The following is a 70633-nucleotide window of genomic DNA, read 5'->3' on the forward strand; positions in this document are numbered from 1 at the left end:
CCTCGCCCTCCTGCACCTCCTCTGGGAGCAAAAACGGGCCATGGGGGGCGACATGCTGGCCCCTCTGTGCCTCATTTTGGGCCTAGTAGGCCTCGCTGCAGCCTTCTGGGAGCCAAAATGGGGCCCGTGAGGACTCCTGGAAGGGGCGGGATGGGGCCAGCCAGCAATTTAACTACTGGTTCTCATGAACTGGCACGAACCGGCTGAACCCTACCACCAACCAGAAGACCCGAACCGGCTGAATCCCACCACTGACTAGAAGACCCGAACTGGCTGAATCCTACCACCGACTAGAAGACCCGAACCGGCTGAATCCCACCACTGACTAGAAGACCCGAACCGGCTGAATCCTACCCACTGACTAGAAGACCTGAACCAGCTGAATCCCACCACTGACTAGAAGACCTGAACCGGCTGAATCCTACCACCGACTAGAAGACCCAAACCGGCTGAATCCTACCACCGACTAGAAGACCCGAACTGGCTGAATCCCACCACTGACTAGAAGACCCAAACCGGCTGAATCCCACCACTGACTAGTAGACCCGAACCGGCTGAATCCCACCACTGACTAGTAGACCCGAACTGGCTGAATCCCACCACTGACTAGAAGACCCGAACCGGCTGAATCCCACCACTGACTAGAAGACCCGAACCGGCTGAATCCCACCACTGACTAGAAGACCCGAACCAGCTGAATCCCACCACTGACTAGAAGACCTCCAAGGCCCCTTCCAATTCTGTTATTCTGTTCTGTTCATCTGAAGAAGGAATGGAGGTATTTTAATGGAGATCTTAGCAGGCTGAGCTACTGTTTGCACAGCTGCTGCTATGCTCTCAACAGGGAATGGCAGGCAGGTGAAATAAAACTGTGTTAGGGGCTAAGTGGCAACTCTTCCTCCCTGGATGTGACCCAGGCAAATGGAGGAGGGGAGGGGACATGGGAGGGGAATTTCAGAAGCCACCCACTACGCCGTTTTTATTTTTTAAAATATTTTTATTGATTTTACAGTAACAACACAACATAATATACAAAAACGTCAACACACCATACGTGTGTCTTTTTACATATCAGTTTCGTTCCTCTTACTTTCTATTTTCTACATTCCGCATTTTTCTCGTTCTTTATTGTCTTTTTATTTTTTATTGTCCCTTTATTTCTAGTTTTATTCATTTACAATATTTTACATCATTTATTCCCTTTTTACCTTCCCTAGTCTTTAGCCAATCATACCACTTATTCCATACTTGATAATATTCTGTGTCTTCTTTTTCTTTTGTTTCTTTTGTTAATTTATCCATCTCCGCACAGTCCAGAATTTGCCTAATGGTTTCTTCCTCTGTTGGAGTTTTTTCACTTTTCCAGGACTGTGCGTAGATTATCCTTTGCCGCTGTAATTATATGCAAAATCAAATATCTAATTTCTTTACTGTAGGTCCTATTCAATATCCCCAGTAAAATCGTCTCTGGTTTCAATTCCACATTATAGCCAATTATCTCTTCTATCCACCTTCTAGTTTTAGCCCAATATTTTTTCACCTTAGGACATGTCCACCAGAGATGGTAATATGTTCCGGGCACCATTAAGCCATTTTTAGATAAACCTTCCTGGAGTTTTTGCTGGTCTTCTTGCTACAATCCAAATCCATTTCTGACTTTCCTGGAAATAGTTGACCTTTCATGACAGTAGACTCGATGCAGAATTGATGGGTCTTTGGCCCTGGATGATGTGAAACACCAAGCCAGAAATTTAGCAGGAGGTTTTGTATAAATAGAGGAACGCGGTGGCTCAGTGGCTAAGACGCTGAGCTTGTCGATCGAAAGGTCGGCGGTTCAGCGGTTCGAATCCCTAGTGCCGCGTAACAAGGTGAGCTCCCGTGACTTGTCCCAGCTTCTGCCAACCTAGCAGTTCGAAAGCCCGTAAAAAATGCAAGTAGAAAAATAGGGATCCGCTTTGGTGGGAAGGTAACAGCGTTCCGTGTGCCTTTGGCGTTGAGTCACGCCGGCCACATGACTACAGAGACGTCTTCGGACAGCGCTGGCTCTTCGGCTTTGAAACGGAGATGAGTCCCAAAGATTTGAAAAAAAAAAAATAGCACTTGTGGGACAACATGGATGATGGAGAAACTCCATAGAGACCCGATTCTTGAGTTATTTTCTTCACCTTGAAATATTCTTCCATGCATAGTTGCAAGCAAGAAGGCCCATCCCTGTTTCTCCCTTACTCTTTCTGGTTAGCTCTCTCTCCCGTCCCCAGCGAGGGCAGTTGGCTGGCATTTTGGAAGACTATCCCCCAGCTATTCCCTGCCGAGGGAGTGAAAAAGTCAGACAGGTGTCCCTTCCGTCCATTAACAGACTCCCTAGGGACCCCGGCGTTGAAAATGACCCGCTTAGAAAATCGAATGTCAAGAGACTGCATCCAGTTTTGGTCGCCACGATGTAAAAAAGATGTGGAGACTCTAGAAAAAGTGTAGAGAAGAGCAACAAAGAGGATTATAGGGGACTGGAGGCTAAAACGTATGAAAAACGGTTGCAGGAACTGGGTAAGGCTAGTCTGATGAAAAGAAGGACTAGGGGAGACATGGTAGCAGTCTTCCAATCTCTCAGGGGCTGCCCCAAAGAAGAGGGAGTCAAGCTGTTCTCCAAAGCACCTAAAAGCAGGACAAGAAGCAACAGGTTGAAACTCATCAAGGAGAGAAGCAACTTAGAACTAAGGAGAAATAATTAGAACAATTAACCCGTGGAACCACTTGCCTCCAGAAGTTGTGAATGCTCCAACACTGGAAGTTTTTAAGAAGAGGTTGGATAACCATTTTGTCTGAAGTGGTGTAGAGTTTTTCAACGGTTTTCGGGAATTGCACACCTCTACACCTGCTTTCTAGATAAGTGGAACTTTCATAACTTGGAAACGTTTTTCATACTAGCAGATCGGGAAACCTGAGAACATCTGGCTTAGAGCCCCCTCCCCCAGCTGCCCCTTCCTCAATTTCAATTCAGCTGATTTAGCTAGCCTGGGGGGAAAAAAATGAAGATTTGTTTTTTTGTTAAAAGATAAGAGACAGGTCTCCTTTAGAAAGCAAAACACAGCAGGCACACGTAATTATATTAACTTTATTAGGGGGGGTCTTCAAAGAAATCACCAAAGGAACAGTGTCAGTGCTGTACAACTCCCTTCCCCCCCCCCCCACCGCCTTACACACCGACCCACACTCCCATGCACACAAAATCTGCACCAAGTATCGTCTGGCATGGCTGCAACACACAATCGCAACCTGAGCCGCGCGATTTGAGATCCAATTTCACTTGACGGTTTGCGCTCACGTTAAAGGCCAACGACACATCGACGCAGTCACAAACACACACCTCAAAAGTACAACAACAACAAAAAAAAGAAACACCTGGAATTGAAATTACAGCCATAACCAACTCCCCCCCCCCCGCTTTACTTCAACAGCCATCAAGAAGCAGCTGATGTCAAACAGCCGGGGTTATTTACTAAATTAAATACTTTCTTTAGAAAAATTTCCCCTCCCCTTGCCAACACATTTAATTGCTTATTAAATAGAATAAGCCAAAAAGACCCTCCTGTAAACTTCAGTAAAGGTTGGCGGTTGAACAGTATATATTTTTAATATTTTAAAATTCAAGTAACAAAAGTAGACGGTGGGTTATCCCCGGCCGATAGCAACAACCAAAAGTGTGAACTAAAATTGTGTCTGCTGCCATCCCATTGCCTGATGAGATTATTCAAAAGAGAGAAGGAAGGAAGGAAGGAAGGAAGGAAGGAAGGAAGGAAGGAAGGAAGGAAGGAAGGGAGGGAGAGGAAAAAAGAGAAGAAACAAAGAATGAAAAGATTGAGGGAGAGAGGAAGGAAGGAAGGAAGGAAGGAAGGAAGGGAAGGGAAGGGAAAGATGGAGAAGGAAGGAAGGAAAGAAAGAAAGAAAAGATGGGGAAGGAAGGAAGGAAGAGAAAGATAAAGAAGGAAAGAAAAAAGAAAGGAAGGAAAGAAAGAAAGAAAGAAGGAAGGAAAGAAGGAAGGAAAGAAGAGAAAGATAAGGAAGGAAGGAAAGAAGAGAAAGATAAGGAAGGAAAGAAAAAAGAAAGGAAGGAAAGAAGGAAGGAAAGAGAAGAGAAAAAGAAGGAAGGAAGGAAGGAAGGAAGAGAAAGATAAGGAAGGAAAGAAGGAAGGAAGGAAAGAAGGAAGGAAAGAAGGAAGGAAAGAAGAGAAAGATAAGGAAGGAAGGAAGAGAAAGATCAGGAAGGAAAGAAGGGAGGACGAGAAAGATGGGGAAGGAAGGAAGAAAGGAAAGAAGGTAGGAAGGAAGGAAGAAAGGAAAGAAGGTAGGAAGGAAGGAAAGAAGGAAAGAAGGAAGGAAGATGGCAGATGCCATCAAATTGGTTTCTTCAAGGAACAACGGGCTATAAAAGCAAAGAATAATAAATAACAACAAACACAACGCAATGCACACAACATAATGTGGGTCCTAGAGAATCTTCTTTTTTGCAACACTCCCGATTCTTGAAACCAGCAATCAGTTCTTCACCTCTCTCTCCTCTTGTTCTTCTTACAATCTTCTCTTCCAACAGCAAGCCTTTTGCGGCTTCTCCAAGTAGTTTGCAAGCAGCGCTATTAATTATTATTATTATTATTTAAATGGTAACCAACAAAGCAGCCTGTTTCAAAAGAAGGACAACCATCCGCCAAGGAGAACGCCACTTGTCCCTAAGAGCAAGCAAGGCGGTGTTAAGTGTGTTAGGCCCTGGGAACATCAGTTGTTGTGTTGCACACAGGAAGTAGCCTCGGCCAGCTTTCACAAAGCAAAATATTTCTCCATCGGAAGGAGTGCAAAACTTCCCTTCATTATGACATAGAACAGGGGTCGGCAACCTTAAACAGTCAAAGAGCCACAAAAGTCCTAACTGGGAGCCCCCCCCCCCGACAATTCTGTAGCCAACCGGAAGTCTGGTTCCCCCACCATAGTCTCCTCCTAGCACGGCATCCTTTTTCCTCTACCTGTCCTAACCGAAAGCCTTATCAAGTGTGGAGCCGACTGGCGACAAGGAGCCGCAGCAGAGGGATGAAAGAGCCACATCCGGCTCCAGAGCCGCAGATTGCTGACCCCTGACATAGACCAAAAGGCAGAGGATGGGCTGGGAAAATACATTTTCTTGAAAAAGTGTGCAGGGTGTAAAAACTGCACGCACAGGGTTTGTGTGCGCACAACCACACCCTGTATTGATCGAGGCCGTTTACTATATAATAGACTAAGGATATCCTCATTTTATCCCGAGTCAGAATTGCCAGCAACGCCGTTTCTTTGCAAACCTTCATAACCGGGGAAGGACGTCTTATACTTGTTTGCTCTGTGTGTGTATGTGTGTGTGTGTTGTTGTTGCTACAAGCCACCTCAAAATTCCTAATCCTGCAGATTCATTTTTATAGCCCAAGTCTTCAAACCGATTGAATGGCAGCTTTTAAAAAAACCACATTTTGCATTTGTCCTTTGATGTAACCAGGGGTGGGTTCTAAATTTTTTTACTACCGGTTCTGTGAGTGTGGCTTATTTTGTGGGTGTGGCTTGGAGGTCATGTGACTAGGTAGGTGTGGTTAGCTGGTCAGTCATTTCTGGAAGGTCCTCGCACTTATGACCAATCCTCGCACTTACGACCCGACTCATTTGTTTGCTTTTAACACTGATCAGCTGTAGGGCGGCCCTTTGAAGCCCCGCGGCAAGAGTTTAAACAGTTTTTTTCCCTCTAGTCATCAGCTGGGACTCAGGAGGCAGCAATAGATTGGGGGTGGGACCAAATTAAAGGTAAGATTAACGTGGGGGGGTGGGGGGGTGGGAGGGCAGGGGGGGAGAACCAGTTCGGTGATGTCATATCGTCACCGCTACCGGCTTGGCCGAACCGGACCAAACCGGGAGGAACCCACCACTGGATGTAACGGTTAGCAGATTGGGGGTTGTTGGGTTTTTTTTTTTTTTTGTGCTGTTTGGGGTTGAATTGCAAGATCTATTGACGGCACCCAAAAATCCAGACTGGGTCCTGACCCCTCCCCCACAGACAGTGCAGCTTTCTTCATAACAACCGCAGAATCAGGGTCCGTCTCTTCGTGTCGATACACAACGGGATTAGCGGGTGGAGAGAATTCCAGATCCTTTTCTCAGAAGTTTTTCATAGCACCACAAGCACCGAAGTAGAGGAACAAGACAAAGGAGCCCAAAAGTAGCCAGAAGAATCCAGACCTCCAGGAAAATCCACCTGGATCAATCTTTGCATTATAAAACCAGAGCCGAGTTCTTCCTCCGTTCTTCCCGCTTCGGCGGATGGACGCCTCCCTCAGCAATCGTAGATCTCGTGGTCGGAGGAGGGCGGCTGCTTCGCCTCTGTATCCCAGATGTTGTCGTAACTGTAGTCCTCGTGGAAGCTTTGCAGCTCCGCGTAGTCGTGATACGTCGGGTCGAGCGGGTCCCCTCCTCTTTCAGGCAGGTTGTAGGCCTGAAGGTTTTCATCTGGAAGAGAACAGCGCAGAGAAGAGTAACCAAAATGATTAGGGGGCTGGAGGCAGGGGCTGTTGAGGGTTCGCACAGGTTCGGAAGAACCCCTAGCTAAGATTCTGTGCAGTTCGGAGAACCCCCAAATCCCACTTCCGGCTGGCCCTTATCACCCCGCCCCGCTCCTCCCAGGAGTCCCCACGTGGCCCCTTTTTGGATGCAGGTAAGTGCAGGGCGCACGCGGAGGCTCGGGGTGGGTGCAAAATGGGCCCACTGGAAGTTCAGGAAGGCTGGAAACAGGCCCATTTCTGGCCTCCAGAGCCTGGGGAAGCTGTTTTCGCCTTCCTGGAGGCTCAAGAAAAGCCTCCGGAGCCCGGGGAGGGCAAAAACACCCCCGCCCCCAGTAGTGGGATTCAAATCCTGTCGCAAACTAATTTGCTCGTGGGCATGCGTGCACTCGCGTGCAACACTTCTACGCATGCGCAGACACATCTGGGTGCCATGGTGCAGGAGGATGACTAGGCCACGCCCACCATGGCCATGCCCACCCCAGCAATCAGGCAGAGAACCCCTTGCTAAAATTTTTGAAGCCCACCCCTGGCTGGAAGCTAAAACATACGAAGAACAGTTACAGGAATCGGGGTGTGTCTAGTTCAGGAGTTAGCAACCTGTGGCTCTGGAGCCACATGTGGCTCTTTCATCCCTCTGCTGCGGCTCCCTGTTGCTGGTCGGCTCCACAATTGATAGGGCTTTCGGTTAGGACAGGTAGAGGAAAAAGGATGCCGCGCTAGGAGGAGACTCTATGGTGTGGGAACCAACTTCCAGTCGGCAGAGGAAAAAGGATGCAGTGCTAGGAGGAGACTATGGTGGGGGAACTGGACTTCCGGTCGGCTCCAGAATTGAATGGAGGGCTTCCGGTTAGAACCTTTGTGGCTCTTTGAGTGTTTAAGGTTGCCAACCCCTGGTCTAGTTTAACAAAAAGAACTAGGGGTGACATGCTAACAGCATTCCAATATCTCAGGGGCTGCCCCAAAGAAGAGGGAGTCAAGCTATTCTCCAAAGCCCCTGAGGGCAGGACAAAAAACAATGGATGGAAACCAACCAAGGAGAGATCCGACCTAGAACTAAGGAGACATTTCCTGGCAGTGAGAACAATTACATCAGTGGAACAAAAATTGTGGGTGCTCCACCATCACTGGAAGCTTTTAAGAAGAGATTGGACAACCATTTGTCTGGAATGGTATATAGCCGTGATGGCGAATCTATGGCATGCGTGCCACAGGTGGTACGCATAGCCATATCGGTGGGCACGTGAGCTCAGCTCTGGCGCGCATGTGCGCACCGGCCAGCTGATTTTCAGGCCTTCTGAGCCCACCAGAAGTAGGGAAACAGGCTGTTTCCTGCCTCCGGAGGGCCTCGGGTGGTGGTGGGAAAGGCCCGTTTTTTTCTCTCTCCCCAGCCTCCAGAGCCTTCCTAGGAGTCTGGGGAGGGCCTCCGGAGGCTGGAAACAACCCGTTTGCCAACTTCCGGCGGGACCAGAAGGCCCATTTTTTGCTGTTCCCTGTCACTGCGTTTTTGTATTTACCAGATGAGCTCTTATTTTTGAACTTTCAGACTTACCGTAGCCTCCCTAGTTCTTATCAGTAACTACTGTGCATGTCTACATCCTTTTCTTTTTCTCTAAAAGTTTTCTTTGTTCTCCGGCCAAGAGAGGTGGCCAGGAAAGTTTTGCCAAGATGTAGTTAATTAGCCAATAAGATGTTTTATTTTCTTTATAACAAATAAATGAGTTTTTCTTAGAAAATATATCTTCGGGTTTATTTTCTTAAAGTATACTTCAAGGAAAGGTCACGATCCATTCTCTAATCAAGGTGCAATTACCCAAAAGCAAAATGGGATTAATTGCCACCCTGACATTCCCAGCCTCCAGAGCCTTTCTAGGAGTCTGGGGAGGATGAAAATGGCATTCCCCACACACCTCCGGAGGGACTGGAAGTTGGCTAACGGACCGTTTTCGGCCTCTGGAGGCTGGGGACAGCAAAAAAAATGGGCCTACTGTGCCAGGAACATGGGGAGCATGGGGGGATTGCATGCACATGCGCGGGGACAGGGCGCATAGAATTATAGGTGTGGGCACAGGCACGCGCAGCTCCTAGCACGCAATGGCAAAAAGGTTAGCCATCACTGGTATGTAGGGGGTTGGACTAGAAGACCTCCAAGGTCCCTCGGTCCTTGAAGACCTTTCAACTCTTTTATTCTTTTAAGTTAAGGATTTGGATAATGGGGCAGCCAACCAGGCCACAATCCCTTCCCCGGTGAGGACCCTTCCTTGAAAGCTCCTTCTGGAGTTGCTTTCATTTGGATCCCCTCTGAATTGTCCAGTCTCTTCTCCTATGTTGATCGTTGGAACTCCGACACCAGAAGACTTCCAGCCTGTTGTGGCTCCGTTGCCTGAGCCTGGGCTATCGACAGATGCAGACTCTGAGAGTGAGGGAGAGGAGTTGGCAAGGCCTCCCTCTCCAGGACCCTCCTCTCTGGCAATGCCTCCGGAGGACACCGAAGGACAAAAGATAGGCCCAGAGCCAAGCACGTCCCCGCAGCCACCGGTGGACAGCGATGAAGGAGATAAGTGCTGGCTGGACCCTCAGCAGAGGCGCAGGGAGAAGCGTGCGCAGCAGAGGGGAAGGCGTGCCAGAGATTAGCTGAGTCACTGGACCACACCCCACAGGATATAAATGTGAGTGTGGTGGCCGGTTCAGTTTGTGACGAGCAAAAACTAGAAATAATCCATGATCTCTGCGTTACTGGACTTCTGCCTGCCTTGTCGGACTGCATTTGGACTAATCCTTGAATTGCGGAAACTTTGCCTGCTTTATCGGAATGCTTGCAGTCTAATCTTTGTTTTGTGTGAGTAAAGTCTGAATTGGCAGCTGGCCACTGGGTTGCTGCCAGCTTTATCTTCAAAGATTTTGTCGTGTGGCTTATTAACTCCGGGCCGTCTGTGGGGGTGCGTGTGTGGGACGGGGACAGAACACAGCCAAGCCCATTCGAGGCCAAGTCCCCAAGGCCTCCCATCGCAAGGACTCACCTGAAGTCGGCAAGGAACGCATCCGAAGGCCATCTCCTGATGTGGTGCTCTGCAGGTGGGGAAAGACCAAAAAAAAAAGGAGTTGAGAGCTACGAAACCCACAGAACAGGTTTGATTCCACCCTCTGTCCCACCCAGAAGTGGGGTAAGGACCAAATCTCTTCAGCAGGCTTTGCATGGCACTTACCGTGGTCAAATAATGGGCATCTGGTGCAGGTTCTGTGGCAAAATGAAAGGCTGGAGCGGAGGCGTTGACTCTCTGGGCAAGGCTGGGTTCTCGCCAGGGGTTTCCACAGGACGGTTGAAAGCTCTTCCACCCTAGAGGATGATGGCAGATGGGAACGGACACTGGCATGGCCGGGTAGCCATTCTGGTGCTCCACAGTGGATGGCCCGTGACACCTCCCGAGCTGTGAAGGAGACGAGGAAGGAAGTTGGGGGGGAGGAGGTGGAGGAAGGAAGGGGAGGATGGATGGGGAGGAGGAGGGAAGAGGAGGAGGGAGGAAGAAGGAAGGAAGTGGAGAAGAAAGAAGAGGAGGAGGAGAAGGAAGAGGGGGAGGGGGGAGGAGGAGGAGGAGGAGAAGGAGAAGGAGGAGGAAGAGGAGGAGGAGGAGGAGGAGGAGGAGGAGGAGGAGAAGGAGGAGGAGAAAAAGAAGAAGAAGAAGAAGAAGAAGAAGGAGGAGGAGGAGGAGGAGGAGGAGGAGGAGGAGGAGAAAGGAGAAAGGAGAAAGGAGAAAAGGAGAAGGAGAAGAAAGAAAGAGGAGGAGGAAAGAAGAAGGAGAAAGGGAGAAGGAGAAGGAGAAAAGGAGATGATGGAGGAAGAGGAGGAGGAGAAGAAGAAGAAAGAAGAAGAAAAGGAGAGGGAGAAGGAGAAGGAGAAGGAGAAAGGGAGAAGGAGAAAAGGAGAAAAGGAGGAGGTGGGGGAGAAGAAGGAGGAGGAGGAGGAGAAAAAGGAGGAGGAGAAGGAGAAGAAGAAGGAAGAAGAAGAAGGAGAAGAAGAAAAAGAAGAAGAAGAAGAAAGAAGAAAGAAGAAAAGAAAAGGAGAGGGAGAAGGAGAAGAAGAAAAGGAGAAAGGGAGAAGGAGAAAAGGAGAAAAGGAGGAGGTGGAGGAGAAGAAGAAGGAGGAGGAGAAGAAGGAGGAGGAGGAGGGGGAGGGAAGGAGGAGGAGGAGAAGAAGAAGAAAAAGACTTACATCAAGGGTGTCAAACACAAGGCCTGCGGGCCGAATCCGACCATTGGATGTGCCGGATGTGGTTGGATTTGGCCCGCAGAGCCATCCTGGAATTTGTAAGGGGTTGGCCTGTGTCACTTCGGCCCAGTCTACCCAGTGCGAAGAGGAAACATGCCAGAAGTTTGGGGAGTGGTGTTAAGCTGGCCACACCCACCCAGTCAGCCACGCCCAGTGAGTGGCGTTAAGCTGGCCGCGCCCACCCAGTTGGCCACACCATGAGTGGCGTCAAGCTGGCCAAGCCCAGTAAGTGGTGTCAAGCTGGCCACGCCCACCCAATTGGCCACACCCCCTCCCCAAGGTCAACCACAGCCCTGATGAAATTGAGTTTGACACCTGTAGCTTATTTGGTCCCACTCACCTCATCTAGGAAGTAGGAGCCTGCAGCCCCGTGCGAGGTGGGGGAACTGGGCGTGTAGGGGTCAGCATACATGGGGGAAGACGACAGAGAGATATTTTCCAGAGTTTGGGGAACTGGGCAGGTCTGACTCCTTGGCACGTGCCACTGCTTCAGCTGCAGAAGGGACAAAAAAAAAATCCAGCTGCGGAAGGACATTTGCAGGGCCATTCCAGATGTTCCGAAGATCATCAGGCTTTGATCCCAGAGCTTTGATCCCAGAGCTTTGATCCCAGAGCTTTGATCCCAGAGCTCTGCCCTCTCCCCAAATTCTACGATTATCCTCAGCTCGTACATTGTTTAAGTCCAGGTGCAACGGGCGGACAGCAGGATGCTCCTGTTGGGCCTGAGCCGAGTACGGCTCATTGTAAACGGGGGAGACACCTTCTCCACGGGGTTGCTTCGAGGTGAGCGGGATGGAGCTTTTCTTTTCGGGGTCCTCCCAGTGGCACTGGGGCTGCTGAGGTGGCGGGACGCCCTTCCCTTTGGACTTTCGAGAACTCCCTTTCCTTTTCAGCTCGGCCTTCGGCAGTCCGGTCTCTCGTTTTCCTGAGCACTGCAACAACAAGAGGAGACACCATTTAATAGACACTATTATTGCTGTTTGTATCAAAATGAATTATACCCAGAGGCCACACTCTTTCATATATTGATATTGGCGTATATTTTTTTTAAAAAATCTAATAAAACTTAAAACAAAAATATGCTTGTTTAGCGGTTGTGCTCAAAATTGTGGAAGAGGAAACACTTGATAGTAGATGGGCTCTACGTAGAAGTCAACGGTCAACCAAGGAATTTAAGCTTTCCAGATCTTTTAAGCCAACTTGACTTGTTTTTTTTTCTTCCCACAGACCCACGAGGTTGGTGCTGCCGCTTGAATCACCCATCGAGCCCACCACCCAATTTTCAAACACCCGACTTACGCAAGCCGGTTGCGGCAGAGAGTTTTCAGCTAACCGATTCTCGGAAACTGCGTCGACCGATTGTCTCTCGGAGAAAGAAGCTGTACTGGTTTGGGAGTGGTGGGTGGACGTCGTAGCCCCCTTCCCGGCAGAAGCCCAGGAATTCGTTCTGCCCTCCGAGGTGAGTGACCCTCTTCCGCTTCCTGAAAACTAAACCGAGCAAGAAATTAAAATGCGTGGCATTTGGGGGTGGGCAAGAGAAGATCAAATGAAATGATTGGCACGGGGAAATAATGCAGTCCTGGCCTTCAAAGAATGGGGAAGAAGAGCGAGACATTAAGGCAGGGGTGGGATTCAGCCGGTTCAGACAAACCGGATGTTAATTTTAATCCGGTTCGTCGAACCGGCTGTTGCAAGGACTGGCTGATCCCGTCCACCCTGCCCCTCCCCTCCCAAGAGTCTCCACACAGCCCGTTTTGGATGCCAGGTAAGTGTAGGGCCCGTATGGAGGCTCTGGGAGGGCGAAAAACGGGCCTAGCAGAAGTTCTGGAGGTCCAGAAATGGGCCCGTTTCCGGCCTCTGGAGCCTGGGGGAGGCCGTTTTCACCCTCCCAGAGGCTCGAGGAAAGCCTGCAGAGCCTGGGGAGGTTGAAAAATGGGCCTACCAGAAGTACCGGAAGTCCGAAAACGGGTTAGTTTCTGGCCTTCGGAGCCCAGGGGGAGGCCATTTTCACCCTCCCAGAAGCTCGAGGAAAGCCTCCGGAGTCTGGGGAGGGTGAAAATGCCCCCGCCCCCAAAGTGCAAGAGGCTGAGTAGGCCACGCCCACGATGGCCATGCCACCCAGCAACTGGGCAGAGAACCTCTGGTTGAGCCTCTGCAAGGGCGAAAATGGCATCCCCCGGGCTATGGAGGCCCTCCAGAGCCTGGAAACAGGCCTGTTTCCGGACTTCTGGTACTTCCAGTAGGCCCATTTTTTGCCCTCCCCAGGCCCCAGAGGCTTTCCTCATGTCTCTGGGAGGGCGAAAACGGCCTCCCCTGGGCTCCGAAAGCCCTCTGGAGGCTGGAAACAGTTTCCGGACTTCCAGTAGGCCCGTTTTTCACCCTCCCAGAGCCTCCACCCGGGTCCTGCACTTACCTGGCATCCAAAATGGGCCGCGTGGAGACTCCTGGGAGGGGCGGGGTGGGCGGGGCCAGCCAGTCCTTGCAACTACCGGTTCAGCGAACCAGATGTAAAATTAGCATCCGAACCGGCTGAATCCCACCCGTGCCGCAGAGTTATCGCTAGGAAGACCATTTAAGCAAGGAAACAAAGCAAGGAAGCATCATGCAAGAGTTGTGTTGTAAGCCAGGCAGGAAATAAGCACTTTACCTGCCCCAGGTGAGAAGGCTTCAACCCGGAGAAACTCTCCGATCCCGAGAGGGAGGAATCAGCATGGCGGAACTGGGCGGTTTTAAGACAATATAACCACTCTTGGTAATCTTCGTAGCTGGAGCAGATCACCCGGATGGAGTTGATTAGCCGGCCTAGAAAAAAATAGAGATCACGTCTTGTTTGTAACCAGATCCAGATGTTTGAACCGGAAGGGATCCTTCAGAATCTTCCCCAATCCCCTTGTCTTTTATTTTAATGGAGGGATTCAGAGCCTCCCTGTGACGGGACAGGCGCTTGGTCGCCATTGGCTGGCTTCCAACAAGCACCAAGTCAATAAGGGAACCTGGATTCGCTTAATGACTGTGTGATTCATTTAGTGACTGCAACAACCATGGCAAAAAAAAAAAAAGAGAGAGAGAGAGAAAAGGTTGTAAAACTGTGCCCTGGCTTCCTTTTAACCATCTCCTTGGTTAGCCATGGAAATTCCACTCCGGAATGTCTACCTGCCATCTCTTCCTCTTGATACACAAACACACACAAACACACACACACATAAATTTACATGTAAGCAAGGGGGGGCGGGGAAACCTACCTTCTATTAAAAAAGCGGTTTTCTGGTTTTCCTCAAATTGTACTTGGATGGCATTCAAAGGCAATTCACCCTGTTTGTAAAAAAATAATAATAATAAAATCAGACACTATTTGAAATACCAAAAACGATTTTACATCGTTCTTCCTGGTCCAGGTATAAAATACCAATAAATAAATTCAACTTTTCAGGCTAAAATCAAAACCCTTTTTGCAGCCGGATTAAGCAAGTATTGGTCGTATCAGATTAATGAGAGTTGGAAGGGACCTTGGAGGTCATCTAGTCCAACCCTCCATCCAAGCAGGAGACCCCACACCATTTCTGACAAAATGGCAGTCCATCTATTCTTGAAAGCTTCCAGTGATGAAGCTCCCACAACTTCTGAAGGCAACTTCTGTTCCATGGGTTGATTGTTCTCCCTATCAGAAAATGTCTCCTTATTTCCAGGTTGAATCTCTCCTTGATCAGTTTCCATCCATTATTCCTTGTCTGAACTTCAGTTCCTTTGGAAAATAGCTTGACCCCCCCTTCCTCTCTGGGGCAGCCCCTCAAATATTGGAAGACTGCTATCCTGTCTCCCCTGGTCCTTCTCTTCACTAGACTAGCCATGCCAATCAGTTCTAGTCTCCAAAAGGGATCAAAAATTGGCCCGACAAAGTTCCTGACTTATAGAAACCAGATGGCGAATATACAGATAATTCTCAACTTACAACCATTCATTTAATGACATTCCACCGCACTGAAAAAAAAGTGACGTAGGAGCGTTTTTCTCACTTACGACGTCTGCAGGGGTCACACAATCCCCTTTTGCGACCTCACCAGCAAAGTCAGTGGGGAAGACGGCTCATTCTGGATGCAGGTGCGCGCGGAGGCTTGGGGAGGCCGAAAAAATGGGCCTACCGGAAGTTTAAGGAGGCCAGAAACAGGCCCGTTTCCATCCTCCAGAGCTTGGGGAGGCCATTTTCACCCTCCCAGCGGCTCGAGGAAAGCCTCCGGAGCCCGGGGAGGGCCAAAACGTCCCCGCCCCCAGTAGTAGGATTCAAATCCTGTCGCAAATTAATTTGCTCCTGGGCGTGCGTGTATTCGCGCGCAACACTTCTGCACATGCGGAGAGACATCTGGGCGGGTGGGCGGAGCTTCCTGATGCTGCCACTACCACTTTGCCCGAACCGGAAGGAGGCCAACTAGGCCACGCCCATTATGGCCGCACCAACCCAGAAACTGGGCAGAGAGAACTCCCTGCTAAAATTTTTGAAGCCTAGCAATACCTATTTACAACTAGGTTGTAGGTTCCTGGGGAGGTCATGTGATCCCAGTAACAATCGCTTTGCTTAGCGACGGGAATTCTAGTCCCCAGATACGGTCGTAGGTTGAGGACTACTGTAAAACGATGCAGCCACTGGAGGGGTTAGGACAGGTTCCAAGGAAAAACTCACATTGTGGACATGTTCTTACGCAACCCCCTTGTTTTGAAGTTAAAAACCGGTCACTCTCAAGAAATCCTCCGCAGAGATTCTCGGGAGGTTTTTTTTTTTTTTGATGATGATTGTTGACTTAAATCTTTGTGTCTCAAGTCAACACTTTTTAGAGTTAATGCTCCGGTTTGGGGGGAAAAAAAAAAAAAACTTTCCATGACCTCAAGGACTTTATACCTCCAAGAGTTTACCAACCACAAATCCTTCAAGAAGAGTCTGCAAAGGTTGTTTTCCCCTTCTCCAGCAATTTGCAGAGGGGTTGGAGGCTGATTTTCAGAGGGGTGTGTGGGTGGGTGATTCAGTTGGAAGGAACAAAGTCCTGCTCCCCGCTCCCAAAAAAAATCGAACCAATTAAGTGTGTGCATTTGTGTGCATAAGGGTGAATGCAAGGGAAGAATCTAAAGTAGAGGTGCCCAACCTTGGCAACTGTAAGGAAGAGAAGAGAAGAGAAGAGAAGAGAAGAGAAGAGAAGAGAAGAGAAGAGAAGAGAAGAGAAGAGAAGAGAGGAATGGAATGGAATGGAAAATAAAAGGAATAAGGAAGAGAAGAGAAGAGAAGAGAAGAGAAGAGAAGAGAAGAGAAGAGAAGAGAAGAGAAGAGGAATGGAATGGAATGGAATGGAATGGAATGGAATGGAATGGAATGGAATGGAAAATAATAGGAATAAGGAAGAGAAGAAGAGAAGAGAAGAGAAGAGAAGAGAAGAGAAGAGAAGAGAAGAGAAGAGAAGAGAAGAGAAGAATGGAATGGAATGGAAAATAAAAGGAATAAGGAAGAGAAGAGAAGAGAAGAGAAGAAGAGAAGAGAAGAGAAGAGAAGAGAAGAGAAGAGAAGAGAAGAGAAGAGGAATGGAATGGAATGGAATGGAATGGAATGGAATGGAAAATAATAGGAATAAGGAAGAGAAGAAGAGAAGAGAAGAGAAGAGAAGAGAAGAGAAGAGAAGAGAAGAGAAGAGAAGAGAAGAGAAGAGGAATGGAATGGAATGGAATGGAATGGAATGGAATGGAATGGAAAATAATAGGAATAAGGAAGAGAAGAAGAGAAGAGAAGAAGAGAAGAGAAGAGAAGAGAAGAGAAGAGAAGAGAAGAGAAGAGAAGAGAAGAGAAGAGAAGAGAAGAGAAGAGAAGAGAAGAATGGAATGGAATGGAATGGAATGGAATGGAAAATAATAGGAATAAGGAAGAGAAGAAGAGAGGAGAGGAGAGGAGAGGAGAGGAGAGGAGAAGAGAAGAGAAGAGAAGAGAAGAGAAGAGGAGAGGAGAGGAGAGGAGAGGAGAGGAGAGGAGAGGAGAGGAGAGGAGAGGAGAGGAGAGGAGAGGAGAGGAGAGGAGAGGAGAGAAGAGAAGAGAAGAGAAGAGAAGAGAAGCAGGAAGGGACCCTTGGAGGTCTTCTAGTCCAGCCCCCTGCTCAAGCAGGAAACCCTATACCATTTCAGACAATGACTGTCCAGTCTTTTCTTAAAAAGCTCCACTATTGGAGCACCCATAATCTCTGGTGGCAAGCTGTTCCACGGGCTAATTGTCCTCCCTGTTAGGAGGTTTCTCCTTAATTCCAGGTTACTTCTCTCCTTGATTAGTTTTTACGATGCTCTTCCGAACTCAGGACTCGCGTGGCAACACATCCCTTGCAAGTCAACAGATTTCCTCTCCCCTGCTTTCCTGCTCCCAAACAGGCACTTACTATGCCCCATGAGGAGAAGGGGAGTGAGGGAAGAAGGACTCGCTCCGGCTCCCCCTCTTTAGCCCCCTAACCGAGGGGTATTTTTTTTACTGCAAAACCAGTCCAGGTGAAACTGTCAGGATCAACACAGGAATGAGTCAGGTAGAGAGAACGAAGGATCCTGTGGGAAATCCCCCCCCCCCCACGTCCTTGGAGCAACTTAAGAGTAAGGTTACAACAATAGAATAAGAGAAATCAGTTGCTGGAAAGGTGTAGCAAAGCAGGCCACAATTCAAAGACAATTATAATAACAACCTCTTCGTCTTTCTCTCCTTCTTCTCATCTTCCTTCCCCGCTTTTTCTTTTTTCTCCTTCTCCTTTTCTCCTTCCTTCCTTCTCCTACTTCTCCTTCTCTTTCTCCCCTTTCTGCTTCTTCTCTCTTCCCCTCCTTCCCTATTCCTTCTCTTTGTCCTGCTTCCTTCTCCCCCTCCTCTTCTCCCCCTTTGTCTCCTTTCTCCTCCATCTTCTTTCTTTCTCCTCCTTCTTTTTCATCTCCTTCTCCTCCTCCTCTTTCTACTCTTCTGCTTCTTCTCTCTTCCCCTCCTTCCCTATTCCTTCTCTTTTTCCTCCTTCCTTCTCCTTCTCCTCCTCCTCCTCCTCTTCTCGCCCCTCGTCTCCTTTCTCTTCCTCCTTCTTCCTCTCCTTCTCCTCCTCCTCTTTCTACCCTTCTGCTTCTTCTCCCTTCCCTTCCCCTCCTTTCCTATTCCTTCTCTTTTTCCTGCTTCCTTCTCCCCCTCCTCTTCTCCCCCTTGTCTCCTTTCTCCATCTCCTTTCTTTCTCCTCCTCCTCTTTCTACCCTTCTGCTTCTTCTCCCTTCTCCTCCTTCCCTATTCCTTCTCTTTTTCCTGCTTCCTTCTCCCCCCTATTCACCCCCTTGTCTCCTTTCTCCATCTCCTTTCTTTCTTCTCCTCCTCTTTCTACCCTTCTGCTTCTTCTCCCTTCTCCTTCTTCCCTATTCCTTCTCTTTTTCCTGCTTCCTTCTCCCCCCTATTCACCCCCTTGTCTCCTTTCTCCATCTCCTTTCTTTCTTCTCCTCCTCTTTCTACCCTTCTGCTTCTTCTCCCTTCTCCTTCTTCCCTATTCCTTCTCTTTTTCCTGCTTCCTTCTCCCCCCCCAGCAGTGTTCCAATATCTCAGGGGCTGCCCCAAAGAAGAGGGAGTCAAGCTATTCTCCAAAGCACCTGAGGGCAGGAGAAGAAGCGATGGGTGGAAACTAATCGAGGAGAGAAGCAACCTAGAACTAAGGAGAAATTTCCTGACAGTGAGAACAATTAACCAGTGGAACAACTTGCCACCAGAAGTAGTCAATGCTCCAACACTGGAAGTTTTTAAGAAGAGGTTGGATAACCATTTGTCTGAAGTGGTGTAGGGTTTCCTGCCTAAGCAGGGGGTTGGACTAGAAGACCTCCAAGGTCCCTTCCAACTCTGTTATGCATTGCATTGCATTGCATTGCATTGCATTGCATTGCATTGCATTGCATTGCATTGCATTGCATTGCATTGCATTGCATTGCATTGCATTCTATTCTATTCTATTCTATTCTATTCTATTCTATTCTATTCTATTCTATTCTATTCTATTCTATTCTATTCTATTCTATTCTATGCCTCTGTCCTTTGAAAAGCCCCTATTCAGCCAGCTATCGGCAACAGCTGGCTCCTAGTGCACCCTCCCCCTCCCTCCCCCTCCCCCCCCATCGCCAAAGCCACAGGCAGTTTCTCCGACACACGTTTGGCATCCCACAAACTCCTGCAACTATTTTTAAAAGGCATCCCAAAACCGTCGCAGGGCAAAACGCTTCTGTGCCCTTCGTGGAATCAAATCCACGGCGCTGCTCCTTTTCCTGCTGGATGTGGAGTCGGATCGAGGAGAAAGAAACTCACAAGTTGGGGGGGGTTTGTTACTGATTGTCAGATCCAAAGCGACCTCCCCCCCCCTTTTGGGGAATTTTAAAACGTTCCTGGGCTATTTATATAACCAGACATGGCTTCCCAACCCTCGGGGTAGGCTTGATAGCAAACTCCAGAGCTTTGGTGGCGCAGCTGACTAAGTGCTGTTAAAAGAGCACCAGCTGCCTGCAATTACCGCGAGTTCGAATCTCACCAGGCTCAAGGTTGACTCAGCCTTCCATCCTTCCGAGGTAGGTCAAATGAGGACCCGGATTGTGGGGGGCAATAAGCTGACTTTGTATAAAAAAAGAACACCACTTAGAGGGGACCAAAAAGCCCTAATAAGCAGGTCTATACAAAAGTATGAAGGCTATTTCTTAACACATTGTAAGCCGCCCTGAGTCTCCGGAGAAGGGCGGCATATAAATCGAACCAATAAATAAATAAATAAATAAATAAAGCTAGCAGGGGACTTTAAATTCATTTCGAGTGTTTTCGTTTCTTTTGAAAGAAAAAAAAAAACACCAGCCAGTCTGCAAGGAATATAAATCCTTCCTGTTCCCCGCTATATCCTGTCCAGAGTTGAAGAAGCTTCTGGGATGAGAAGCGAAACGTCTTCAAAAGAAAAGAAAAGAAAAAAACACCCCAGAAAGTCCAGTTGCCTCCTGAAAAAAAGCCCCTTTGGGACAACTGTGACCTGGATGACAGAGAATCTCTACAGACATTCATTTAAAAGACAATAGAATAGACTAACAGAAGGGAGGGACCTTGGAGGTCTTCTAGTCCAACCCCCTGCTAAGCAAGAAAACCCTATATGTCAGCACTTCAAGCTGCATTTACTCTAGTGCTGACATAAGAAGGAGGAGCGGAGGCGCCTGGAAAGGAACGTTTGACTTTTCACCTACTTATTTTCCCTGGAGATAATATCCCCTAGGAGATGGGATGGGAGGGGGGAAATTCCTTTGAGCTGGAGCAGTAGATTAGGGGTAGAATGACTTGGAAAATGGCCAATGAGTGCAGGGGAGTGGGGAACGGAAAGGGAGGGTTTTGGGTCTGGAAGTCAGTGTTGGCTTCGATGAAGTCGGATTTAGAATGTCGTGCTTAATAAATAGGAGTTTTTCTTCAAAGACTTTGTTTGAAATGCAATTTATTTGAGACGACCTCGAAACCTGACACTATATTCATTTCAGACAAAATGGTTATCCAACCTCTTCTTAAAAACTTCCAGTGTTGGAGCATTCACAACTTCTGGAGGCAAGTCGTTCCACTTATTAAATGTTCTAACTGTCAGGAAATTTCTCCTTAATTCCAGGTTGCTTCTTTCCTTGATTAGTTTCCATCCATCGTTTCTCGTCTTGCCTTCTGGTGCTTTGGAGAATAATTTGACCCCCCCCCTCTTCTTTGTGGCAGCCCCTCAAATACTGGAATACGGCCTCTGGACTTCAACTCCCAGAATTCCCTAGCTTGATTCCCTCTTCTTTGCGGCAGCCCCTAAGAGATTGGAAGGCTGCTGTCATGTCTCCCCCAATCCTTTTCATCAAACTTGACGTAGCCAGTTCCTGCAACCGTTCTTCATATGTTTTAGCCCAGTGATGGCTAACCTTTTTGCCATCGTGTGCCAGGAAGGGGGGAGTGGGGGAGGTTTGCATGCGCACGTGCCCACACCCATAATTCTATGCGCCCTGCCCTGCACATGCGCGTGCAACCCACTCCTGGCACGCGATGGCCCGATAGGCCCATTTTTCTTTGTCACCTGGCTCCAGATCCTCTCTATGCATCTGGGGAGGGCGAAAACAGCCTTCCCCACCCACTCCAGGCCCTCCGGAGGCAGGAAACAGCCTGTTTCCCTACCTCTGGTGGGCCCAAAAGGCCTGAAAATCAGGTGGCCGGCACGCACATGCACGCCAGAGCTGAGCTGGCGTGCCCACTGATATGGCTACACGTGCCACCTGTGGCACCCGTGCCATAGGTTCGCCATCATGGTTTTAGCCTCCAGTCCCCCAATCATTGGGTTGCTTCTACTTTAGATAACAAGAATCCCCCTCCCTCCCCCAGATCTAGGGTAAGTGCAAATAGCACCAACGAAGCAGCAGGGAAGAACGCAAAACTGGCCCATTTTTTTTCCACCGGGCACCAGGGCTTGGAAATGGGCCGTGGTGTTCCCCCTTATCTATTGCTTCCTCATTCCAGAGATGCACGCCTGCCTCGATTCGGCCAGGATGCTGGTGGAGGCTGAGTCACCCAAAAGGCCCCACCCGCAGGTTGGCCCGGCTCTGTGAGAACTAGGCTACCGTTCGCGCTGGGCCCTGCCAAGCCGGGCTCTTGCGCCACCGCTCAAGGAATGTGACTGCAGGCGGGCACCACCCTGCTGACGGCTGCGTAACCACAACTATTCAGACACCATCGGCTTTCTAGGAGAATGAAAGCCGGGTGCTTATTTATTTCTTACCCCCCCTTTTTTTTAAAGGGACAGGGCACTCCATCCCGTGGAGAGCCTTTATACCAGGGGTGAAATCCAGCAGGTTCGGGAGAACCGGTAGCGGAAATTTTGAGTAGTTCGGAGAACCAGCAAATACCACCTCTGGCTGGCCCCAGGAGTGGGGAGGGAATGGGGATTTTTATTTATTTATTTATTTAATTAATTAATTTGTATACCGCCCTTCTCCAACAGGACTCAGGGCGGTGAACAGCCACGGTAAAAACACAACATATAAAATTTAAAAACAATACTACAATTTTTCCAGTATCCGTCCCCTGGAGTGGGGTGGGAATGGAGATTTTGCAATATGCTTCCCACAGGAGTGGGGAGGGAGTGGGGATTTTGCAATGTCCTTCCCCTGGAGTGGGGAGGGAATGGGGATTTTGCAGTATCCTTCCCCCTGAGTGGGGTGGGAATGGGGATTTTGCAGTATCCTTCCCCTGGAGTGTGGTGGGAATGGAGATTTTGCAATATGCTTCCCACAGGAGTGGGGAGGGAATGGGGATTTTGCAGTATCCTTCCCCTGGAGTGGGAAGGGCGTGGAGATTTTGCAGTATCCTTCCCCCAGGAGTAGGGAGGGAATGGGGATTTTGCAGTATCCTTCCCCTGGAGTGGGGTGGGAATGGAGATTTTGCAATATGCTTCCCCCAGGAGTGAGTAGGGAGTGGGGATTTTCCAGTATCCTTTTTCTGGAGCGGGGTGGGAATGGAGATTTTGCAGTATCCTTCCCCCAGGAGTGGGGTGGGAATAAAGATTTTGCAGTATCCTTCCCCTGGAGTAGGGTGGGAATGGAGATTTTGCAATATCCTTCCCCCAGGAGTAGGGAGGGAATGGGGATTTTGCAGTATCCTTCCCCTGGAGTGGGGTGGGAATGGAGATTTTGCAATATCCTTCCTCTAGGAGTGGGGAGGGAGTAGGGATTTTGCAAAGTCCTTCCCCTGGAGTGGGGTGGGAATGGAGATTTTGCAGTATCCTTCCCCTAGAGTGGGGTGGGAATAGAGATTTTGCAATATCCTTATCCTGGAGTAGGGTGGGAATGGGGATTTTGCAGTATCCTTCCCCTGCCACGCCCACCAAGCCACACCATGCCCACCAAGCCACGCCCACAGGACCGGTGATAAAAAAAATTGGATTTCACCACTGCTTTGTACCCTCCTGCGAGGGCACCCCATGCCAAAATGTGCCAGTGCACACTGGAAGAACCGGCTGAGATGGGATCAGTGCGAAATGCTCCTGAAAATTCAGCTGGGCGAGGCTGAAAATAAAATAAACCGGAACAGCCCAGTTCAAGATTTCATCGCTTGTTATAAAAACCCAAGTGGATTTTTGAAGATTTATCTCCGTGACATTCAATCTCATCTACTCCTTATCTTATAAGGAGGTTTTAAAACAGAGATGTTTTCAAGGGGAGGGAGAAGGGGGTTGGATAGATGTCCTCTTAGGTCCCTCCCTAGAATCCCTCTAGGAGTCTACTGATTTTAAGATCCATTATCTTTGGCTGCTCAGAACACCGTATATAAATCCTGAAAGCTGCAAGGCGGCACCGATTATGTCATTCCATTAAAAAGCCAAAGGCAACTTTAAGAAAAACAAAAATTTTCCCCTTGCAATCTGTATATTTATTTACTTACTTTATTTATTAAATTTCTAGGCTGACCATTTCGCTGACAATTTCACTGACCATTTCACTGCCATTCTATGCTTTCCAAAGTTTGGGAAATACAGCAATAGCACTTAGACCACTTTTTTTTTTTTTTTTAATTTGATTTATATGCCGCCCTTCTCCGAAGACTCAGGGCGGCTTACAATGTGCTCAGCAACTTCACAATGCTTTACCGCCCTCTCTAAGCAGTTTACGGAGTCAACCTATTGCCCCCAACAATCTGGGTCCTCAGTTTACAGACCTCGGAAGGAGGGAAGGCTGAGTCAACCTTGAGCCAGTCGGGATCGAACTGTTGGCAATCGGCAGAGTCAGCCTACAATACTGCATTCTAACCACTGTGCCACCACGGCTCGCTCCTTCCTTCCTTCCTTCCTTCCTTCCTTCCTTCCTTCCTTCCTTCCTTCCTTCCTTCCTCCCTCCCTCCCTCCCTCCCTCCCTCCCTCCCTCCCTCCCTCCCTTTGCAATAGTACGTAGACTTCTATACAATCTGGGTCCTCATTTTACCAACCTCAGAAGGACGGGAGGCTGAGTCAACCTTGAGCCAGTCGGTCAGGATCGAACTCCTGGCAGTGGGCAGTTAGCCTGCAATACTGCATTTTAACCACTGGGAGGGAGGGAGGGAGGGAGGGAGGGAGGGAGGGAGGGAAGGAAGGAAGGAAGGAAGGAAGGAAGGAAGGAAGGAAGGAAGGAAGGAAGGGCACTTAAGAGTTATATACCACTTTACAATGCTTTTACAGCCCTCTCTAAGCAGTCTACAGAGTCAGCCTTTTGCCCCCAACAATCTGGGTCCTCATTTGACCCACCTCGGAAGGATGGAAGGCTGAGTCAACCTTGAGCCAGTCAATCAGGATTGAACTCCTGGCAGTGGAAAAGAGTCAGCCTGCAATACTGCATTTTAACCACTGGGAAGGAAGGAAGGAAGGAAGGAAGGAAGGAAGGAAGGAAGGAAGGAAGGGAGGGAGGGAGGGAGGGAGGGAGGGAGGGTCAGAGTCAGCCCTATTGCCCCCAGCAATCTGGGTCCTCCTATTACCCACCTCGAAAGGATGGGAGGCTGAGTCAACCTTGAGCCTGGTGAGATTTGAACCGCCAAATTGCAGGCAGCCAGCAGAAGCAGCCTGCAGTACTGCACTCTCACCACTGCGCCACCGAGGCTCAAATACATTACTTCTTGTCCACAAACAAAGGACAGCCACCAGAAATCCATATATATATATATATATTTATCAGCCCAAACGAGAAAAGGAAAATACCAGCAAGGAATTTGTCTTACCTTGAAGTAGAGGCCATTCCGTTCCTCAGAGACAATAACCAGGGTAGAAGGATAGAGCACCAACAGGCGATGATGTTGTTCCTGTTGGTATCAAAGAAAACCTTGTTTCATATAAATAAGGCACACCATCTGCATACCTATTACTTGGGGAAACTTTACGCAAAAAGAGGCAAAAAAAGGGAGGATTATTTACAGTTGGGCACACACAACCAGCCAGATGTTTAGAGTGGATTTGGCAATTTTTGCCCACCTATCGTGTCCTTCCGAAGAACCTGGGATAGGCATATGTTGTTTAATAAGAATATTATTATTAGTATTGGCTGCATAGTCAGCTAGATGTTTAGACTGGATTTGTTTACTTATGGATTTATTATTATTATTTTCTTGTTCAATGAAAAATTCAGAAATAGATATAGGTCTGATATGGGATGGGGTGGGATGGGATAGGGAAGGGTAGAATAGAATAGAATAGAATAGAATGGAATGGAATGGAATGGAATGGAATGGAATGGAATGGAACGGAATGGAATGGAACGGAACAGAACGCAGAATGGAGTGGAATGGAATGGAACAGAACAGAGAGGGATGGGACAAGACAGAACAGAACAGAACACGGAATGGAATGGAAAGGAATGGAACAGAGAGGGATGGAACAGGACGGGACAGGACAAGACAGAATACAGAATGGAACGGAACGGAATGGAACAGAACAGAATACGGAATGGAACAAAGAGGGACTGGACACGACAGGACAGAATACAGAATGGAACGGAACAGAACAGAACAAAATGCACAATGTAATGGAATGAAATAGAGAGGGATGGGATGGGACAAGACAATACAGAACGGAACGGAACGGAACGGAACAGAACAGAACAGAAGAGAACAGAACGGAACAGGAGGTATAGATATCTCAGCTATTGTTTTGCCCCAAAAGAAAATGGCATTTCTGTCCCTCCGTCCCGCTTGAGATTCATTCATTCCCTCCCAGGGGAAGCCACCCCCCCTCCGTCCCCCCCCCTCTCCCAATCCTCCTCCGACGAAAGGTGCTGCACCTGGAAAGGTAAATGCTGCAACTTGACTTTGGAGACGCAGAGGATGTCGCCCAGGGACTTGCGCTGGGTGCCCTTCCATTCTTGCACGTGGGCGTTTTGCATCGACCACCGCAGCTGCTCCTTGCCCAGCGGGCCCTGCGTCCAGGCCCTCTAAAAGAGGGGAGAGCAAAATCTCATCATCACAGCTACCGTCCCACCCCTCCCCTTCCCCGCTTAGAATAACGTTATCGTCGCTTTGAATGTACCCAAATCGGCAAACATGAAAACGACACTTCGTGGCACGCAACTTCCAGGGCGCCCACCAGTGGGAAAGGCCGTGCCGAAAAAAGCCAGCCGTGCCGGTTTCCACCGCCAGCTGAACTTTTGGCAAAGGAAGGAATAGAAGGGCCTTGCGTTGTATGTATGGCGTCCGTCGGTCGAGCCGAGCTGTCAAAAGCCAGACTGGAATGGCTGATCCGGCCTCTTTCCTCCCTCCTTCAAGGTCTCTTCCTCATCCCAGCAAAATGACTCACGCTGGGAGGCCGAAAGCCGTAAACACCGAGGAGGGGGGCGTGGAGTTTCCCAGGATGCAGAGAAAGCTTGCTGGAGATTTTTAGGGGGAGGCAGACCCAGAGGGGGAGATCTGCCTATGGGACAGGGGGTCAGAGAGGGGGATATCCCCCCATTTGCCTCTATGCTCTTGGACATGCTATTCGACTTTCCCATCAATTCCTTCCTTCCTTCGTCCTGCCCTCCTCTCTCTTCCCTTCTATCCTTCTTCCCTCCCTCCCTCCCTAACCCTTCCTTCCTTCTGCCCTTCTCTCCTCCCTCCCTCCCTTCCTTCCTTCATTCTTCCCTCCCTCCCTCTCTCCTTGCCTTCTATCCTTCCCTTCCTCCCTTCTTCCCTTCTTTCTCCCTTCCCTCCCTCCACCTTTCCTTTTTTCTTCTTCCTCCCTCCCTAACCCCTTCCTCCCTCCCTCCCTTCATTCATTCTTCCCTCCCTCCTTGCCTTCTATCCTTCTTCCATCCCTTCTTTCCTTCCTTCCCTCCCTTCACCTTTCCTTTTTTCTTCTTCCTCCCTCCCTAACCCCTTCCTTCCTTCCTCCCTCCCTCCCTCCCTTCTATGCGTCTTCCCTCCTTTCCTTCTTTCCTTCCTTCTTCCTTCCCTCCACCTTTCCTTTTTTTCTTCTTCCTCCCTCCCTCCCTAACCCCTTCCCTCCTTCCCTCCCTCCCTCTCTTCTCCTTCTTCCCTTCCTCCCATCCTCCCTCTTTCCCATCCTTCTACTCTCCTTTCTCTTCCATCCTCCCTCCCTCCCTCTTTAACCTAGACTGAGGGCACTCCGCTTGGCCCAACCATGCCATGATCTTTTGCAGAGGGAGGCGAGCTCTGGAATTGGCGCCATCATTTGGGCTCCACCTCTAGATCTTCACCTGAGTCTCCGGGGGCAAATCCGGGCGTCCTCCACTCAAATTGATCTGCTTCTCCAGGTGGTAGAGCCAGTGCTTCAGTTCTGCTTGGCTGGGGCAGTAGATGGTCAGTGGGGAGAGCAGGGGGCCTAGGAGAGCAAGAGAGGCGTTGAGTTCATTTGCACACCTGAGTTTTTGCACAGATTTTTTTTTTTTTGCAAAGGAACAAATCCAGTGATGAAATGCTACCAGTTTGTGCAAACTGGTAGCGGCGGCGGTGGGTGGTTCGGCGAACTGGTAGTGGCAGCAGAATGAAGCTCCGCCCACCCGCCCGGATGTCATTACTTCCTGGTTTTAACCAGGAAGCAACCTGTTTTTGACCCTCTGCGCACGGGCAGAGGGTCCAAAATTGCATGTCACAACGGCACGCACCGGTAGGGAAGGTAAGTAGATTTCACCCCTGAACAAACCGACTCAGCGCGCATCCTGATAGCTTAAAAAAAATAATAATGAATTGTTCTTAGGAAGGTCACAGAAAGGGAGTCCTTGTCCCTGCAACGGGAAGGCAAATACGGCCGAATAATAATTCGCCTTATTAATTATTTCCCTGCCTATAGAAAACCAGCCCTTCAGGACAAAATATCAACTGCTTTTCCTGCTGAAATGCTGTGCTGTCCTTTTTTTTAAAGCTTAATTTAAAGCTTCAGTGGACACAGTTTGAGAAAGACTCAACTTTGGAGCCAAAGAATTTAGCAAAGTTGCCCTATCGCCCCTGAAGTTGTTTTTCCCTCCCCCATCTCTGTGTTGACACAACTTTACCTTGTTCTTGAAACTCCGTTTATTTTTACTCACAGTGTCCAAACAACCCTTTGGGTTCTGCTTGGTGCCTGTATTCAGCAATCCAAATGGCAGTGGTGAAATCCAAATTTTTTTACTACCGGTTCTGTGGGCGTGGCTTGGCTTGGTGGGTGTGTCGGGGAAGGATATTGCAAAATCCCCATTCCCTCCCCACTCCTGGGGGAAGGATATTGCAAAATCCCCATTCCCTCCCCACTCCTGGGGGAAGGATACTGCAAAGAGCCTTGGTAGTACAGTGGTCTAAGGCACCCTGTTATTAAGACCAGCTGCCTGCAATTACTGCAGGTTCGAATCTCGCCAAGGCTCAAGGTTGACTCAGCCTTCCGTCCTTTCTAAGGTAGGTAAAATGAGGACCCAGTTTGTGGGGGCAATAAGCTGACTTTGTATAAATATACAAAAGAAGGAAGGCTATTGCTTAACGCATTGTAAGCCGCCCTGAGTCTCCGGAGAAGGGCGGCATATAAATCAAATAAAAAAAAAAAATCTCCATTCCCTCCCCACTCCAGGGAGAAGGATACTGCAAAATCTCCATTCCCACCCCACTCCTGGGGGAAGGATACTGCAAAATCCCCATTCCCTCCCCACTCCAGGGGGAAGGGAATATTGCAAAATTTAACCATTAACCATTTAACCTCTTTAACCGTTTTCTCTTGGTCTCTCAAAAACTCCACTTCTTATCGATTTTCTCCTTTTATCCCGTTCTCTTAACTTCTTCTTTTTCTTCTTTTTATATGCATGGTACCTTTTCTTCTGAATCCTTTTTCTCACTTTCGAATATATTATTCGAATAGTTCTCCCCAATATTTCACCTAATCTCGTCCCACTATTTCCCTCTTTACCCTTTTGACTTATTCTTTTTTTTTTTTATTCTGTCTACTGTTTTTGTGCCGCTGTAAATCCCAGTGAAATCATCTAACTCGGGGATCAGCAACCTGCGGCCCTGGAGCCACATGTGGCTCTTTCATCCATAGAGGAGACTCTATGGCAAGGGGCAGGTTTTCTGGTTGGGTCGACAATTCATAGGGCTTTTGGTTAGGACAAATAGAGGAAAAAGGACACCGCACTAGGAGGAGACTCTATGGTGAGGGAACCGGACTTCCTGTCGGCTCCAGAATTGAATGGGGGGGGCTTCCGGTTAGGACCTTTGTGGCTCTTTGAGGGTTTAAGGTTGCCGACCCCTGCTCTAACTGCTTTTTACTTTTCAATTCCTTTTCCTCCAATATTTATTTATTTATTTATTTTTAAATTTGTATACCGCTCTTCTCCCTGAGGACTCAGGGCAGTGAACAGCCAAGTAAAAACATAAACTACAAACATTAAAATACAATTAAAAAGATATATATAAATTTGGCCCCATGATTAAAAACAGTAACAGACAATTAAAAACATTTTAAAAATATTATTTTCTTGCTCCTCCTTTATGCTCTCTTCCACCACCATTCTCTCCTATTTCCTGCTCTGTGTATTCCAGCAAAATTTCTGACTTTTTATTAGCTTTTAGAGACTCGCGCATATTTTTTTTTTAACATCTCAAGATAATTCCTCATACATCCAAGGCTCCCTATTGCCAATTGAACAGATTGTTAAGACTTTTTAAAATGATGTCACGCTTAATGAGAACTTAAAATCCAGATAGTCTCTTTTTATTTTCTTTTTTTTTTCCCAAAAAATTTTAAAAAATTTTTTTAAACATAAAACATAAAATAGTCTCTTTATTTTCAAGATAGAGACGCTGCAACAGTCTTATAGGTGTGAAAAGCGGTCATCGTCATCTACCTATATCTACCTTTTTTTTTCTTTTTTTCTTTTTTTGATCTGCTGTTAGGGAAAGCTATCGTTCTCCTTCAAGGTTGATTCCTGAGCAAGCTTCCAAGAAGCCAGGATGCCTATCAGAGTCAGCTTTTTCCAAGCTGGATCACCTCTTGGTCTCCTTACCCAGCCCCGATGGTAAACATAGGAACTCTGCTCAGCTGCACACCAGTTCATCCCATCGGAGGATTCAGACCTCAGCTCAAACCTTAATCATTTCCTGCCCTGCCCTCTTAATCAAACAAATTACGGTGCTTGGGCTGCCAAGATAAGCCCCAGACTGCCACAAGCCGTCATAACAAGCCATTATCGGCAGAATGAGTACTTTGGCCTGGCAATGCCCCCGTGTTTGAACACAAACAGAGAATCATTAATTCGCTTCCCTGTTCCGAAGAAGGTTGGGAGAACCTTTTCTCCCACACATTGTGCCAACTTGGGGAAACCGAGGCAGAGAACGGGGTGGTGGGGAAAAGGGTGATATGTATTTCCCACTCGTTGCCTGTTAGAGGCACCCAGAAATTGTCACAACATGGCGTCCTCCTGTTCATTTTTCTGCTGAGGCTGGCAGGCTCTTTCCTCAGCAACCCCATTCAGCCTGTCTTTAATTTCCAGGAAAAAAAAATCAATATTGTTCAAATCAGGGGTGAAATCCAGCAGGATCTGGAGAACCGGTAGTGGAAATGTTGAGTAGTTCGGAGAACCAGCAAATACCACCTCTGGTTGGCCCCAGAGTGGGGTGGGAATGGAGATTTTGAAATATCCTTCCCCCAGGAGTGGGGAGGGAATGGGGATTTTGCAATATCCTTCCCCTGGAGTGGGGTGGAATGGGGATTTTGCAGTATCCTTCCCTTGGAGTGGGGTGGGAGTGGGGATTTTGCAGTATCCTTCCCCTGGAGTGGGGTGGGAGTGGGGATTTTGCAGTATCCTTCCCCTGAAGTGAGGATTCCATTCCCCGCTATATCCTGTTAGAGCTGAAGAAGCTTCTTGGATGAGAAGCGAGACGTCTTCCGAAGAAGAAAAAAACATGGAAGTCCAGTTGCTTCCTAAATAAATAAGCACCTTTGGTGTTAACCACCAAGCTTATTTGCCTTGATTCCTGGGCTCGAAAATAATTCCTTCTGGACATGGGGGGGTTCCTGGTTTAATAACCGGTTCGGTGATTACGCGATTTGCTGCGCGCAGATGCGCAGTTTGAAGAAATCTTCACTTCCCGGTTTCTTCGGAGGAGTAACACAGCTGATTCACGTGGCAATCCGCTCTACCATGCGAATGAGCTGAGAAGATAAAGGTAGGAAAGTAGCGCGGGCGGGCGGGTGGGCCTATCTGATCCTCAGGATGAACCGGTTCGCTGATCGCCCGAACCGGCCTGAACCGTAGAATCCCATCCCTGCTTCTGGAGGTTTCTCTCACCACATGGGGACAATTTAAAAAAAATAAAATATGGGAGCAAGAAAAAATATATAGATAACACCAAGGAAAATTGGGAACGTCTCTTGAGGGCCAAAGATGGACCTCACAAAAACTGAGGTGGGAAAATCGTGCCAGACAAAATAGCAAGATTCTGAGTCACTTTTGCTCGGATTTTGAACTGTCCTACATTGCAAACTGGAGCGGAGCGCCTGGGTTGGGTCCAGGTTTTTTTTTACAGGCAGGCGGGGGGGGCTTCAAAATATTTAGCAAGGGGTTCTCTGCCTGGTTGTTGGGTGGGCGTGGCCATGGTGGGCGTGGCCTAATCAGCCTCCTGCACCACAGCGGAGGGGGGGACATTTTTGCCCTCCCTGGGCTCCGGAGGCTTTTCTCGAGCCTCCGGGAGGGTGAAAATGGCCTCCCCAGGCTCCAGAGGCCCTCTGGAGGCCGGAAACGGGCCTTCCCGAACTTTCAGTAGGCGCGTCATTCGCCCTCCCCGAGCCTCCGCGCACACCCTGCACTTACCTGCATCCAAAACGGGCCGCGTGAGGACTCCAGGGAGGGGAGGGGCGGGGTGGGCATGGCCAATGGGATTTGGGGGTTCGCCGAACTGCCCAGAATCTTAGCTAGAGGTTCTCCCGAACCCCTTCGAACCCTCAACAGCCCCACCCCTGCAGATAGGGTTTATAAGAAGCTACGGTGGGGCTGATGGAAAGGTCGTGAACTTTTCCCCTTTGCTATTCTAAAAATCCCACCCAATTGCCTTAAGGCCGGTCTGCCGAAAAGAAAGTTTTGTTTTGTTTTTTTCAAACAGCTGACAGGACCGGCGGACGGCTGGCCTCTGTTCCAAAGGGCGATGCTATCTCAAACCAGAAGAAAATATTTCCTCTTCACCGCCCCTAGGCAGGTTGTCGATCTTGAGATTTCGGTCTTTTTGTTTTGAATGGACTCCTCCCCTCCCCCTCCATAATGGAAGGCGTAAAATCTTAAGAAGAAGGTCATTTCTTCATCTTCGTAGCCACACACACACACATATCCCAACCCCAGCGGTTAAGGATTTAAAAAGCTAACCCACACTGAAGATGGTTTTTTAAAAAAGAGCACAAAATGACCTGGTCTGGAAAGATGGAGAAATAAACAGAGATATGGCAGCCAGAAAAGCCAATGCAATCCTAAATTGCATGAACAGAGGGAGTCAATCAAGTTCAAGGGAGATACTCATACCACTCTATAAAGCCTTAGTAAGACCACACCTAGAGTACTGCATCCAGTTTTGGTCACCACACTATAAAAAAAGATGTTGAGACTCTAGAAAGAGTGCAGAGAAGAGCAACAAAGAGGATTAGGGGACTGAAGTGTAACACATATGATGAACAATTGCAGGAACTGGGCAATGCTCCAAAAAAAATGGGTAGGCCAGTACGGCTCTGCTAGCAGTTAAAAGCCTGGTAGACCAGTATCTCTGCTAAAGTCTAAAGAATTGTTTGTCACATGACCATCAAAACACGCCCACAAAATAATCCACGCCCGCCGAACCGGTAGTAAATATTTTTAGAACCCACCCCTGCTCTGCACATGTGCAAAGCCTTCTCAGCATGCACAGAGAGTAAAAAAACAAGTTACTTCCTGGTTAAAACCAGGAAGTAATGACTTCCGGGCACGTTGGCACTGCCGCCGCTACTGTTTCACCGAACCACCTACTGCCGCCGCTACCAGTTCGCCCGAACTGGTAGCATTTCATCCCTGCTCCACTCTCCTTTTCAAGTAAGATTTCTGGACCCAACATATCTTTGAGCTACTGCTTGCAACTCAGCAATTATTTTAGTCTGTCAAATTCCCCTCCTTTTTTCCTCTCTGTGCTTCCCCTTGTTCTGAATCATGATCCTTGCCGGAAACTGTTTTCCTGGGAGAATAAAACCTGATTCCTTAGTCATCCTGAGAGCTGTGCGTCTTCTGCCGCTATGAATAATAGTTTAAAGGGTGTGACGTTAAGAGCACCGATAAAGATTGTGGATTCTCTTGAATGCCTATGAATGGTGCTCGCTTATGCCAGATGAAAATCTAGAACAGCAGATGATGCTCAAATATTTGGGAAATAGTTGGCAAAGATGTTTAAACATAAATCAGCTTGATGTTGGAAGTGCACCCAGATAAAAGGTAAAGGTTCCCCCCGCACATATGTTATTAGTCGTTCCCGACTCTAGGGGGCGGTGCCCATCTCCGTTTCAAAGCCGAAGATGTCTCCGTGGTCAGGTGGCCGGCATGACTTAATGCCAAAGGCGCACAGAACGCTGTTCCCTTCCCACCAAAGGTGGTCCCTATTTTTCTACTTGCATTTTTTTTTTTACGTGCTTTCGAACTGCTAGGTTGGCAGAAGCTGGGACAAGTCACGGGACTCACCTCCGTTACGCGGCGCTAGGGATTCGAACCGCTGAACTGCCGACCTTTCGATCGACAAGCTCAGTGTCTTAGCCACTGAGCCACCATGTCCCACTGGATCTTACTATCATATGTGGTGGACATGTGGAGAAGCAAAGTAGTACTGGATAAAAATTAAGACATTTGTCCTCACCTGTAATTTGAAAAGCGTGGAGATCTTCCTGAATTCCGTTTTCATTTTCAAGTTTGGTCAGCTGAAGTTCTATCAAGGGTAGCAAACCCTGCAGGAGGATAAAAAGTGAGTCGTTACCTCCTCATCTCCATTGTTAAATCTTCTTTTATCAGGTTGATTAAGGTATTGGGTATCGAAGTATAGTGTCAGCGTTTCGACGCTGGCATAGAGAGCAGAGGAGAGAGAGAGATAAGCTCTGAACTTTTGCCTGCTAAATCCCTTTGAAGTCGGGTTGTCGTGGAAATGAAGGGGGGAGACATTCCTGGGAAATGACGAGACAAGAAGTCTGAAGAATGACTTGGAACATAGCCAATGAGAAGCAGAGATTTGGGGATCGGAAAGGGAGGGATTGGAGGGCAAAAAGTCAGTCTTGTCTGCATCGAGTCATGATCCGATGGCTGTGCTCAATTAAAGAAAAGATTTCCTTAAAGATTGGCAGTTTGGAAATTCATTTATTTTGAGATAGCATCGAAATCTGACATATAGTTTATTGGCAACGAAAAAGTCCTCAGACTAGATCTAAAGATGGATCTGACTTCTGACGAGAAGGCGTCCCAGAGGGCATTATTCAAAGCCAGGTCTACTTTTTTTTACTAAAACTGATGGGTGAGGTGAATTGGGACCCGGCCTGCACGGCAAAGATGCAGCTGCGGAAGTGTTAAATTCTAACTTTCAAAAATACCCTTCAAAAGCATCAACAAACAGAAACATTTTGTCCTACGGCCTGTGTCACTGAATGAATCACAAACATGAAACTCCAGTTGTTTTTCGCCCTGCGTGACCTTGGTTTGCCCTTGGACACCTTTAAGGAGGAATTGCAAACACATTTTGGAAGAAAGAAAAAAAAGAGAGAGAGGTAAATTGGATCTGGAAGACGGAAGGGATCAGGAGAGCAGGACACAGCCAAATGGGGATCCAGTATTGAGATTAAAAAAAGAGAGAGAGAGAAGAGAAACCGAGAAGATAAAAATGGATCCAGTGGGAAATTAACTGTGCACCAACCCCCCTCTACAACCCATAATTTCTTTCTGTTTCTGTAAGAGAGGCTGACTCAGAAAGCAAACTTCTGATTTGAGGACCTCTGGAGTTTCTGCTCTGAAGCTTCCTCTCGGGGTCATTGCACGGATAAAAATGAATGCCAAGTTGAGTTTCCTGGAAGGTAGAGACCTGTTCTGAGCTAGGCTTCCTTAGAAATTAAACAGCACAAACTTAATCCCGGCAAACCTCTTTAATTCATACGGCTGTAAATTACTTTCATTTACAGCTTGATAAACAGTCGTTCAGAGGAAGATTATCAACACCCACCTATCTCACGTGGAACGCTGCCAAGAGAGCTAATTTCCAGACGCAGGGCAAGGCCAAACTTGGCACAGAGTCACAAACAGAATTTTCAAATCTTGAATCGGCCAGATGAGCTAATTGCTTCCTGCAAAAAGCTCACGTCCCGTTTGCTTCTCTTTTATGTCTTATGGGAGGGGCCAATCATCTCCAAGCCTTACTCCCAAGTCGACCCTGTTTCCTTAATTGTTCCTGTCTCCTGGCAGCTCTGCGCATGCGCACACTGGGAACTGGCTCCCGCTGTTCTTCTGCCTCACTGATGTCAGATTCCGGAGGCTGCACATAACTATCAGACGGCCTGGCCCACTCTCTGCCTCCGACGCAGAGCCCTCGTCCGAGCCTTCCCCAGACTCCAGGACTCGCCCATGTTCCTCCCCAACCTCCTCACTGTCCGAATCTGCTGCCAGCTCTGTCGGCCGCTGGCAGGCCACCACAAGACCAAAAAGAGGGGACGAATCAATAGGGTTGCTCTAAAGCTTGTCTCACAAAGGTTTGTGATGGATTTTTCAGCAGCTTATGGTCCACAACGACTGGCTCTGGGGTTTTCTAATGGGAAGATTTCCATGCTGTGCTCAGGAACGCTAAGAATGGAACCAGGAAACAGAGGTGGTTGTAGTTTCTAATTACCGATCACCAAATCCTCATTTACCTGATACTTGTGTCCGTTGGGGCCGAGCGACTGAAAATAGAGGAACTCTTGAAAAAGCTCCAAATAGCAGTCATTGGCTTCCTGCCAAAGGGAAAAAAAAAAAGACATGGAGATTTTTTTTTTTTATTCATTTCAGTCGGTCTTCGGGGTGCTTGCACTGAATAAAGATAAACAAATTGAAAAAGCGGAAGAAAATAATGGGTTGCAAAGGCACAGATCCAGAGGCCTTCAGAAGCTTCGCGCATTGGATATGGGGGAGGGGGTGTGTGTCTCACCTGGCAGTGCTGAAACTTAAATTTGAGTTTGGAATAGTGGATTATTTTTCCCAGGTTCCGTACCACCGTCCTCCTCCGTCCTTTCTTGAATAGGCTGGGGAATCGCTGGTCAAGGTTTTCCTTTTCGTTCTCCTGGCTGGCAAAGCTCTGTACCAAAAATGAAAGAAACACTCTTAGAAGAAGGAAGGAAGGAAGGAAGGAAGGAAGGAAGGAAGGAAGGAAGGAAGGAAGGAAGGAAGGAAGGATGGATGGAAAAATGGATGGATGGATGGGAGACATGAGAGGAAGGAAAGGAAGGAAGGAAGGGATGGATGGATGGAAGGAAGGAAGGAAGGAGGGAGGGAGGGAGGGATGGAACAATGGGTGGATTGATGGGAGAGATGAGAGGAAGGAAAGGAAGGAGGGAGGGAGAAAAGAAAAAGAAAGAAAGAAAGAAAGAAAGAAAGGGAGGGAGGAAGGAATAAATGGAAGGAAGGGTGGGAAGGAGGGATAGATTATGGATGGATGGGAGAGATGAGAGAGAGGAAGGAAGGGATGGATGGATGGATGGATGGATGGATGGATGGATGGAAGGAAAGACGGAAGGAAGGAAAGAAGGAAGGAAGAGATGGATTGATTCATCGATGGATGGATCAACGGATGCATGGATGCATGGATGGATGGGAGAGATGAGTGGAAGGAAGGAGGGAGGGAGGGAGGAATAAATGGAAGGAAGGAAGGAAGGGAGTGATGGATGGATGGATGGATGGATGGATGGATGGGAGAGATGAGAGAGAGGAAGAAAGGAAGGGTGGATGGATGGAGTGATGGATGGATGGAAGATAGGAAGGAAGGAAGATGGAAAGAAGCAAGGAAGGGAGGGAGGGAGGGAGGGAGGGAAGCGAGAGGTGAGACGAAGGAAGGAATATAAATATATAAATTCTAAATATACTGTACTTCACATTACCAAGATAACCCAGAGGTAAATAATACCCATCTTTGCACAACTCCCATGGCTAAAAACACCATTTTTTATCGAAAGACCAAAAGACAGAGGCGCATCTCCCTTCCCCAGAAACCAGAAGCTCTTCAGAAAAGTCATTCTGGCAGAAACTCCTTGCGTGGCACTTCTCATCCTGCCCAGATTCGCCGCCCTGAGGCCATTTTTTTTCCCAGATCAAAAAGTTGCCAACTCTAAATTCGGCCGAGATGCCGTTCCCCAAAGGTCAAATGTCACGGGAAAAGCCTCTGTTGATGGATCTCTGCGCCAGCTGAAGATTTTAAAGATCTTTATAACGGCATCGTTACCATTTGCCCAACTCTTCAGTTGTTGACTCCTCAACAATAACTTTGAATATATTCTATATTTAAATTAAGGGACAAGGTGACTCAGTGGCTAAGACGCTGAGTTTGTTGATCGAAAGGTCGGCAGTTCAGCGGTTCAAATCCCGAGTGCCGCATAACGGGGTGAGCTCCCGTGACTTGTCCCAGCTTCTGCCAACCTAGCAGTTCAAAAGCACGTAAAAAAAAATGCAAGTAGAAAAATAGGGACCACCTTTGGTGGGAAGGGAACAGCGTTCCGTGCGCTTTTGGCGTTGAGTCATGCCGGCCACATGACCACGGAGACGTCTTCAGACAGCGCTGGCTCTTTGGCTTAGAAACGGAGATGAGCACCGCCTCCTAGAGTCGGGAATGACCAGCACATATGTGCGAAGGGAACCTTTACCTTTATATTTAAATTACTCTCTTAATTTCACTCAAAATGAAAAGTTACCAGCCCAAGAAGAGTCAAAATTTGTCCTAATAAAAGACCTTCAAATGCACACGACCAATTTTCCAAATTCAACTGCTTTTAATTGTGCGCAGTTTTGATTCTCTTTCCCCCTAACACACAAACATCGGTACAAGCTTATAAACTTCACTTATATGTTTACCCTTCCGTATCTCTGCAAAGACATTTTCTTCCAAACCTCCATTGTTTAATTTTCCCCCAATGTCAATTTTTTCCGCTTAATTCCTACAGGAATTTTATACTCCAGATCAACATTACTTGATGTGAGTGAGCTCCTTCCCGAGACTTTCCTCATTAAGATATATCCTAACGTCCTGGGGCACGGTGAAAAAAATACATTTTTTTTTTCCATTTACAAAGATAAGATCAGCCGAAGGGAGGTTGAGTAAAGCATCAGCCGCCTGCTACATTCTTGGCCAAAATTTTTTTTTCAACTTCAGCCTTCCTGATTAAACGGTGAAGCTCTCCAACCTATGCAGGTCTTATCTCAGCTGGGAAAGTTTAAATCCCACAGAAAAAAAAATGAAAAAATGCAGTGATATCACTGGGAACTGAGTTCAGTTAATGGGCTCTGGATCTCATCCAGGGCCTATCTTGTTAGTCTTCCCGTTGATCTGAAGCCCAGCGAAAATGAACCAAGAGCAACAAAAATCATTAGGGGACTTATGAAGAACGGTTGCAGGAACTGGGTATCTCTAATCCAGGGGTCAGCAACCTGCGGCTCTGGAGCCGCATGTGGCTCTTTCACCCCTCTGCTGCGGCTCCCTGTCACTCAAAATATGCGTCACAACCGCCCATGTGCGACACCCACCGGCATGTGATTTATTGAGCTTTTCAACACCCGGTAGGCCAACCACAGATAAATCCAAGAAAAGAAAAGTTTCAGAAGGAAACAGAATGTTTAATTCAACTACATATGCTAGTTTTGTGGCCACTTAAGAAATAGTCAGGCTCGGGAAGGGTTTTTGTGGCTCCCGGTGTTTTCTTTTCTGTGGGAAACGGGTCCAAATGGCTCTTTGTGTGTTTAAGGTTGCAGAGAATGGTGATGAAAAGAAGGACTAGGGGAGACATGATAGCAGTCTTCCAATATTTGTGGGGCTGCCACAAAGAAGAGGGGGGGTCAACCTATTCTCTAAAGCAGTGATGGCGAACCTTTTCGGCACCAAGTGCGCGCACTCGTCTGCGCTGCAACCCGGAAGAGGAGCGTCTCAGGGTGCACGCGCGTGCCCGAAAATAAACTTCCGTTTTTTGCCTGCAGATAGATAGAGAGCAAGCTCTGGTTTTCCTCAGGGGTGGGCTGCTAGGGGTTTGGAAGAACCCCTAGCTAAGATTCTGTGCAGTTCGGAGAACCCCCAAATCCCACTCCTGGCTGGCCCTGCCCACCCCGCCCCGCCCCTCCCAGGAATTCCCATGCGGGCAGTTTTGGTTGCAGGTAAGTGCAGAGCATGTGCAGAGGCTCGGGGAGGGTGAAAAGTTTGGGATTTCTGGCCTCCAGAGGGCCTCTGGAGCCTGGGGAGGCTGTTTTCGCCATCACGAAGGCTCTAGAAAAGCCTCCGGAGCCCGGGGAGGGCAAAAACTCCCCCCCTGCTGCCGTGGTGCAGGAGGCTGACTAGGTCACGCCCACCATGGCCACGCCCACCCAGCAACCGGGCAGAGAACCCCTTGCTAAAATTTTTGAAGCCCACCCCTGGTTTTCCTGCGTCTCTTTTCATCGACATGCATGTCTCATTGTCCTCTCCCCCCTCCCCCTACCTTTGATTCCAGTGAAACAGACCGGATCGGTTTCCCCAGCCGTACCCAAAATAACCGAAAACAAAACCCTCCCGTAATTAGCAAGGGAAGTGCCTCTCCCAGCTGTCTTCGCTCTTTTCCCATCACAAGGCCGACTCGCCCCAGGCCGTGGACTAAATCCGAGCGTGCGCTGCCCGAAAGCGTTCAGGATCAGGTGGCAGGAAGGCAGGCAGAAAAACCACCATCTGGGCAGCAGCACCCGCCCGTCCAAATTCACACATGCCCATCTTGAGACACGGCAGATATTCAGGAGATTAATAATCCCAGCTATTTTTTTTTTCCTCCTGGGTTTCATTCAGCAAAGCTGATTCTTATTTTTTTTTTCTCTATTCTTAGTTTTTCTCTCACTTCCCCTGGATTCATTCCATGAAACAGCATTAAAAAAAGAGGGATCTTGGAGTCCTAGTGGGCAACCATTTAAATAGGAGCCATCCGTGTGCGGCAGCTGCCAAAAAAGCCAACACAGTTCTAGGCTGCATCAACAGAGGGATAGAATCAAGATTACGTGAAGTGTTGATACCACTTTATAATGCTTTGGTAAGGCCACACCTGGAATATTGCATTCAGTTTTGGTCGCCACGATGTAAAAAAGATGTGGAGACTCTAGAAAGAGTGCAGAGAAGAGCAACAAAGTGGATTAGGGGACTGGAGGCTAAAACATATGAAGAACTGGGTATGTCTAGTTTAATGAAGAGAAGGACTGGGGAGACACGATAGCAGTGTTCCAATATCTCAGGGGCTGCCCCAAAGAAGAGGGAGTCAAGCTATTCTCCAAAGTATCTGAGGGCAGGACAAGAAGCAACGGGTGGAAACTAATCAAGAAGAGAAGCAACTTAGAAATAAGGAGAAATTTCACGACAGTTAGAACAATTAACCAGTGGAACAACTTGCCACCAGAAGCTGTGAATGCTCCAACACTGGAAGTTTTTAAGAAGAGGTTGGATAACCATTTGTCTGAAGTGGTATAAGTTTTCCTGCCTAAGCAGGGGGTTGGACTAGAAGACCTCCAAGGTCCCTTCCAACTCTGTTATTCTATTTCTATTCTAAAAAGCATTCCATTAAACAGCAGAAAAAAAAGATTGTCTTAAAAGCACAGCCCGGCACGCAGAAAACGTGTTGGCAAAATGTGGCTGGCTAGTGAACCTTAGCCAGAATCTGAATGCAAAAAGGGAAATTTTTGGAATTTCCACCTATCTACCCCTGCCCTCCCTTCGCCAGTCGCCCCCATTTCCCCTCCTTTAGTGGCCCTAACCCCACTTCCTCCCCCACCACTGCCTCTTTGTTCGGGCTGCTTAGCTTCCGCGACGGCTGGTCTAGAGTCCGGAAGGCAAGCTGACCGGAGTTTTCGGCAGCCCCCAGGCGCAGGCCGCTGAAAAGTACCGGAGGCCGTGGAAAAAGCTGTGTTCTTTGCGCATGCGCATCTCATTGGACTTGCAAGGCAATGGGATGCGCGTGCGTGAAGAACATGGCGGTGACGAACATGGCGGGCGGAGCGAGTGAGCGGCGGGGGCCGGCCATCGCTACCAGTTTGGCGACCTTGGCCAAATTTCCGCCAACGATTCGTGCGAACCGGCTGAATACCACCTCTGGCTCAGAAGATACGTTCTTATTGTCTCTGACGCTCCGAGACCCGTTACAAACGCCATTCATTCCCTTCTCTAGCGCTCAATTTAGCACACCAGGCTGTCTGTCGCTGAAACAGGATACCCTAGCAAGAGGGAAGGTTTTAATATTGAAAAGTCCCTGCAAAAAGCGTACAAGCTTTTGAATCGCACAGAATGCTTCATCGAGTTTCTCCCGTCTCCAGCCAGCTAAAAATCATCCAGCAAAAAGCCTTTACTTTTTTGGTTCACACAGAAAGTTTGCACAGTAATCTTTCTCGAGGCGTCGGTAAACCCCTCTGAGTGGAGATGGAAGCTGCCAAGCAGCGATTAAGCTGTTCCCCAAAAGGGGAATTAAGCTGCCATCCAAAAGCAGAGATTAAGTTAAGTTCTATTGATCAGATGCCACCGCTGGGGGAAGATAAAGTGAAATTACGCCGGCAAGTCGCAACACAACACGAACAGGAGATGCAACATGGGGGGAAAAATTGGGTGTGTCCCCAGATCGGGTAAAAGAAGAAATCCCTGCATGCAAAAAACCAGCATGAGAGGGAGAAAATGGAGCTAGCTTTCTATCTGCAGGGATAGGGATACAGACAGAGATGCGCTGCTGGGGGTTCGCACGGGTTCGGTAGAACCTCTAGCTAAAATTCTGTGCAGTTCAGAGAACCCCCAAATCCCACTCCTGGCTGGCTCCGCCCACCCCATCCCGCCCCACCCAAGACGTGGCCTGTTTTGGATGCAGGTAAGTGCAGGGTGCGCGAAGAAGAGAAGAGAAGAGGCCGGCGAGGCACCCCTCGATGTGAGTGACATTGAGTTGGCCACGCCCACCCAGTCACATGACCACCTAGCCACACCCACCCAGCCGGTCATTAGGCAGATGGTATCAGTGGTCCGTGGGATTTAAAATTATGAATTTAGTGGTCCCTGAGTGGTCCAAAAGATTGGGGATCCCCTGGTTTTAAATAACTCAATACGTTTGGTTTAAGCCAGTGTTTTCCAAACTTTTAAAACAACCCTTTTTACTTGCTCCACAGAAAAACCTTGGTAGTACAGTGGTCTAAAGCACCCTGTTATTAAGACCAGCTGCCTGCAATTACTGCAGGTTCAAATCTCACCAAGGCTCAACGTTGACTCAGCCTTCCATCCTTTCTAAGGTAGGTAAATTGAGGACCTGGTTTGTGGGGGCAATAAGCTGACTTTGTATAAATATACAAAAGTATGAAGGCTGTTGCTTAACGCATTGTAAGCCGCCCTGAGTCTCCGGAGAAGGGCGGCATATAAATCAAATTTAAAAAAAACCCAAAATGTATGTTTTTTTGGGGTGTCATTACGAGAAAAAAAAACACTTTTATACAATTTTGGGGAATTTTACCCAGATTTGGGAGGCATAAATTTAAATACTTGGCGGCTTAGCACAATAGAGAAATCCAGCTGTTACATGCACTTAGCAAATGGCTAAAAATAATATTTTTTTCTGGTTTTTTTTTCCAAGATGCTCTGTGGGAAATTACTGTTAGTGGAACACATATTCCGTAGGCTTAGCCGCAGACACCAGAAACATTTAAGCTAAAAAAAAAAAGTTTTATTTCTAATTACGAAGGATAAGCCGTTAATTATAATAGCGAGTGCCACTTTCCCTACTGGAACAAGCCTTTAATTATACAATCTGTGCTCTGATTTTAAGGTTCACGTGGCTGCAAAAACATCTATCTAGGAGAGTTACAACATAGGAATCAAACATCCTCTTTGTCTCTGCAGGAGTACCTGTTCTATCTATCTATCTATCTATCTATCTATCTATCTATCTATCTATCTATCTATTTATTATATTTCTATACCGCCTTTCTCCCGTAGGACTCAAGGCGGTGTACAGTCAAGAAAAATATAGATACCCAAACATCATAAAATTGCTAATTAAAATTATTATTATAACATAGTTTGGCCCGATTAAATAGAACCTAAAATAGATAACATTTTAACATTCTAGCCAGGAAAGCGAGTTATTCTGCCATAAAGGTAGTCCTTGACTTACAATGGTTTGTTTAATGACCGTTCCCAGTTACACGGGCACTGAAAAAAAGCGACTTGTGGTCGTTTTTCACACTTAACGACCGTTGCAGCATCAAAATCCGGACGCTCGGCAACCGATTCATATTTATGACGGTCGCAATGTCCCGAGGACCTTCTGAGTCCACGGGGAAGCCAGATTCACTTAACAACCGTGTTACCAACTTAACAACAGCAGGGATTCACTTAGCAACGGTGGGAAGGACGGTCGTAAAATGGGGGCAAAACTCACTTCCATGTTTTTCTTAGCCACAAAAATTTGGGGTTCGCTTCTGGTTGTAAGCCGAGGACTGCCTGCGTAGGAGGAGAAGGCCAATTGGAAAGAAGAAAGGGCAGAACCGGGAATCATACAGAGGCATAACAGGCCACCTCTCCGAATAGGAAATTTTGTAGCTTGGCAGTGTTGTGGTCCGCCAGCAGCCTGCGGAGCTGGCAGCAGAGTCGGACAGAGAGGAGACTGGGGAGGACCATGGGCCAGTCCTGGAGTCTGGGGAGGGCTCAGATGAGGGCTCTGCGTCGGAGGCAGAGAAGGGGCCATCTGGGAGGTACGTGCTGCCTCTGGAGCCTCCAGAGTCGGACCTCAGCAAGGCAGAGGAACAGGGGGAGCCTGTTCCCAGTCCGCGCATGCGCAGAGCTGCCAGAAAGCAAGAACAGTTAAAACGAAAGGGACGATTCAGGAGTAGGGCTTGGAAATGATTGGCCCCTCCCATAAGGCTTAAAAGAGGAGCAAAGGCACGTGGGCCATTGTAGGAAGCAACGTTGTTAATTCTGTGCAGTTTAAAGCCTGAAGCTCTGTTTGATTCTGGATTCCGTGTGGCTTTGCCAAGTAGGTCTTTGGCTGCGTGTCAAGGGAGATAAAGGTGGGCGATTATCCCGAAGGACTTCTCCCGAAGGACTCTTTGCAACTAATTGGGACTCAGCTGTGAATGAACGTAATTCACAGCTGTTGCAATAAAACAGGTTTTTGGGACTACCCGTGGGTTTTAATGACTCAGGAAGCCTAGGTCAGATCAGGCAAATCCTTTATAACAGGATGCAATTCAGGCATATTTATTTGGGACTCAGAGAATCCCCGTGCAAACCTAAGCACACAATTCTGAAATAAGCACCCTCAAATCCGGAGTTAGTCTATGCAGCGCAGAGTCCCTTTCACTCCATGTATTGGGGGGGTTATTTAATAGAGAAGCACTTTCAGCTCCCTCACTCTCCCCCACATCCACACCAGTATGGTGGTATTCAACCGGTTCAGACCGGTTCGAGCGAACCGGTAGTGGTAGTGATTCAAGCCCTGGCACTATGCCGTCCTATTTACCGCGTTTCCCCGAAAATATTTAAAGGCATGCACAGCCGGTCCCCGACATTTCCTCTGGTTACGGTTAGGGAGATAGAGCTGGAAAGAGCTAGAGCTAGGTAAGACGGCAAGAGGAGTCCCGTCTTGCTCCACGCACCCCAAAATAACAAGACCTCCCCGAAAATAAGGCCATGCGCTTATTTCAAGATTCAAAAAATGTAAGACAGGGTCTTATTTTCGGAGAAACACGGTAGCCACGTTTTTTAATGTGCAGCTCAGCGCGCTCACATTTTCGGTGCGCCGCAAACTGTTGGTAAAATTATGTGAAACTCACTTCTGATACACACACACACACACACACACACACACATTGCCCCTATTCTGCTTTTTCAAAGCCCCTTCATTCACCCCCTCCCTCTATAAGCCTCCCGTCGACCAATCTTCTCCATTCAATGGTTGCGTTTAGCAAACTGCGTAATGCGTTTTCTTGCTTCGTTCTGCAAATAACTCCAGATTTTGCTAGCTAGAAGGAAGGTGGAAAGGAAGATCTGGGAATCCTGATTGTTGTTTTTTTTCTTTCTCTCTTTCCTTTCCACTTTCGCTCACACCACCCCTGTATACATCATCAAGGACAGCCGCACCTCCGCCTTAAATTAGAGACACCCTTCCTTCTTTTGAAAGGCAAGCAGACTTTCGTCTTTTCCCAGGTTCCCAGGCTCTCGAGCGGGTAAAAAAAATTCAGCACAGACCTGCTTGAGCTAATCCGTGAGGCAACATCATCTCATTAGCTCACGAAACCCGGTTGGGCAGGATTGAAATGGAATGGATTATATATGTCCTAGGAGGGACGCGGTGGCTCAGGGGCTAAGACGCTGAGCTTGTCGTTCGAAATGTCGGCAGTTCAGCAGTTCGAATCCCTAGTGCTGGGGCATAACGGGGGTGAGCTCCCGTGACTTGTCCCAGCTTCTGCCAACCTAGCAGTTCAAAAGCAGGTAAAAAATGCAAGTAGAAAAATAGGGAGCACCTTTGGTGGGAAAGGAACAGGCGTTCTGTGCGCCTTTGGCCTTGAGTCATGCCGGCCACATGACCACGGAGATGTCTTTGGACAGCGCTGGCTCTTTGGCTTTGAAATGGAGATGAGCACTGCCCCCTAGAGTCGGGAACGACTAGCACATAACTGCAAGGGGAACCTTTGCCTTTTTACAAGTTCGAGGATTTGCTGGAAAGAAATGGATTTTTATATATATATATATATATATATATATATATATATACACATACATACATACATACATACATACATACATACATATATATATATATATATATATATATATATATATATATATAATCCCGCAGAGGTGTCTTTCTCCTTTAAACACCAGGCCTGCCCAAAAATTGAGCGGGGGGGGGGGCACGATACCCACACGCCAGCCATTTTTCCATATGATCATGAAGTCAGCGTGACTCATTCTGGAAACAAAAAATCCCCATCACGTGTCCTGAAGCTGAAATATTATTTTAGCGTGGAGTTTTATAAGCCTGCAGAAGGGGAGGGGGACCTCTGACTCCTAGACAAACACCAGCCCTGCGAGGTTTGCCCTGAGGCACCTCAAAGGCTTGGTTTTTTTCAATAACCTTAAGGATGAAGCCTTAGGATGAAGGCTATTGCTTAGCACATTGTAAGCACCCCTGAGTCTCCGGAGAAGAGCGGCGTATAAATCAAATTAAAAAAAATAAAAAATAAAAAATAGTAATTTAACTCTATTAAAGTCTTAATAGAGAGAGAGAGAGGGAGAGAGAAAGATGATAGATAGATAGATAGATAGATAGATAGATAGATAGATAGATAGATAGATAGATAATAGACATAGGTGGATGGATGGATGGATGGATGGATGGATGGATGGATGGATGGATGGATGGATGGATAGATAGATGGATGGATGATAGATATAGATGGATGGATGGATGGATGGATGGATGGATGGATGGATGGATAGATGATAGAGGGAGGGGGAGGGAGAGAGAGAGAGAGAGAGAGAGAGATGAGTAAGAGAGATGGAGAGAGAGAGAGAGAAAGAGAGAGATGGAAGAAAGAGCAGTCAACAGGTTAAGCTAAACAAATCCCTCTATTAACCATCTCTTATTGTATTTAACGCGTAGAAAGTCCACAAACGGTTTCCAGACTTTTATAGAAACTGTTTTTGTTCTGTTTTTCTATTTTGTATTTTACCTTTTATAATAAAATAAATATACTAAAAAGGAAAATGATATCTATCTATCTATCTATCTATCTACCTACCTACCTACCTATCTACATCTCTCTCATCTCTCTCATCTCTCTCTCCCTCCCTCCCTCCCTTCCTCTGTGTGTGGTGTGTGTGTGTGTGTGTGACTGTATAAAAGGGGAGGAGAATTTACTGGGGTTTTTTTCTCTTTTTTTTTCAGCATCCACTGGGGTGGATTCTATATGTTTAAATTTATTTGGTGTTTGGATCAAATGGGCACTTTTTGAGTGCTTTTAATTCGGTTTCCCTTCCGAAATTTGCTTTCTTGGCTGGGGCTGACCAGGTGTGACTCGGAAGGACATGTTTGGCTTCGTTCGTAAGAAGAAGGTGAGGCAAGTTAAAAGTTAAACTCCAGGAAAGGAATGCGATGGCTTCGGAGTGACTGAGGAATTGGCGCCAGGCGAGGTAGATGTCACCTTTGGACGGGGCCATTGCGTCATAAATGAAGAGGATGAAAAAAATAATAATAACCATAATCAAAGGATAGGAAGTGGCTGTTTGTTGGGTGCTTCCCCTCCAATTATTTCTGATTCAGGGTGTGTGTGAGATGGGATGGGATTGTCCAGTTCTTCTCGATTGAAAAGAAAACTTTCTTTCTTTTCTTTTTTTTGGGGAATTTGGCTATTTGAGAAGAGTATACTAAATTATATTCATAGTTTATCAAGATTAATAGGTATAAACAGAAATATATATTCTTTCCCACAGCCAAAGAGAGAGATAAAAGGTAAAGGTAAAAGGTTCCCCTCACACATATGTGCTAGTCGTTCCCGACTCTAGGGGGCGGTGCTCATCTCCGTTTCAAAGCCAAAGAGCCAGCGCTGTCCGAAGAGAGGAAAGTTAAGACGATGCTAACTATAAAGTTTGCAGGAACTATACAATCCGCCAAATTTCAGTTCCACGGAGTTTCGTATATCCCGGATTATGGATGCATTTTGTAAATTAGCCCATTTGAAGTAGTATGGTTCAAAAATTGTTGCCCTGCGTTGGGCTATTTTCCCTTCTTAAAGGTTACAAGAATGCGAATTTTAGTGACGTGTGGACTGTTTAGTAATGGTGCCTCCATCCTGGCCTGTAGAATTGTCTCTAGAATAGTAGTAACTGTGAGAAGGATCTTGGAGTCCTACTGGACAACCATTTAAATAGGAGCCAGCCGTGTGCAGCAGCTGCCAAAAAAGCCAACACAGTTCTAGGCTGCATCAACAGAGGGATGGAATCAAGATCATGTGAAGTGTTGATACCACTTTATAAGGCCTTGGTAAAGCCACACTTGGAATATTGCATTCAGTTTTGGTCGCCACGATGTAAAAAAGATGTGGAGACTCTGGAAAGAGTGCAGAGAAGAGCAACCAAGAGGATTAGGGGACTGGAGGCTAAAACATATGAAGGACGGTTGCAGGAACTGGGTATGTCTAGTTTAATGAAAAGAAGGACTAGGGGAGACAGGATAGAAGTCTTCCAATATCTCAGGGGCTGCCCCAAAGAAGAGGGAGTCAAACTATTCTCCAAAGCACCTGAAGGCAGGACAAGAAGCAATGGATGGAAACTGATCAAGGAGAGAAGCAACTTAGAACTAAGGAGAAATTTCCTGACAGTGAGAACAATTAACCAGTGGAACAACTTGCCACCAGAAGCTGTGAATGCTCCAACACTGGAAGTTTTTAAGAAGAGACTGGATAACCATTTGTCTGAAGTGGTGCAGGGTTTCCTGCCTAAGCAGGGGGTTGGACTAGAAGACCTCCAAGGTCCCTTCCAACTCTGTTATGTATTGTATTGTATTGTATTGTATTGTATTGTATTGTATTGTATTGTATTGTATTGTATTGTATTGCATTGCATTGCATTGCATTGCATTGCATTGCATTGCATTGAATTCTATTCTATTCTGCTCTACTCTACTCTACTCTACTCTATTCTATTCTATTCTATTCTATTCTATTCTATTCTATTCTATTCTATTCTATTCTATTCTATTCATGCACCCTTCAAAAAGGAGATTTCTCTCTTAGGACCTGCAAGTACTGGCAGATGAAATGGATGTGAGTGGGTGTGGGTGTGTTTTTGTGTGCTGTTGTATTGTTTTACAGCAGTTTTTTTTTTTTTAATCTTTGCCACTTTAAATTGGGTGGACTTCAACTCCCTAGAGCTGGCTAGGGAATTCTGGGAGTTGAAGTCCACCCTCTTAAAAGTGCCTAAAGTTGGGGGGAAAAAAACCACTGCTTTAAAATAACAGCATCTAACAAGGTGGGGGAAAGGCCTCCTCGGCAGCCCTGCGTTAAACCGAGACAGAAACTAATCCATAAAATGTTTTTTTGTCTGCCTTTGGCAAAGCACTCCGGCTCTTACGGATCAGGGACGAGTTTTTTTGCGTTTGGCACCCAGAAAAAAAAAGAAAAGAAAAAAGCCCGGCGTGAGAACCAGGAAGAAGGGGTGCCGGCTTCTCTTCTGAATTTTTGTTATAAAGAGGCGGATTGTGGGCTGGCTCATTTGTGTAAGTATAGTTTCAGGATAAGAGCTGAAAGTTGTGCGTCTGGAACGCCTTGTGTGGGCAGCAATTGGGATGCACTTTCCCTGGGAAATTACAGTAAATAGGAGAGAGAGAAAATTGTCCACGGGTGTGCTTTCTTTCTTTCTTTCTTTCTTTCTTTCTTTCTTTCTTTCTTTCTTTCTTTCTTTTTCTTTCTTTCTTTCGCTTTCTCTCTGTGTTACTGTCTCTTTTTTTTCTGTCTCTGTTTCTCTCTCTCTTTGTCTGTCTCTCTGTCTCTGTCTCTCTTTCTTCCTTTCTCTTTTTCTTTCTTTCTTCTCTGTTTCTGTCTCTCTGCTTCTTTCTCTCTCTCTGTTTCTGTCTGTCTGTCTCTCTTTCTTTCTCTCTCTCTCTCTCTTTTTCTCTGACGCTATCTCTGTGTGTGTGTCTATGTCTCCGTCTCTCTCTTTTTTCTTTCTTTCTGTCTCTAGTTTCTCTCCTTCTTTGTCTGTCTCTCTCTGTCTCTCTTTCCTTTCTTTCTTTCTGTCTCTGTCTCTCTTTCTCTCTGTGTGTCTCTATCTCTCTTTTTTTCTGTCTCTGTTTCTCTCTCTGTCTATCTGTCTCTCTCTTTTTCTTCCTCTTTCTTTCTTTCTCTTTTTCTTTCTTCTGTTTCTGTCTCTCTGCTTCTTTCTCTCTCTCTGTTTCTGTCTGTCTGTCTCTCTTTCTTTCTCTCTCTCTTTCTTGTTCTCTGTCTCTGTTTCTCTCTCTCTGTGTGTCTGTCTCTTTTTTCTTTCTTTCTGTCTCTAGTTTCTCTCTCTCTTTGTCGGTCTCTCTCTCTGTCTCTTTCTTTTTCTTTCTTTTTCTCTCTTTCTGTCTCTTTGTTTCTTTCTCTATTTCTGTCTGTCTGTCTGTCTCTCTTTCCTTTCTTTCTTTCTGTCTCTGTCTCTGTTTCTCTGTGTGTGTCTCTGTCTCCTTCCTTCCTTCCTTCCTTCCTTCCTTCCTTCCTTCCTTCCTCTCTCTTTCTTTTCTCTCTCTTTCTCTGTCTCTCTCTCTCTCTATTTCTTCCTTCCTTCCTTTTCCCGACATTTCAAAAATGGCTCAGAAGCCACTGGAGATCAGAACAGGTATTTTGGAAGGTCATCAAGAAGCAAAAACAATCAAATTTTTCAGGGTTTATATCTCTGCGGGCAAAGCAAGAGTTTTCCCCCATTCCGTAACCTCGAAACGGTAAGGAGAGTACAGGTTCCATCATCCTCTGCCACAGGCTGTCTGGAAACAACGGGTGCTGAATTCGAAAGCAGCCCACCTTGCATTAGCGCTGAATTGTGTAGGGACTGCAGACGAAGGAGGAAGGTGGAGAATTAACACATCCGTCCCGCAAAATTTACTTACCTTTGCAGGAATATATTGCAGTATTTTGTCTGAAGTCACATCTCTCTCATGCTCCGCTTCAAATCCAAAGAGCTCAGCCAGTTTTTTCTTGCTCTCTTGTCTGAAAGGCAATAAAACAGGGCCACAAAAAAAACATCAAGGCGAGCAAACAAAGCGAATCAGGAAGGCATGGAGGGGGAAAGAGGGAATGAGCAATTTATTTTATCACCAGGCTCATCAATGTTTGCAACTCACCAACCGTCAAAAATGCGAAAAGGAATGAGGGACGCTGCCCCAGCTTTGCTTTACTGTCTTGTTCAGGTTGAACTATAGAGAGCCAGTTTGAGGAAGAGGGGAGAGGAGAAGAGGGGAGAGGAGGGGAGGAGAGGGCAGAGAGGGAGGGAGGGAGGGAGGGAGGGAGGGAGGAAGGAAGGAAGGAAGGAAGGAAGGAAGGAAGGAAGGAAGGAAGGAAGGAAGGAAATAACTGAATATCCTGTACCGTCTGCCAGATGATAATAGTTCAAAAAAAAAAAGGATGCCCAGGATGAGATGGGTCTTTAAGAATGTTTTGAACTTTCTTAAGGCAGCGGGAGCTATAAAGTTTAACACAATAGCAGAGTTGGAAGGGACCTTGGAGGTCTTCTAGTCCAACCCCCTGCTCAAGCAGTGAGGAGACCCTACCATCCTAGACATATGACTGTCCAATCTCTTCTTTAAAAACCTCCAATGATGAAGCAATCACAACTTCTGAAGGCAAGCCATTCCATTGTCAAAAAGTGTCTTTCTTATTTCTAGTTCTAAAAGGGAAGGAAGGAAGGAAGGAAGGAAGGAAGGAAGGAAGGAAGGAAAGAAGGAAGGAAGGAAGGAAGGAAGGTAGGTAGGTCTTAAGACAAAGTTGTGACACCGGTCTCAGGGAAGAGCAATAGCTTGATTATTGCATACCTGCTAATAGGTATTGCATAATATATGTTTACTTATTACCGAATTAACCTACATTCTGGATTTGTAGTAACTCACTCAACCATAAAACCCAACGAGGCCACTATATATACCTCAATTAAAGTGAAAACTAACCAGCTTTAAGCATGTACTGTGTTTTTACCCAACGTAGATATGGGCCTGATGCAAATCTGTGTCTAAAATATAAATATTCCTGTAGGCACTTCTTAGTGGTCTCCACTCCCTCCCCCAAGTTTTAGACACCGTTTAGTTCCTGAATTCAGACCAGGTAGGCTGATAACTAATACGCAGCAAAATAAAAAGGCACTTCACCCCCATATTCTAACCACCAACATTAAAATCAGTGTTGATTTTAAAAAAGTTAAAGTGAAGAATACAACACCACATGTCATAAATTGACAGTGATCGGATCCAGGTTGCCTAAATCCCATCGACCACGAGGGGGCAGCATTACTTGGTTTCTTTTCCTCTAAGTTGCCCCCTAGTGGCCCTTGAGATTTTGGCAACCCAGATCTGAGAGTCTTAATAAATCACACAACGATCAAAAATTATTTAGGGCAATGGGCTTTTCTGTTGACATTACGAATGACGATGAAACATTCCCCTTTGTTCCTAGTAGGAGTCAATTTTTGGCGATCGTGGCAGGATTAAAAAAAGTATTATCTCCCACTCGTTTGAGATCGGGGGAAGATTTGAAACTTGGAGATTCGAGAAACTGGCCACATCTAAAAGGGATCCGACTTCTGAATCGATTCCTATCAGCCTGTGTTTATCTTTCCTAGCCCATCAGAAAGAATGAGGACCCACAACCAAAACACGAACAAAGCAACAAAACAAAATGAGCCAACTTTCGGTATGACGTCATCTCATTTCCCTATCCAGTTCACCAGAGATCACAGGGACCGATTGATAATATTTACAAACAAAACAAAACGAAGATAAATGCAGCCATCTAATTGGAAAAAAGGGGACTCCTTGATTGTGAAAGGCTGAAACACCCACACCCACAAACACACAATTTTCCATGTTCCCTGTGCCTGTAATTTTAGCAATTCTTTTCTGAGATGGTCTTGGACAAGGGTCAGCAACCAGCGGCTCTGGAGCCACATGTGGCTCTTTCACCCCTCTGCTGCGGCTCCCTGTCACTCAAAATATGCAATGTGCAAGACCTGTGGCACGCGATTTATTGAGCTTCTCAAACCTCAGTTGGCCAATCGTGGATAAATCCAAGAAAAGAAAAGTTTCAGAAGAAAACAGAACGTTTAATTCGACTACATATGCTAGTTTTGTGGCCGCTCAAGAAATAGTCAGGCACGGGAAGGTTTTTGTGGCTCCCGGTGTTTTCTTTTTTGTGGGAAACGGGTCCAAATGGCTCTTTTGAGTGTTTAAGGTTGCAGACCCCCTGGGCTTGGGGAGCATGCCCCACCCCAGGTTTGGCAAAATGGCTGTCCTCATTTGAATCCCACTTTGCAAAGAGGGGAATTGAAAGCGTGCTCGCTTTCCTTCGAACACCCTTTCACAATTCCTCGGGGCAGTGTCACAAAAAAAGAAACGAGTCCCCACGTGAGCAGGGCACAGTTTGAAATCAGGCCTTCTATTGGGCTGTGTTTTGGAAAGCACATCCATACACCCGGCCTGTGGATTGCACATTTATTTTTTATTTTTTATTTTGTGCAATCGGGAACATGTGGGAAAATGGACTTTCCGTATAAGATGGGGAAATATTTTCCAGTGCCCACAGCCAACTCTAATTCATACTGTCCTTTAAAAGCAGTTGTGCGCCTGCACACACTTATGCAACAGAGTGATAGAAAGCCCAAGTGTCTGGTTACTTAGGCGTCTCACAATTCGAAGCTGACACTTGGTTCCCCTTCCCATAAACGGGAGTGGGGTGTGGGGTGTCAGCCACCCATAATTTTCAAACTGGGTGAGAAAAAAAAAACCCATCCTACTGTGTTTCCCCGAAAATAAGACCCTGTCTTATATATTTTTTGAACCCCAAAATAAGCGCTTGGCCTTATTTTCGGGGAGGTCTTATTATTTGGGGGCGCGTGGAGCAAAACGGGGCTCCTCTTGCCGTCTTAACCTGATTTCCAGCTTTGCGTTTAAATATTTTCAGGGAGGGCTTATTTTCGGGGGGGGAGGCTTATTCAGCCGAGGTGGCGCAGTGGTTAGGGTGCAGTACTGCAGCTACTTCAGCTGACTGCTAGTTCAGCAGATCAGCAGATCAAATCTCACCGGCTCAAGGTTGACTCAGCCTTCCCTCCTTCCGAGGTGGGTAAAATGAGGACCCAGATTGTTGGGGGGCAATATGCTATTTAGTAGACTGTCTTTGGTGTAAGCTGCCCAGAGTCCTCGGAGAGTGGGCGGCATAGAAATATGACTAATAAAATAAATAAATAAATAAATAAATTTGAGTGCATGCTCTCAAAAGCCCCATTGGGGGTTATTATCAGGGGATGTCTTATTTTCAGGGAAACAGGGTAGATGTCTTGATATATTTATATTATTAGCCATGCCATGTGCTGTGCTAGCTGGGGATGATGAAATTTGTAGTCCGACCTCTCCGGGGAAGGGGGGGGGAAAAGCAAAATAACGAGTAGGCCCAACGACAACTGACAGGTTTTGTGGGGGTTTCAACGGGGCAAGTTAGTTTCGTAAAAGCAAAAATAATAATAATAATTCTTTTAACCCTGCCCTGATTTTCAAGAAGAGACTGGGCTGCCGTTTTGTCAGAAATGGTGTCTAGGCAGGGTCTCCTGCTCCGGTAGGGCAGGGGGCTGGACTAGATGACCTACAAGGTCCCTTCCAACTCTGTTTAATCGGTCAGAATCCGATGTTTGCTAAAAACAGAACAGGGTCTAGTGGAAACGGACAAGCGTTTCCCAGTTTCACTCACGTCTCCTGTGCAATTAAATTAGTCAGCTATGACAAGTAATATGCAGGTCGAGATTGGTTTTTTTTTCCCACGCCGTGCAAAAGCAGGTAATTTTTTTTTTTTAAAAAAAAACAACACTTATGAAATAATAATTAGGTATTACGTTTACAACCCACCCAACTTCCAGTGACTTTGGGCGGTGAGTACAACTTTGCAGTTATGCACACAGACACAGACAGAGAGGGAGGGAAAAAAACACCCTTTAAAAGGGAAGAGAAAAGCCAAATGATTTTCGAGATTTCTTTAAATGCTTTTCTTCCCTCTCGTCTATAAAGTTTCTTTAGGGAGGGGGACAAACCCCCACCCCCACCCCCACTAATGCAATTGTGAATCTTCTTCTCCCAATTGCAGGAAATATTTAGGATTATAAATAACTTAGAAGGATCTGGGAGAAGAAAGAGGGGTATTTTTAGCCCCTTCTCTAGTATAAGCAAAGAGAAGGGACCACAAAAGTTTGCATTCTAGGTTAACTTGAATTGTTGTTGTTTTTGTGTGTTTTTTTCCCTACTGAAAAAGCAGGGTTACAAGAGAACTGAACATCCTAGGCAATACATAATAAGGAATATAACCCCCATTGAGCACAAGGGGTAAAGCCCCACAGATTCGGTATGGTACATTTTGAATGAGTGGGACTCCAATTTCCCAGTGGGACAACCTTTTTTAAAAAAACGACTACAATTAACTTTAGACGGGGCAAGGCACACAACAGAAGTGACAGAAACAAAAGACGAATTAAAATAAAACTTTTTTTTCCCCCTTCCTTTCTTCTCTCTGCAGAAGAAAATTACTTCTTCTTCTTTTTTTAAATAAAGAAAGAATTTGCAGTCAAATTACCGTTCATCCCGCGATCCGGGAGATCATATTATTCTACGAACATTTGGGAGTTATAAATCCTTGGGGGAAAATGACACGCGCAGCCGAAACCCTGAGAAGGGAAGGGAAGGGAAGGGAAGGGAAGGGAAGAGAAGAGAAGAGAAGAGAAGAGAAGAGAAGAGAAGAGAAGAGAAGAGAAGAGAAGAGAAGAGAAGAGAAGAGAAGAGAAGAGAAGAGAAGAGAAGAGAAGGAGGGAGGGAGGGAGGGAAAGAAAAAGAAGGAAGGAAGGAAAGAAAGAAAGAAAGAGGGAAAGAAAGAAAGATAGATAGAAAGAAGGAAGGAAGGAAGCTAAGAAAGAAGGAAGGAAGCAAGGAAAGGAGGGAGGGAGAAAAGGAAGGAAGGAAGAATGGAGGGAGGGAGGGAAAGAAGGAAGGAAGGAAGAAAAGAAAGAAAGAAAGAAAGAAGGGAGGGAGGGAGGAAAGAAAGGAGGGAGGGAGGGGGGAAAGAAAGAAGGAAGGAAGGAAGAAAAAGAAAGAAAGAAAAGAGGGAGAGAGGAAAGAAAGGAGGGAGGGAGGGGGAAGGAAGGAAGGAAGAACGGAGGGAGGGAGGGAAAGAAAGAAGGAATGAAGGAAGAAAAGAAAGAAAGAAAGAAGGGAGGGAGGGAGGGAGGAAAGAAAGGAGGAGGGAGGGGGGAAAGAAAGAAAGAAGGGAGGGAGGAAGGAAGGAAGGGAGGGAGAGAGGAGGGAGGGAGGAAAGAAAGGAGAGAGGGAGGAAGGAAGGAAGGAAGGAAGAGAGGGAGGGAAAGAGAAAGGAGGGAAGGAGGGAGAAATGAGGGAAAGAAAGAAAGAAAGAAAGAAAGAAAGAAAGAAAGAAAGAAAGAAAGAAAGAAAGAAAGAAAGAAAAAGACGGAAAGGAGGGAGCTGGGACTCACTCTTTTTTGAAGGAGTTTTTCCGAGAAAAGGAATATCGGAAGCGGCCGGGCGTTTGGGGGACGCAAGCCATGTTCCCCATCTTCCGAAGTCGGGGCGACGGAGTCCCGCTCGCAGCGTCGGAAAGCCAGCAGCAGCCAAGAGGCGGAATGCGGGAGCCCCCGGCCGGCCGGCCGCCTGGAGCGAAACCCAGAAGGTGTGTGGCTTGGTTGGGGCGTCTCTCTCTCTCTGTGTGTGTGTGTGTGTATGTGTGTGTCATGCGAGGCTTCCTCACTTCCGTCTTCTCCGAGAGAATGAGCCTCTGGGCGTGTGTGTGTGTTGTGTGTGTGCAAGCCGTTTTGGCCAAAGGATCCTTTCGGCTGCTCACTTTCTGAGAACTGCCAACAGCAAGGCATACACACACGGGCGTGCAAATACACACACACACACACACACACACAAAAGCCGATTGGCTGTTTGTGGTGGCTGCTTTTTTGGGGGGGGAGGGCAGGGAACTGGAGGGATTTTCTAAAGGTGCGTTCCAGCCTTCCCCCCCCCCTTTTTTTTTGTTTTACCTGTAAGAGAGACAAAAAATTGGCTTGAAAACCTGCTTGACTCTTCTTTGAGGCAGTTTAGTTTAGTTTAGTTTAGTTTAGTTTAGTTTGGGGTGGGGTGGGGTGGGGTGGGGTGGAATGGAATATACAATACAATACAGAATAGAATATAGAGTATAGAATATAGAGTATAGAATATAGAATATAGAATATAGAATATAGAATATAGAATATAGAATACAATACAATACAATGCAGGATAGAATATAGAATAAAGAATAGAATAGAATAGAATAGAATAGAATAGAATAGAATAGAATAGAATAGAATATACAGAATAGAATAGAATATAGAATAGAATAGAATAGAATAGAATAGAATATAGAATAGAATAGAATATAGAATAGAATGTAGAATAGAATAGAATAGAATAGAATAGAATATAGAATAGAATAGAATAGAATATACAGAATAGAATAGAATATAGAATAGAATAGAATGTAGAATAGAATAGAATAGAATAGAATAGAATATAGAATAGAATAGAATATAGAATAGAATGTAGAATAGAATAGAATAGAATAGAATGTAGAATAGAATAGAATACAGAATAGAATAGAATGTAGAATAGAATAGAATAGAATAGAATAGAATATAGAATAGAATAGAATATAGAATAGAATGTAGAATAGAATAGAATAGAATAGAATAGAATATAGAATAGAACAGAATATAGAATAGAAATAGAATAGAATAGAATAGAATAGAATAGAATAGAATAACAGAGTTGGAAGGGACCTTGGAGGTCTGCTAGCCGAACCCCCTGCTTCGCTTCGCTTTCGCTTTGCTTTCGCTTCGCTGTCGTTGCACCCCGTATAACGAAATTAAATGCCACCTTCAGTGTACGTTATACATTAAAAAAAAAAAAATAGAACAAGAAACACACATCCTTCCCGTTCTGTACCAATGAATTGGAAAAAAACCCTGATACGGCATTATTATTGCACTATTATACACTAGTATTCAATATAGTTACTGCTCTGGGGTAGAAGCCTATTCGTCCTTGTTTTTATTATCCTGTACCGTCTGCCAGATGGTAATAGTTCAAAAAAAAAAGGGTGTGTGCTCAGGATGAGATGGATCTTTTGAACTTTCTTAAGGCGGCGGGAACTATGAAGTTTAACACAATAGCTTGTGTGGAGATAGAGATGGAAGGCAGGAAACTCTATACCACTCCAGACAAATGGTTATCCAACCTCTTCTTAAAAACTTCCAGTGTTGGAGCATTCACAACTTCTGGTGGCAAGTTGTTCCGCTGGTTAATTGTTCTCACTGTCAGGAAATTTCTCCTTAGTTCTAAGTTGCTTCTCTCCTTGATGAGTTTCCACCCGTTGCTTCTTGTTCTACCCTCACTGCTTTGGAGAATAGCTTGACTCCCTCTTCTTTGGGGCAGCCCAGGGGTGAAATCCAGCAGGTTCTGACAGGTTCTGGAAAACCGGTAGTGGAAATTTTGAGTAGTTCGGAGAACCGGTAAATATCACCTCTGGCTGGCCTCAGAGTCGGGTGGGAATGGAGGTTTTGCAGTATCCTTCCCCTGGAATGGGATGGGAATGGAGATTTTACAGTATCCTTCCCCTGTCACGCCCATCAAGCCACGCCCATCAAGCCACACCACGCCCATCAAGCCACGCTCACAGAACCGGTAGTAAAAAAAAATTGGATTTCACCACTGGGGCAGCCCCTGAGATATCGGATCATTCGGCGGAATAGGTTGTAAAAAAAATGCTTTAAAAAAGTTTTTTTTAAAAAAAAAAAGTTGGCCACGCCCACCGAGTCACATTACTCCTCCTCCAAGCCACGCCCACAGAACTGGTAGTAAAAATTTGACATTTCACCACTGATCTTAGGGGATATTATGCTGAAAGCATGGAAAAGACCCTACAGTGTTTACAGGCGAACGGTTGACTTATTGTGCTGTAGAGTGGGTGACTCATAAATTTTACAAATACATAAATAATTGTTTTTTAAAAAATTGGCTCTGCTCCTTTGACAAGCAGGGCCGGGGCCTGTGTTGCCTTTAAAAAGGGGACCATCAGGAGATCCTACCCATAAAAGCTGGAAAAATATCCCAGCAGAAAGGAATTTTAAACCCCTTTGCCAAGACAAAAAAAAACACGACACGGATGTGTCCGTGAAGTCAAAAGCCAGGCGTGGAAGGAGACTTGATGCTTTGCAGTTTGGGAATGAAATGGTGGGAGGAAGAAACTGACGTTCAAACTGAGCACTCCCAGATGCTGGGACAGACTGGGGGTGGGGGGGGGGTTCCAGATGTGCAAAGAGACCATCTGTCTGTGGTGTCTTTTGCACAATCAACACCCTGCTTTTCAGAATACTTCTTGAAGGACAGGAAGAAGCTCATTGGAAAGGGAAGGGAAGGAAAGGAAAGGGGGAAGGGGGAAGGGGAGGGAAGGAAGTGAAAGGAAAGAATGAAGAGGGAAGGAAAGGAAAGGAAAGGAAAGGAAAGGGGGAAGGGGGAAGGGAAGGGAAGGAAGTGAAAGGAAAGGATGAAGAGGGAAGGAAAGGAAAGGATGAAGAGGGAAGGGAAGGAAAAGAAGAGGGAAGGGAAGGGAAGGAAAAGAAAGGAAAGGAAAGGAAAGGAAAGAAGGAGGAAGAGGGAAGGGAAGGAAGTGAAAGGAAGTGAAAGGAAAGGATGAAGAGGGAAGGGAAGGGAAGGAAAGGAAGAGGGAAGGGAAGGGACACAAAGGGAAGGGAAAGGAAGGGAAAGGAAAGGATGAAGAGGGAAGGGAAGGGAAGGAAAAGAAGAGGGAAGGAAAGGAAAAGAAAGGAAAGGAAAGGAAAGGAAAGAAGGAGGAAGAGGGAAGGGAAGGAAGTGAAAGGAAGTGAAAGGAAAGGATGAAGAGGGAAGGGAAGGAAAGGAAGAGGGAAGGGAAGGGACAGGAAGGGAAGGGAAAGGAAGGGAAAGGAAAGGATGAAGAGGGAAGGGAAGGAAACGATGAAGAGGGAAGGAAAGGAAAGGAGGGAGGGAGGGACGAAATAGAAGGAAGAAGAAATGGATAATAGAGGAAAGGGAAAGGGAAAGGAAAGGTCATCAGAAATGCAGAATAATAATGATAATCCTTCTGGTGTTGTTGTTTTTTTTAAAATCCAGTCCCAGAGAATAAATCCAATCCATTCCTTGATCGAATCCCCTGCGGATACCGTAAGTGACATCTTCATCCTTCCCTCCCAATAGATGCTTCCTTCTAAGACACTAAACTGAGCCCAATCATCATGGCTTGTTAAGGGAATTCTGGGGGTTGAAGTCCACCCATCTTAAAATCCCCAAAGGTCAGAAACGCTGCCACCTCTACTCCAACCACTTCGCCGTACAAAGCCTTTTTTTTAATTTTAAGGGCCATGATCGTTTCTCTCCCCCCCCTTTTTTTTTTCCCAAATCCAAGATGGTATTTATACTGCCTGGGGGAGGGGCAGGAAAATGAGCTCACGATCCATGCCCGTCATTCGCAGGCGGCGTTCCAAATTTGGGATCCCTCTTCCTTTGTCTTTCTCCCTCTCCCTCTCCCCCCTCTCTCTCTTTTCCTAAAATTAGTGCCAACGTGGGCATTGCCCACCGGAATTTCCTTTCCTGTGCCCCGAGAAGAATGTGCTTCCAAAGGATTTGAAGAGAACGAACCCACGAAGCGAAAGTAACCGTAACAGAATTGGAAGGGATCTTAGAGGACATCTAGTCCAACCCCCCTTTGCTTCCAGATTGCTTCTCCTCCTTGATGAGTTTCCACCCATTGCTTCTTCTCCTGCTTTCAGGTGCTTTGGAGAATAGCTTGACTCCCTCTTCTTTGGGGCAGCCCCTGAGATATTAGAAGACTGCTATCCTGTCTCCCCTGGTCCTTCTCTTCATTAAATTAGACATGCCCAGTTCCTGCAACCATTCTTCCTATGTTTTAGCCTCCAGTCCCCTCATCCGCTTTGTTGCTCTTCTCTGCACTTTTTCCAAAGTCTCAACATCTTTTTTTTTTTTTGTAATGTGGTGCAACTACACCTACAGAGTAATTCTGATTAAATTTCCTGATGTAATATTTTAAAAGCTGATCAGAACCGTAGGAGAAATAGAAGAGCGATTGAATCAACAGTTTCTATACTTTCGGGAAAGTAAGCGAGGCCGACTCGATGCTTTGGACTGGGGAGTTATTATTACTCCTGTCGCTGGGACGGTGATAATGATTTTAATGTTCGCATTGTGCCATCCTTCTGAGGCCCAACACACGCATAAGCCACGGCCTCCTTGAAACAAAATTGATCCGGTGGCACAAGCAACCTTTAATTGTCTGCTTAAAACCTCGGGCAATCAATCAAACTGGCAACTTGAAAGCTTTGCAAGTTGACATTAATTAGGGCATCTTTCGGAAACTTGACACAAACCTTCATTGGGGGCTTCTTTAAGCCAGAAAACACTATAATAAAAACATACATAAGGCTCCAATTACTGTATTCATAGAACTAAAAAAAAGTAGACAGACAATGCAACAGAATAAAAGGGCTAAAAAAAAACAAAACAGATTTTGAAGGAGGACGAAGAATCAATAAAGCAGAAATAGGCATGCTAAGTGTACGGAAAGTGCTTGCAATGTGATAGAGAAAAACGAAGCAGAAAACAGAAAATCATCTTTATCTATCTATCTTTTTATCTACCTACCTACCTACCTACCTACCCACCCACCTACCTACCTACCTACATCTATCATCTGTCTGTCTGTCTATCTATCTCTCTCTATATATATCTACCTACCTATCTACCTACCTACCTATATCTATCATCTGTCTATCTACCTACCTACATCTATCTATCTATCTATCTATCTATCTATCTATCTATCTATCTATCTATCAATCATCTACCTACCTACCTACCAATCTACCTACATCAATCATCTATCTACCTACCTACATGCCCACCTATCTATCTACCTACCTATCTCTATCATCTATCTACCTGTCTATCTATCTACCTACCTACCTACCTACATCTATCATCTATTAATCTACATGCCCACCTATCTATCTACCTATCTCTATCATCTATCTATCTATCTATCTATCTATCTATCTATCTACTTATCTACCTACCTACTTATCTACTTATCTACCTACATCTATCATCTATCTACCTACCTACGTGCCCACCTATCTACCTACCTACCTATCTCTATCATCTACCAACCTACCTACATGCCCACCTATCTATCTACCTATCTATCTCTATCGTCTATCGTCTATCATCTATCTATTTATCTATCCATCTATCTATCTAACTACCTATCTACCTACCTACCTACCTACCTACCTCTATCATCTATCTACCTATCTACATGCCCACCTATCTATCTACCTATCTCTATCATCTATCTATCTATCTATCTATCTATCTATCTATCTATCTATCTATCTATCTATCTACTTATCTACCTACCTACTTACCTACTTATCTACCTACATCTATCATCTACCTACCTACCTACATGCCCACCTATCTACCTACCTACCTACCTCTATCATCTACCAACCTACCTACATGCCCACCTATCTATCTACCTATCTATCTCTATCGCCTATCGTCTATCATCTATCTATATCTATCTATCTATCTATCTATCTATCTATCTATCTATCTATCTATCTACCTACATCTATCATCTGTCTGTCTACCTACCTACATGCCCACCTACCTATATCTATCTATCTGTCTGTCTATCTATCTACCTACCTTCATACATACATACATACATACATACATACATATATCATCTGTCTATCTACCTACCTACATGCCCACCTACCTATATCTATCTATCTATCTCTCTCTCTCTCTCTCTCTCTCTCTCTCTCTCTCTCTCTCTCTCTCTCTCTCTCTCTCTATTTATCTATCTATCTATCTATCTTTTTGTCCTCCACCCAGCAAACATGAGTTTTAAGCGAAGGGGAGGAAGGATGCCAAAGCGATTACAACATTTTATCACACCCTGTTTCACGGTTTGCTTTGAACTTTTTTTTTTTTGCAAACGGCATCAAAATGCGTGCCAGAGATCTGGCTTTGAAACTGGAATATTTTGGATTCCTTTGGCGGGGGTGGGGGGGGTGGGGACAGCATGCGGCCTGTTTCCTGCATTTTCCCACGGTGGAAATTCTGCCCGGTCCACGAGAAAAACTAGCCCTGACTAACTTCTGAAACCCACTCTCTGTTTGCTGGTGGGTTGAAAGGGGGCTCCGTTAGGAGACGGCCTCTGTGCACACCCCTTTATGCAACGGATGGTTATTTATAGACGTTTTGAGTCTGGAGAGCAGGTGGAAAAAGAATTCTGTTAACCGATCCCCGATAGATTTTCCAGCATCATTTGCATCAACATTTCCCCCTCCGCATGGGAATCTTCCAGTAGAAACTGGAATGCAAGCTTCTGAGTCACACAGAGCCCTTCCTCGTCTTGAAAAAAAACCCAAAATAACAAAAAAATCGGCTACCCAGGTTATGGCTTGAAACTGTAGTATAATCAGACCATGTATAATTGACAGGCTGGATTTTATTATAGGTTTTAGTTGTTATTTATTATTTTTTACTAGAATTTTGAATTGTATCTTTACAGAGGGTTTTTATTTGTTCGGGTCTAAGACGGTAATAATGGGACGCGGTGGCTCAGTGGCTAAGACGCTGAGCTTGTCAATCGAAAGGTTGGCAGTTCAGCGGTTCAAATCCCGAGCGCCGCGTAACGGGGTGAGCTCCCGTGACTTGTCCCAGCTTCTGCCAACCTAGCAGTTCGAAAGCACGTAAAAAAAAAAAATGCAAGTAGAAAAATAGGGACCACCTTTGGTGGGAAGGTAACAGCGTTCCGTGCGCCTTTGGCATTGAGTCATGCCGGCCACATGACCACGGAGACGTCTTCGGACAGCGCTGGCTCTTCGGCTTTGAAACGGAGATGAGCACCGCCCCCTAGAGTCGGGAACGACTAGCACATAGGTGCGAGGGGAACCTTTACCTTTACCTAAGTCTGTAATAAATTGATTGATTGATTGACATAAATTGTGGCCGTACGTTGAGGATTACCCGTATAAAATTAGCCTTCTTAGAAGTAGCTAAAATTCTTGCACTGACCTCCGAGATCTTTTGCCTGGAAGGAGTTTTGACATGCAAGCAGCCAGGGTCGCCAATCCGTGCTTACCATTCCGAACAGAGAAGACATACCTGGCATACATGTTTGTAAAGTCATCCATGTCTCTAATCCCGTTTTGGACCGAGTCCCTTTGGCTGGAAGCGGTTACCTTTATAGCAGTCTCGAGGGTCAAACTCAGGGCAGGTTTAAAAATAAAAAAGAATTAAAAAATAAACCTGAAAATGAGTCAGAGAGTCAAGAAAAATCTAATTTATTTTATTATTTTTTTTTATTTTATTTTACACAACTGGCTTGTATTGCTCATATTTCCCCCCCCCTTTTTTTTGTTATAGTGCAAAAATTGAGAAACACAAAATAAAAGTGGACGTTTTTAACGGCACATAAATAAATCCGACACACGTAATACAGATAAATTAATACGTACACCTCTTCCCTCTTCAAGGCATCTCCAACCTAGGGTGAATAAGCTGGAGATTTGCACCATGGATAGATCAGAGATCGTACTTTTAACAGCAGCGGAGTTGGAAGGGACCTTGGGGGTCATCTGGTCCACCCCCCTGCTCACACAGGAAGACCTGTACTGGGGATTCGAACCCCCGATCTTTCTGATTGACAAGCTCTGTGTCTTAGCCACTGACTTCAACAGGAGCTCAGGGGCAACAAGGAAGATGAGATTATTTCTTTCTTTCCTTCCTTCCTTCCTTCCTTCCTTCCTTCTTTCCTTCCTTCCTTCGTGACTAGCTCACATTTATGACCGTTTGCAACATCCCATACGGTGGGGTGTTTTTTTTTGGCAATTTCCATTGTTTCCTTCCGACTTCCAGCAAAAAAACCCCACCCATGGGTGAAAATGGGACGGCTGCAAAAAAAAGCGATCTGTTTAACGACCGTAATTCCGGGCTCAATTATGGTCATAAATGGAGGACTTACCTGTAATGGTAATTCAGGTGGGAAGTTGAAAGCTAGTCTTGAATTAAACTAAAGGGGTGGAGAGAGGGGGAGAAAGCGAGGACGTGAGTGAAAAGGGGCTTCCAAGAAGGATAACCACTGCCAATTCCTTTCGTAGTTACGGCTACCGTATCCTCCATCGTTACCAAACCCGCCATCTTTCCTTGCGCTCCAATCGTACGTTGAGGATCGTAGCATCTCTCTTCCGATTGGCAAAGACGCCACTGAAACGTGGTAGCAAAAAAAAGGAGGCAAAGAACCAATCCCTTTGGCCGAGGCTCTCCGACCTTGGGTACTCTTAAGACGGGTGGACTTCAAGTCCCAGAATTCCTCAGCCAGCCATGCTTTGGCTGGGGAATTCTGGGAGTTGAAGTCCACCAGTCTTAAAGGACCCAAGTTTGAAGGCGCCATGCCTTTGTCCTTCCCATCTCCGCAAACGAAGTGACTCCTACATAAGGACGTCCTCTGCAAAAGCATCTTCTCCCACCACCCCAAAAGGAAGACCCCCCCCGCCCCCAGGGACCCACCCAGTGGTAGGATTCAAGTAATTTAACAACCAGTTCTCTGCCCTAATGACAAGCTGGGTGGGCGTGGCCATGGTGGGCGTGGCCAGGGGTGTGTGACAGGCAACACTCGGCCTCCTGCACCCTCTTGGGAGCAAAAAACAGGCCGCGGGGGGGACGCTGCCCACCCCCACTGCCTGTTTTGGGCCTAGTAGGCCTCCCTGCAGCCTCCTGGGAGCAAAAACGGGCCGTGAGGGGTGGGGTGTCACGCTGTACCCCCCTGCCCTTCTTTGGGCCTAGTAGGCCTCCCTAGATTTATCTGGAAACCAAAATGGGGGACTCCTGGAAGGGGAGGGGCAGGGAGGAGAGGGGCGGGGCGGGGCCAGCTAGAAATTTAACAACCGATTCGCCCGAACCGGCTGAATCCTACCACTCGACCCACCCAAACAAGGTTTTTTTCTTCAATTCCTATATTTTCACATTAGGGACGTGAAAAACGTCATCTGGCTGGTAACACTTCAATTGTTCCTCTTCAAGAAATTCAGAAACTGCTTGGGAAGAGGGAGGTATCCACGGATAAATTACAGAAGGGCAAAAAAAAAAATCCCTGACGTCTGTAACTAGGATCAATTGGGAATATCTGATTTGTAGGCCAGAAAGATCTTGAAAATGGATATTGCCTGGAGAAAATCCTAGCTTTTCCGCTAGGTTTTGCCTGAGTGTTTCTCAGGCTTGGCCCCTTTAAGACGTATGGACTTCAACTCCCAGAATTCTTCCAGCCAGCTATGAATTCTGGGAGTTGAAGTCCGCCTGTCTTAAAGTGACCAAACACTGCTGTAAACAGCATGAAAAGGAATTTTATCAACATCTTCCGATGCAAGCATTTTCTACCCCACTCCGGCACAAACGGATGAGAAAGACCCATAGGCTTTGCTCCCCATAGACAACCTGCCCCACTGAAGGACCCCAAAAGCAAAGTGAAGGCACTTATAAAAAAAACAAAACACAGAATACTGTGAAAACAAATTTCCCAAAATGAATGCAGCGGATCAAACTCTGATAAATGGTTCCCACCCCGTTACAGCACTCAGGATTTGCAAAACTATGTTTCCGGGTGGAAGGCCGAGCACAATGCCAGACGAGCTACAGATTTACAGAAATTGTCCGTTGGAAATGTCTTTTTGCAAAAATGCCTTCGAAGCTAAGCCACGATGCTTATAAATCTTAAATCATGGATACAGAGAAGCCCAGCAAAGCTGCCCTTTGGATTCACCCTTGGTGGCAAGCAGGCCACGGTTTGTTAATTGTTGTTGTTTGTTTGTTTTTTTCAAATCATGGCTTATATGAACGGTAGGATGTGTGGACTTCAACGCCCAGAATTCCCAGCCGCGGACATCTTGGCTGGAGTATTGAAGAAGAAGTGGGCCCATAAACTGTGGTTTGCTAACAAAATATGGCACCAAGCATTCGGCAGTCTGTTTGTGATCGTGGCTTATCCAGCTAGGGAAGTTCACCAATCGTGGTTCGTAAAGCAGATCGCAGGAGGATGTGTTTAATCGTGGCTTGATGCATAAACCTCACTGCTGACCCAGAACCCCCAAAATTTGAAGCAAATTTGAATGAGGAATCTCCGAAGCTTGCGAGTTGGATATTCAGTTCAAGCTGGCCCCAACCCTATACAGCATCGTTGCAAACTGGCCCAGTGAACATCACAGTGAAACCAGCGACAAAATAAATAAATCAACACACAAACAAACGAAACCGAAAAAAAAACCCCCAGAAGCAGCAAAGGGGTTACTGGTAGAATAAGCATTGGCTGACTTACGAAGAGCCTCTGGGTCATAGCCTCTCCCGCAGAATTCTCATTTTTTGCACCCAAAACGGCAAAGACAAAGAGAGATCATCCATACACAGTGGCATCTATCTTCAAAAAACTTTCTTTTCTCTCTCTCTCTCTCCCCACCCCCCGATTTTTTCCACGCCAGGCTAGCTGGCATCCGAGCTGGGCTTTGTAGTCCAAAGCGGAGGGGTAAACAGTACGACAATTAGAACTTCTTCAAGGGAAGTCCTGAAACGTAGTGCATTTTCCTTGCGTTCCAAATAATCCTCCCAAAATTTTAAGTGCCGCACCATGTTACTCTCCGTGAGAATTATTCCTTTTCGACCGTCTTCTTAGCGCTTGGAGAACAAAATCCACGTAACGCAATTAATATTGTGTAGTTTCACACTCCCTTCCAGGAACGAGTGTGGCAGCAGGATAATACTCTGAAATCAAGACAACTTTTTTTTTTAGGCGGGAATTGTTGGGACAAGCCTGGCCCGGTTACGGTGCCAAAAAAATAAAAATAAAAAGACGAGACGCACAATGCCGAATTGGTCCATTCAAAAGGAAGGCTGTGATTTAGGCCACACTTGGTTAATCCACCGGGATGATTTTCCCACAAAAGTTTTCCCTTCAGGAGATTGCGGCCACGGTTTTTGACTTCGCAGCAGATTAAGCAAAGCGCCTCCCCGCCATTTTCTGTCCTGCAAACCCTCCGATTTAAATAAATAAATGAATAAGGGAAATAAATAGGGAGGAGAAGGCAGGCAGGCAGGCAGGCAGGGAGCAGATTGGCTGGCAAAGGTGAGCAAATAAATTATAAAGGCCCCCCCCCATCGTCGGGCACGTCCAACAACACAAAGCAGGGGGGAACCGGAGGTGAACAGTTAAGGAAATGCTACTGGCGCACCTCGAGACGTAAGATCCACTCCACAGAGTCCACAGTAGACACCCCCCCTCTGTCTCCCCAAATCACCAAACAACTTCGACCAAATTCTTCCCAGTTCAGACAAAGTGCAAAGCCATGGAGACAGCTCCAGACACGTGCCGGGAAAGATACTACTAGGACGATGTCTGAATTGGTGGCCTACAGATGGTAGAGAACATGGAGAGGAGGACCTGTGGATCATCTCAGCCCTGTTTTCGTGTTAAGGCATCCTTTTCTCTAGACACCGAGGTGAGAGGCCTCCTTTCGCCCGCACACCTCCAATCGTATACTGTTAGGGTTTAGTTAAGAAGTTTTTGGCTAATTGTGATGTTCACAGCTTAAGGTTCTGCAGTTGGCACACAGCCTCCGCGAATAACTCCACGGTTGGCGTCGTCGGCTTTAGCTCGTGGCAGTACCTTGATTTTTGCGCCCTTATCAATCTCGGTCCCTTGCATGAGATGGATCTGGAGATTGACATCCAATCGTGGAATTCGACGGTTGTTGTGAGTCTGGTCTACGAGAACCAAGGTAGCATCGGTCTACGTTGCGGTGAGATCAACAATGGACGAGTGGAGAATTCTCGGTTTCGGTGGTCTTCTTCTCTCTCTAAGTAGGTCTTTTTAAGGAGACTCCCCCTCTTGGAGCCGAGCCAAACGTGGGCCCCCGGGGAAAGTCTCTGGGTGCAGCACCCCCCTTCACAGAGATCGGCTTCCGGAGGGGCCAGACCAAGCCGGCTTCGCGCTCCGACAGACGCTGCAGTCCGGGCGAGGTGAGGAACGGCAGGGTCCTTCGTCAAAGACTCGTCGAGGACACTGAGAGGGTGGGTGAGGATGGGGGTGGGAAGTTGAGGAGTTCCAGGACTGCCACCCCCACGCTGCTGCGCCGGGTGAACATGCACGAGGCCGCCACCCACTTGTTGGTCCGCGGGTTGTACTTCTCGATGGAGTTGAGGCTGGAGCTGCCATCGTTCCCACCCACAGCGTAGAGCCAGCCTTCCATGGCCACCAAGTCATGGGTGCTTCTAAAAAGAAGAAAGGAGAACAACGGAGTTGGAAGGGACTTTAAGAGTTCCCTCAAGCAGGAGAACATCTGGCTATAGCTAAACTCTAGCAGATGTAGCTTCCGCCAATGGAGCTTCTAACCCTACAAGACTCACTTAAAATGGGTGGAATGGAGGTGGCTTCAGACTCCACCATAATCTTCCTTCTTCCTACCTCAGCTTTCCTTTTCCTTCTTCCTTTCCCTTCCTCTCTGCTGTACTCTGCCTGTGTTTGTACTTACTTACAATCTCTCCTCTCTACCATGTTAGAAGAACCACTCTTGGTATTGTATATATGTCTCATGTGTTATTATGTACCGTATTTTTCGGAGTATAAGACGCACCAGAGTATAAGACGCACCTACCTTTTTTGGTGAGGAAAAGAAGAAAAAGAAATCTGCCTCTGCCTCTAAGTAATTTTGCCTCGTTGCAGCAAACAGCAAACAGCCGACTTTACTTTCAGTTTCGTTTTCAGCATAGCTTGATTAGTACAAGGAAAAAAAAATCTGCTCCCAGCAATTTACCTCTTTGTAGCAAGCAGCAGAGCCCTGCGCAAAAAGGTTGAGAGCAAAACAGCTGAGAGTCGGGAGGCCGATCCAATCACAGCTAATGAGGCTGTGCTGAAGCTGAAAGGAGCTGTTTTTTCTTGCTGTTTGCTTGCAAGGAGGTAACTGCTGCGAGGCAGAGGCCAAAGGGTGGGGCCAGTGGGTGGGAGGGGCTATATTTGGTGTATAAGACACACTTAAATTTTCACCCCCTTTTAGGGGGGAAAAAGGTGTGTCTTATACTCTGAAAAATATGGCATATAAAGAGAAGTTAATGAATCCTGTTGCATCAGTTACCCTGGGCGTGCTTTCTGGATTTGATTGCTGCAACAAACTCCGACACTCCCTTCTTGCTAAAGTGGTGGGCTTCAGATTTTAAGATCTCGCCTTCCACATTTAAGAGGGCCAGATTTTAAGGTAGGAAGTGGAGATAACTTGACAGTTGGGACGCCGCGATCTTTGGGGCGCTGCTCCCTACCTACGGATGTTCATGGGGGCCACACTTTCCCACGTGTTGGTTTTGGGATTGTAGCGCTCCACCGAGTTAAGGCAGCTGGTCCCGTCGTTCCCTCCGGCCACGTACAGCATCCCTTCCAGGACGGCCACGCCTGCACTACTCCGGCGGCTCAACATGTTGGCAATGGGTGTCCAGGTGTTGATCTGGCAGATGAGAAACAAAGGAGAGGTTAAGAAAACCCAAACTCTCGGCTTGCCAAAAAAAAATCAGCTTCAAAAAAATCCTCTCCTCCTTTTTTTTGACTCGTAAGAGAATAGACCTGAGGATTCAGAGTTTTGTTTCTTCAGATCTTTCTTTCTCTTTCTTTCTCTTTCTTTTTTCTTCCTTTCTTCCTCCTGTGTTTCCTCCCTCCCTCCTTTCTTTTTTCTTTC

General features: G+C 46.6%; 2 protein-coding genes across 3 annotated transcripts in view; both read right to left on the reverse strand.

Moving 5' to 3' along the window:
- Positions 1 to 3098: 3098 nt before the first annotated feature.
- On the reverse strand, positions 3099 to 56649 carry PLEKHN1 (pleckstrin homology domain containing N1). Its single transcript, XM_060694174.2, has 16 exons — positions 56249 to 56649; positions 50628 to 50727; positions 35960 to 36106; positions 35685 to 35765; positions 33659 to 33746; positions 27037 to 27161; positions 25627 to 25776; positions 24572 to 24652; positions 14076 to 14145; positions 13481 to 13635; positions 12133 to 12321; positions 11505 to 11765; positions 11174 to 11326; positions 9773 to 9994; positions 9587 to 9635; positions 3099 to 6516 (listed from the first exon to the last, which is right to left on the reverse strand). Exons 1-16 carry the CDS (start codon positions 56503 to 56505, stop codon positions 6344 to 6346), a joined length of 2301 nt encoding a protein of 766 aa, XP_060550157.2. The 5' UTR covers positions 56506 to 56649; the 3' UTR covers positions 3099 to 6343.
- A 9775-nt stretch (positions 56650 to 66424) lies between these two features.
- The window catches only part of KLHL17 (kelch like family member 17), a 23241-nt gene continuing 19032 nt past the window's right edge, over positions 66425 to 70633 (reverse strand). For both annotated transcript variants that reach the window (XM_087878896.1, XM_034407142.3), the window contains 2 exons: positions 70224 to 70405; positions 66425 to 69182 (listed from right to left, as the gene is read on the reverse strand). In XM_087878896.1, coding sequence (XP_087735022.1) covers positions 68954 to 69182; positions 70224 to 70405 — 411 coding nt within the window. In that variant the 3' untranslated portion in view covers positions 66425 to 68953. The remainder of the gene's footprint in view (positions 69183 to 70223; positions 70406 to 70633) is intronic.

This window comes from Pantherophis guttatus, chromosome 15 (genome assembly GCF_059756535.1).
Source record: "Pantherophis guttatus breed Tessera chromosome 15, ASM5975653v1, whole genome shotgun sequence".
Taxonomy (NCBI): Eukaryota; Metazoa; Chordata; class Lepidosauria; order Squamata; family Colubridae; genus Pantherophis; species Pantherophis guttatus.

Bases quoted from the DNA above. Each gene is read 5' to 3' on its own strand.
- PLEKHN1 (XM_060694174.2), bottom strand. From the start codon at position 56,505: ATGACACACACATACACACACACACACACAGAGAGAGAGAGACGCCCC. The intron at 13,636-14,075 runs GTAGGTTTCCCC...ATTTTTTTCTAG, and splicing joins AACCGCTTTTTTAATAGAAG to GCCGGCTAATCAACTCCATC. The intron at 12,322-13,480 runs GTAAAGTGCTTA...TGCTCGGTTTAG, and splicing joins AGCCTTCTCACCTGGGGCAG to TTTTCAGGAAGCGGAAGAGG.